The 63742-nt window shown below is 45.9% G+C and overlaps 2 protein-coding genes across 2 annotated transcripts; one reads left to right on the top strand and one right to left on the bottom strand.

The window, feature by feature from the left end:
• Nucleotides 1-6837: 6837 nt before the first annotated feature.
• Nucleotides 6838-51678, top strand: LOC128405020 (prolow-density lipoprotein receptor-related protein 1-like). Its single transcript, XM_053371188.1, has 33 exons — nucleotides 6838-7091; nucleotides 8115-8228; nucleotides 9301-9420; nucleotides 11143-11367; nucleotides 13687-13800; nucleotides 13900-14019; nucleotides 15146-15271; nucleotides 15737-15943; nucleotides 17531-17699; nucleotides 19167-19332; nucleotides 20502-20724; nucleotides 22792-22917; nucleotides 23618-23845; nucleotides 25939-26250; nucleotides 26806-27015; nucleotides 28339-28761; nucleotides 29330-29545; nucleotides 30414-30655; nucleotides 31069-31195; nucleotides 32240-32415; nucleotides 34814-35000; nucleotides 35990-36208; nucleotides 37114-37294; nucleotides 38976-39174; nucleotides 40507-40671; nucleotides 41827-42027; nucleotides 44059-44602; nucleotides 45501-45629; nucleotides 46586-46693; nucleotides 47632-47865; nucleotides 49374-49881; nucleotides 51109-51223; nucleotides 51589-51678. The coding sequence occupies exons 1-33, from the start codon at nucleotides 7013-7015 to the stop codon at nucleotides 51631-51633; spliced, it is 6558 nt and encodes a 2185-aa protein (XP_053227163.1). The 5' UTR covers nucleotides 6838-7012; the 3' UTR covers nucleotides 51634-51678.
• A 3990-nt stretch (nucleotides 51679-55668) lies between these two features.
• On the bottom strand, nucleotides 55669-58722 carry CLDN23 (claudin 23). The gene is made up of 2 exons (XM_053371727.1): nucleotides 58498-58722; nucleotides 55669-57064 (listed from the first exon to the last, which is right to left on the bottom strand). Exon 2 carries the CDS (start codon nucleotides 57061-57063, stop codon nucleotides 56293-56295), a length of 771 nt encoding a protein of 256 aa, XP_053227702.1. The 5' UTR covers nucleotide 57064; nucleotides 58498-58722; the 3' UTR covers nucleotides 55669-56292.
• Nucleotides 58723-63742: the final 5020 nt, after the last annotated feature.

The following is a 63742-nucleotide window of genomic DNA, read 5'->3' as shown; positions in this document are numbered from 1 at the left end:
CTTGTGCTATACAAAAGTTCATGTTACACGACCTCAGTTGGCCCTGATGGAGGAATGATGACAAGGCAGCTTCCCAGAACCAGATCACATCAACGTGCTTCTCGAGAAATCTCAGTCAGGAATTCTGTTACATCAACCTCATCTCAGTGTAAGTCACTGAAGCGTGGGTTTTTCATCAGTATAACATGAACAAGCTTGCTTGGAACAGTTACTGAATAACTGTACGGAGGTCAGCGTTCAGACGCGCCCTTTCACAACGGCACTCTAGGAGTGTTCCACACAAGAACTTTCTACTTTAGCTTCTGCTCGGTTTCCCGTTTTCAAGTTAGTATCTGCCTGAGCAATCCCAAGTGGGGAAATCTGCCAGGGAGTAGATCAATGCATTGGCAATATGCCCATGCAAATCCCACTGCATCCAAACCCTGGATGGCAAGGGGTGGGAGAAGCCGTTGCTTGAGAAAAGAAAACAAGCAAAGACATACAGAAGAAACACATCCCCATAGCAGCCCTGCCCATAGCAGCCAGTCCAGATACAGGTCCCAGCATGTATAGCCATGCCATCTACAATACACACACCTGCCAGGCACCCAAACAGCACCACAAACACACGTGGCAGCAGCACCTTGACTGCAGAGAAATCATTAAAATTTACCATGGCTGTAGGCACCTGCCCTCACTTAACGCACAACATCAGAGGTAAAGGACCATTAGGTCCAGTCGTGACCAACTCTGGGGTTGCGGCGCTCACCTCGCTTTATTCGCCGAGGGAGCCAGCGTACAGCTTCCGGGCCATGTGGCCAGGATGACTAAGCCGCTTCTGGCGAACCAGAGCAGCGCACGGAATCGCTGTTTACTTTCCCGCCAGAGCGGTACCTATTTATCTACTTGCACTTCGACGTGCTTTCAAACTGCTAGGTTGGCAGGAGCAGGGACCGAGCAACGAGAGCTCACCCCGTCACAGGGATTCGAACCGCCAACCTTCTGATTGGCAAGTCCTAGGCTCTGTGGTGTAACCTTCAGCGCCACCCACGTCCCACAACATCAGAGAGGTCAATGCAAACAGAAGAAAATGAAATTTCATGGCCATGGCGGAACCGATTACACAGCCACAACAGGGAGAGGAGAAGAACACAGCCCCAAAGATGCTCCTATCTCTCACTGCATGCTCCATAAAGCACTTGCAAGCACCTACAGAGATATGGTAAGGAGCGGTCGAGCAGCCAGGATAGGGGACGCAAAGTAAGAGGCAAGGTGCCAATGAGCAAAGATACACCAGGCATGAAGAAAGCAGGCAACACCACACCTGCTGGTATGACGTTTGGGCATGGAAGATGGCAAGGGGAGGGCCCTGCAGGGGTTGTGGCAGCTTCTGCCCCCAGCACCATGGTTTCCCCTTCATACCACCACTGTCCCATCATACCACCATTACTCTTGGGAACTAGGGTGACTGTTTTCCACACCATTCCTTCCCACGCATAGGTCACAACCCAACAAGAGTGTCAAGGTCCAGGAGCCCAGGTATCGCAGATGCCCACTCAGGAATGCGACTCCTCAGCCCTAGAGGGGACCAATGGGTCCACTGAGATGCTTTGAATATCCACTTGGCAGGAAGACTGCTTGCCCCACAGACAAACAGTGGAGCAAAGGGGGTGGGAAGAAGACATATCCCTTTCATGCTCATCCATGGTTGGCAGCTTCACCAAAGCACCTGGGCAGATCCCAGTATCAAGCCAGGGCAGGGAGCTGTCCAGCATGCCAGGGCCTGAAGACACAGCCGAATGGGAGCAGGCAGTAATGCACATACTCTGTCAAGAGGGGGAATGCTATGTTCATGTAGGGGCACAGCTGCCTGCTGCAGCAAGGAACTTTCTCCCCCTAACTCCTCCCAGCTGGCAGATCTGGTGGTTTGGATTTGCTCTGTTCCTTCCATTAATTCTGGCTTGTGTTTTTGGAGAGCACTTTACGGCTTCACTTCTTGGTAACTGGCACGCATTCAGATTTAATTGATGTTCTTTGGATGCCTACCAAATCTTTGTTTATGTTGATCTGCTGCTACGTTTCAGGCTACATATACAGCAGGCAGCCCAGGAGTGTAGCAATGCCAGTAGCTTGTGCCTGCACAAATTAGTCTATGTCCCGGCTCCGTTCAATAAGTGCATTTAAGGACAAATCAAACACAGCAACAGGGGGGTGATGCTCTTGCTGTTTCACTGTAAACTACTTAAGTCATTTCAGTTGACTTTCCGCACTTCGGGAAGCAGAATGCTTTTTGCGTGTGTTCACCCAACTATGTTCCATTCACACAATGGGTGGGAAACTGGATTTGGCCTGAGGGTTGCATCCAGATCTAGCCCACCTTCCATGAGTCATTTTCGACAGGTGAGCAGGGCCACTCACCTGTCATTCACCTAAAAGCTTAAGAAGAGTCTGCAGGATCAGGCCAAAGGCCCATCTAGTCCAGCATCTTGGGATAGTTCAGTCAGTAAAGCAGGAAGACTCTTAATCTCAGGGCTGTAGGTTTGAGCACCGCATTGGGCCAAAAGATTCCTGCATTGCAGGGGGCTGGACTAGATGATCCTCGTTGTCCCTTCCAACTCTACAATTCTATGGTTCTATGGTCAGCCAGATGCCCACTGTAAGCCCGCAAGAAGGACAAGCATAACAGCACTCTCCTTACCTGCAATTCTAGCAACTGGTCAGAGGCATATTGCTTCTGACTGCGGATGTCACCCATCATCAGTTAATTCAGAATTCTAACAGGCTTATTTCTCATCTTAGCACTGTATTCCCACAGCACTAAGGTTGGAGATAAGACTCTGCTGCCTTTTAAAGAGCAGGCAGAGGCTTTTTGTGATTGCTGTCTTTTTAAAATGACTTGCTGCCTTTGAAAGACTAGGCAGGGAATGAAATTTCTCTGCTGCTTATTCAAACTAACTGCGGGAGTGACTCGGTGACACAGTCGCATAGGCAGGAAAGAGAAAATTCACTTGAACCATTTTAAAAATCAGATTTTAAAATCTGTGCTAAAGCACTATGGTTGAACTTTAAACAGGTAAGAGAAAATATTTTAAGATGGGGGGAAAATAATATGCAGCGACAAAACGGCAATGACTAGAAAGCTGGAAGGCAGTGATAGTGATTCCCTCTCCCTTAATCACTTTTAAATTTTGTACTAAGGCACTATGATGCTGGTATTTTAATAATTCTTAAGGAGACGGGGGTGGGGAAACAGGTGGAAACTTGCAAGCTAAATATCAGTTTAAAAAACACATGGCTAAAATGGCACCAACCTGAATGGTAGCAAGAAAGGTAGGCCGAGATACAGGTGGTAGGTCTCGCAACCACACCTCTTAAAGAAGATGGAGGAGGAGACCTTAAGGACAAACTCTTACTCCACTTTCATCACAAATATTAACTAGAGTAGGAAGTGTGGCTAATTTTAAATACAGCTAAGACTTTACGATGGCTTCAACTGAACTTCCAATCCCTTCCCCAGCGGATGTTGGGCTTTTTCGGTCCAAGATGCCACCTAGTGGGGAACATGTTTTATGAAAGCAGGAAGATAAGGGTCTGCAGGATGTGCTTGTAGGGAGTTGGGAAGGCTCAGAGCACTGCCTGGACCCCCCCATACACTTGATTGGCAGGCTGGCAGCTGGAATATTATTATTATTATTATTAATTATTATTTATACCCCGCCCATCTGGCTGGGCTTCCCCAGCCACTCTGGGCGGCTTCCAAAAAAAATATTAAAACACTGAAAGCATTCTATGGGGCTATCTGTTTAGCCCATTTTAGTGTTGGCTAAGTTCTAAAATCTTCCTGGATGTTTTAACTGTGTATTGACAAATGTACTTTTTTCTGACTGACGGTTGAATAAAAGGTTGATGATGATACTGAAAGCATTCTGTTATATCCTATCCATGCAAAATTCTATCCATGCAAAACCTATCCATACATGCAAAATCACTGCATGCTGCTGCCCTCAAGTGATGACCCTGCATGCAAACACGATGGGAAGCCCATAAAAAGTGCATTCTTTCCCTCAAAGAATTCTGGGCACTGTGGTTTACCCCTCACAAAATCACAATTCCAAGGAATGCTTAACAAGCCACAGTACCCACAATTCTTTGCAAGAATGAATGTGCTTTAAAGGTGTAATGCGTCCAAAGCCATTGATGCAGCAGAGAATGCTATGACATCACCAGCAGTGTACTAAGATTCAGCTGCCAATCAAGCGGGCTCCTGTTCATAGAATGGAGAGAGGGTGCCATTTTATCCTTTGGTTCCATCTTCGGGCTGGCCGTGCATGTGGGGCAGCAGTACTGATACATGATGTTCTAGTTCTAGCCCAGACACCTCTTAGCACAGAGTACAGGGTCAGATTTAAGGTGCTGGTTTTGACCTTTAAAGCCCTTCATGGCCTAGGACCCTCGTACCTATGGGACCGCCTCTCCCGGTATGCCCCACGGAGAGCCTCAAGGTCCATAAATAGCAACACCCTAGTGGTCCCGGACCCTAAGGAAGTTAGATTAGCTTCAACCAGAGCCAGGGCCTTTTTAACACTGGCTCCGGCCTGGTGGAACGCTCTGCCTCATGAGACCAGGGCCCTGCAGGATCTGATTTCTTTCCACAGGGCCTGTAAGACAGAGTTGTTCCGCCTGGCCTTTGGCTTGGAGCCATTTTGATTCCCTCCCCCTCTTTCTTTTTCCTTTCTCCTCCTGTGATGAGGCTGCATTTTAATATTTTAATGTTTCAATATTTTAATGTTGTATTTTAATCTTGTTTTTAAGTTGTAATCATTCAACTTGTTTTTATTATTGCTTGTTAGCTGCCCTGAGCCCGGCCTTGGCTGGGGAGGGTGGGGTATAAATAAAAAAATTATTATTATTATTATTATTAGACAGGACCCAGGAAAGAGAATTCAGAGGCGGAGATGGTTTACCATAAGCTTCATTCTCCTTTGTTTTGGAACTGCCGTGCCAGCTGCCAGACTTCTAAAACTGGCAAAACGACTAGACTCCAACAAACGCCATTCTACGCAGCCTAGCGAAATATCATTAATCTTTTATTATAATATGATTTTTAATTTTCATAATACAAATGTGTTCATGTAAAATCAAATGGAAATCATTTTTAAACAGAAGCAGTGTCTTTAAGTTTAAATGCCACATGACCTCAAATTTCTTTTGAAAATAAAGCCATTGCACGTTATCACAGTAAGCAACTGGTGAGCAACAGCTGAATCCTATTGACATTTTCAATACAATTAAATATTGCTGAAGGGAACCCCCCCCCACAACATTGTACTTTTCCACTTAATATGTTTAAGTCTTCAGGGAAAAGCTTGATCTGCTTTTTAAAACAGCAGGGTCCAAGATTGTGAATACAGTCAGCGGCTCATTCCTGTTTTGCGGGTTTCATAATAGTTACAGCTGCATCCATAACTGCCTCAAAATAAAGAGTAATAGTGCAATTCTGTACATGCCAAATTAGAAGCCAGCCCTGTTGAGTTAATCACAGACAGGTGGCTGTACTTTGCACTTCCTAAAGAGCAAAATTTCAATTTACCTGGTGGGACTTACTCCTGATGACAGGATTCTGTTAGTACTCTTTCCCACTGCTGGTATGAAGGATAACCTTGTTCCTGACATCACAGTTATCTCGGAACCGACTTGTCTTTTCTGTTTTGTACATGGTGGTTTCATAAGAACAAATATAGTATTGTTTTTAGCAAAAGTTAAGTAACATACCACTAAATTAGCTGTGGATCTTTGGTACCCTGGCATTCGAAACTGCCTTTTCAGCGGGAGTCTTTCATCTTCTGAAGATAAGGCTATAAATGATATTTTCAGCACCTGAAACATTAGCATATATTTATCAATCAAAACATAGCATAAACCTTCTTCAAAGTGGCTGGAATATGTCCCTTGCAGTTTACCAGTTTCACAACATGATTGGGGATGAGAGATTTGTTTTTCTAACAAAGGTCTGTATGCATTTAGCAGCAGCAATAGCAGGCAGAAATTCAGCTGGTGAAGCTTAGCACTATATTGCAGCTCTACGCCCGGAAGAAGGTTTGGCAGTTAAAAATGTCTGCCTGTTACCAGCAATTATAATCCCTCTCCCCTCCCCGCCTGTGAATGTAACTTTACAAGCATTTCCTCAGTAAAATTACCTCCGTATGAACCCAGGACCCAATAAATTCAGTACTTAATTACAATTCAAAACTAAACTAACAGTTTCATTGATAGATTAACAAATCACTTCAGCAAAACCAGATTAAAACTAAAGCAAATTCGGTTTCAGTAATAACATGCTCTTATTACAGATATAAGAGAAGCGATTGAGTTGGACCAGCATTGAGTTGGATGGGGCTTTTAGCACAGCTTTTTCTAGTTAGTCACTTTATCCTGCCCAAGGCAAACCTAAATTGACTTACAACCAGCCAAACAGACAACACAGATATATTGACACAAGAGGAAAAACATGAAAAATATCCTGCCTACTTCTAAAATGGCCACAGATAGTTAAAGGCCAAAGGATAGAGGGGGGAAATTTGCCTGGCGCCTAAAGATCTAAGCTGGTCTCAGGCCAGCCTTCCTGAGAAGAGAGTTCCCACAAAGCAGGAGCCACCACAAAGAAGACCCACTCCATCTGCGTTTACTCGGGAGCAAGCCCTGTTGCAGCGAAGGCAGTTTACTCCCTAGTAAGGGATGCAGTCATCGGGTCTTGCTGCAAACAAGCTACGGGGTGCCGGGGCTTGGAGGAGCGTCAGGATGAGGGCCTCGCGACTCCATCCGCGCTTGGCTGAGGAGTAAAGGGCCTGATCCTCGCAACGGGACTTCGAAATGCGGAGCCGCGCCCAGCCGCTACCCCACCCAGTGGGACTCTTGCGCGGGGGATAAAAGCTTCTCCGCGCGTCTACTCCGTTACTGCTTTTCCCCGCTCTTTTATTCTTTCTGTGCTCGCCTTAGTTTCTCGCGCTGCTCCTGCGCGCCTTTTCCGCGCGTAATGGGGCGCGCTACGCTCCAGGCTGCGCTGCTGCTGCTCTTCGCTACTGCGACTGGGTGGGGTTTGCTCCCCAACAAAGGTGAGAGTGGGTCAGGTGGAGTGGACTTGCATATATATATATGTTTAAATTTTCTGTTTTGCAATTTTAAAAATTCATTTTACATCCTTAAAATACCAGTGACTTCCTTTCATCTCTTTCCATGGTTCATTTTACGCACCACAAATCCCTGCATATTTTACACAAAACTCTTCCATTCGGTATTCCATTTTTGCAGCCATCAAAACTTGTTTACATTGTTGAATTTATCTTGATGCTGCCAGCGTTTTCAGCTGTACACAATGATTTCCCATATATTCAATAAACGTTTTCCAGTCTTCTTTAAACATATGTTCTTACTGTTCTCTTATTCTGTGTTGCCTCTGCAAGTTGTGCATATTCTGTCAACTTAAGTTGCCATTCTTCTTTGGTTGGGACCTCGCTCGTTTTCCATTTTGGGGCTAACAAAACACGGGCGCAGTAGTAGCATACATAAATAACCTTTTTTTGTCACCGTGTGGTAGTGGAATTTCAGTCTGAATTATCCCCAACAGAAAGGACTCTGTTTTTTGGGGGGGATGATGTGCCTTTTTGTTTTTTTACACGGTAGTCTTTAATCTCTCTAGTTTGCAACTCTAGGCTTCTCTGGAAGGACCAGTGGGATATAAATTTAATAAACAAATGAAACCACATGGTAGTTCAAGGGATACTTATTGGGGAAGTGAGGCTAAATGAAATGAGTAACGCGTGTGTATAAATAATTTTGCTTTGTATCCTTCATTTTGTGATGTTTGAATGACTTTATTATACACTATCATGCTTTTTAAAAAAAACAAGTTGGCTTTTTAAGGAGTCTTGTAAATAAAATAACTATGGGTGGTGTCAAAATGAGTTCAGCTGCTACAAGGGCTTTTTCCTGTCCAGTAGGGTTTCCTTCCTGTGTTCTTTCCTCTCCCCCATGAACCCATTTTGGAGGTTTCCCCCCCTTCAATCTAGCAGATTTGGGGTGGGGGGAGTTATGGTAGAGAGGACAGAGTGTGACTATATGCTATTTGCCTTGTACAGATGGAAACGTTTGCAGTATCTCTCAGCAAGCTGTCTGTGGAGATAAGTGCATTCCTTTGACCTGGCTTTGTAATGGAGAGCAAGACTGCCCTGATGGTTCAGATGAGCATTGTGGTAAGCCTTTCAGAGCCTTCAAATGGCTGAGAGTCCATTTGGGAGACCAAGGTTCAGTGCCGGATTTACGTATAAGCTAAACAAGCTATAGCTTAGGGCCCCACTCTCTTGGGGGCCCCCCAAAAAAAATTAAAGGGGAAAAAACTGGATGTACATTTCCAAAATATAAGATCAAAAACAAAATAAAACCTACATACAGCAACAGTGTTTTGTGTTGTGTAGGCTCCTATTTGTTATGTACAAATGACTTTAGATACCTATTAAGTTCATAAATTACCATATAGCATATATTCTGTTAAGTTGTGGGCGAACATATCAGACGACACAGTGATTCTTCCAAAGTAGCTCTTTATTTGTAAGCTGGAACAGAACTGAACTTGTAAGCTGGAATAGAGCTCAGTCAGCCTGCTTATATAGAGCTCCAGAACAATGTAACTTGCCATTTTCTAAAACTATCCAATCACTGAACGTCACTTTCGATCCTTCATTTGCATACAAACTATCCAATCACTGAACGTCACTTTCGATCCTTCATTTGCATAACTATCTACAGTATCCCCCTGCTGGCCCAGGGTGAGAACTTCAGTACATAACACATTCAACACAAAAAAGTGACAATTTGTTGACAAAGGACAGCTGGACATATAAAGGGCCTAATTGCCTTCAGTAGCTTAGGGCCTCATCAAACCTAAATCCAGATGGGCTTTTAATAGCTCATGTTGTTTCCTGGGACAGCTGAAACTATGTTTTCCTTAGTCACTTCAATGGTTAAGCTAATGTCTTTCCAAGATAAACTTGTGTATCCATGTTTTTTTTTTAGTAAACTGCTTTCTGAAAACATTAATCAAGCAGTGTATAAATTTAATGAAATAATTTTATTACGCATGCCAAGTCCTTTAAACTCTTACTGTAGCATCTTTGCGGTCGATGTTGATTTCAAAGCAACTTCCCAGGCTACCAAAGTCCTCCTTGGCAACTATCCTATAGGCAACATTCTTTTAAAAAGGGAGAGTACCTAACCACTCCAGCTAAGTGCAATGTTAAATCAAGCTAAATAACTTTTATCGTTCAGACGAAGGATGTCGTGGTGATCCAAATGCATGGCAGTGCAAAGATGGAAGCTGCGTTTCTGCTACTTGGCTTTGCGATGGCGTCAGTGATTGCATGGATGGCTCAGATGAAGAGAATTGTGGTACGTTCAAAACCATTTTTCAACATTTCCCTGGTATTTTGCTTCTCCGGCTTTCTCTGTGGTGCAGTGCAACTGATGCCCCTTGCATTTATCTCCTTCATCTCTTGACTGAATGAAGAGTTTTTTGTAGGCAACGCCCAGTGCAGAAGCTGTTGAAGCAGAGGCCAGCTTAAAGTCGAACATAAAATTTTCCTTACACTAAGAGAGGCTGGGCAATCCTTGCTCTCAACACGGATGGAGCTGGTCTTTCAGCCGAGCCCTTCTTCTTAGCTGCTGACAGATGAGGGAAGGAATAACCTCATCCCTAGTAGGAAGGCAAAATGCTGAAGGGAGTGCTATCATCTGGGCTTCTGCTGGTACAGTGGTACCTTGGTTCTCAAACAACTTGGAACCCAAACATTGCAAACCCAGAAGTAAGTGTTCCGGTTTGCTAACTTTTTTCAGAAGCCAAACATGCTTCGTTTTGAGTGTTACGCTTCTGATGTGAGTGCCACACTTCCATTTTGTATACCACACTTCCATTTTGAGTGTTATGCTGAGGTCTGTCTGTTTTTGCTATTTTGCGTTTTTGTGGCTCTCTTTTTGTGTTACTCTCTGGAACCCAATTCAGCTACTGATTGATTGGTTGGTTGTGTGACTGCGGTACATTTATTGCTTTCATTTTATGGATCAATGGTCTCGTTAGATAGTAAAATTCTGAAGAAGTGTGCATTCACACGAAAGCTCATACCAATAACAAACTTAGTTGGTCTCTAAGGTGCTACTGGAAGGATTTTTTTATTTTTTATTTTTACTATGGCAGACCAACACGGCTACCTACCTGTAACTAGTAAAATTCATGTTAAATTTCTGTTTTAGGGGTTGTTTTTAAAAGTCTGGAACGGATTAATCCATTTTGCATTACTTTCTATTGGAAAGCGCAACTTGGTTTTGGAACGCTTTGGTTTTGGAATGGACTTCCAGAACGGATTAAGTTTGAGAGCCAAGGTACCACTGCACTTTCTGCAGTGTTCAGCCTAGATTCTCCTGCAGTAAGAGGTGGCTGCCTTATTTTCCCAGTTACTACTTATTTTCCCAGTTACTAATAATACCAGCTTCTGAATCTCAAGGCAGTTGAATGTTTTGTCCCTTCATTGCAGCTGGTAAGTCCTTTGGAAACTACATGAGGTGTATTATGTTATAATTCTGGGGCAAGGTGAAGGTAAATACAGAGAATCCTTTTTATCCAAAAGGGCAGCATTGGCACTTAGGGTGGGTTAAGCTGCCTGCATGTGAAGGACAAGGAGTCCTTTAGCAAGAAAATAAGTCCTCATCTCTAAAACTTTCCTATGAACAGTTCAGCAGCCTTAAATTCCACATGTCTCTGAGAAACTCTTCTTACCTGAACTTTGAACATGTGGTGCAGCAAGTCCTTTGGTCCACCTAACCCAGTTCCCCCTTGCTCTCAAGGTCTTGTGGAGAGATCTTTTCTTAGTCTGTAGACTTTAACTGGAGGTTCTGGGAACTGAACACAAGTCCTTATGCACTCACAATGCATATTACTTAAGCATGGTATTCCAGACAACATTTGTCTGCTGTTGAAGGATGGGTTAGTTTCCAACCTAGACCTTCACATAGGCTTCCTCCTAGTGGATTGAGCTTGGAGCACCTCAAAGTGTTGACCACATGAATGAAGGACTAGAAGGGCAAGTCATTCATTCTGTTGCTCCAATATCATTGCAGTTTGTGGAGACAAAGTTCCGTGTCGAGGAAATAAGGAATGCATTGATCCCTGGAAAGTATGCGATCAGCATAAAGATTGTGAAGATGGTTCCGATGAAGCAAACTGTCCCCTGAAAAACTGCTTGGCTGGACAGTGGCAGTGCAAGAACAGGGTGTGCGTTATGGAGGACTGGAAGTGCAATGGTATAGACAACTGCGGCGACCGCTCGGATGAAGATGGTTGTGGTAAGCCGCTTGGCCTCCTTTCAGAGGCATATAGGTGTCCATCCAGTTGCATAGCTGGCAAGTGTCCCTTATTTGAAGGGACATTCCCTTATTCCAGAGCCATGTCCCGCCGCTGTCCCTTATTGATGGATGTCCCTTAAATGTCCCTTAAATTATGTCCCTTAAATTATGTCCCTTAAATTTCAAAGGAAGCAGCTCCTCTCCCTCCCTCCCTGCTGGCCAGGGAGGAGGGAGGCTCCAACTGTGTTGCTTGGCTGTGTTGCTCCCCCAATAAGAAGTCTAAGAACAACTGGGGGGTGGAGCTTGCATGCCTTGTGTGTGGCTAGTTAATGCAAGCTGAGGGGTTTTTTGAATGCTGGACGCCATTTTGTTGCACATGCTGCTGCAAACTTTGCAGTGCAAAGCCAGGCTGGGGAGCCATCTTAAGTTGAGGCTGCATAGGCCTTGTGGTGCATGTGATTCAGATTCTATTCAGTTGAACCTCTGGTTACAAAGTTGGTTGGACAGTGTTCTCGAAGCTACCCAGCATGAGTTTGACCAGACTGCAGGAGGACAGGAAGACTGGAGTGCCTGGAACAGGTGAGGCTGCAGGTCCTTATTTTGGCTGCTGGTCCCTTATTTTCAAATCTGTAAGTTGACAGCTATGCAGTTGTGAAAATGCATCTTAAAAAGTTGCGCTTGAGACTTCATGTAGTTGCCCTCTGAAGACATACCCGGAAGAGATTATCAGGCTGCAACTTTCAGTAGATGGTTTGGATAAAGTTTGTTTAAAAGTACAAAACTATTTGGGCAGTAGTTTTTCTAAAACTGCTTCCCAAGATTTGGAACCTGCGAGTTTTCAAGTAACTTCCCCTCCCCCCCTCACACAGGATTCAATTTTGTTAGGGGTTTGAAAACTTGCTGGGAAGTATTTGACAGAGCTGGTTTAAGGTCTTCTGCTACTGTATGTTGAAGATGAGGGAACCCAGTTTAATAAGATGCTGCATTGGACACTGCTGAGAGCCAGCGTGGTGTAGTGGTTAAGAGCGGTGGACTCGTAATCTGGTGAACCGGGTTCGCTTCCCTGCTCCTCCACATGCAGCTGCTGGGTGACCTTGGGCCAGTCACACTTCTTTGAAGTCTCTCAGCCCCACTCACCTCACAGAGTGTTTGTTGTGGGGGAGGAAGGGAAAGGAGAATGTTAGCCGCTTTGAGACTCCTTAAAGGGAGTGAAAGGCGGGATATCAAATCCAAACTCTTCTTAGAATCATAGAATCATAGAGTTGGAAGAGACCACAAGGGCCATCTTCTTCTTCTTCTTCTTCTGCTGGTATCTATGGGTGTAGCCACGATTTTTGTTAAGGGGGGCAGGACTTCTGTTGGGGGCAGAACTAACGTGATTGCTCAGTTAAGTATTTCTATTGTTTTACTTGATGGGGGGGACAGCTGCCCCCCCCGACTCACATTGGCTACGCCCGTGCTGGTATATTTTAATTTTTAAAAACTTGTTGCATCTTGTCCAAACTGAGCTTAAGACTTTGGCTGCGGTGGACATGTGTTTGAAAACCAAGGATGCTGTTTTCTTCAGAATTAGACTTTTTCAGATGCATAAACTTGTATGGTACTAACTTAATGTATTTTATTGGGTGCTACCCTAATATTCTAGCAAAGTTAATTAAACCATGCCTTCAATACCAATATCTGGAGCTGGTATCAGACAGATTTGTCTTAGAAAAGGCCAAATTAAAACATCACTCTTCACATATCCAGTGCTGAAACTGTTCAAAGGCTTAATCAGTATCTTGAACCTGTCTTATAAAGCATTTCTTATAAAGCATACCTGAAGGAGCATCTCCGCCCCCATCGTTCTGCCCGGACACTGAGGTCCAGCACCGAGGGCCTTCTGGCGGTTCCCTCGCTGCAAGAAGCCAAGTTACAGGGAACCAGGCAGAGGGCCTTCTCGGTAGTGGCACCCGCCCTGTGGAACGCCCTCCCACCAGATGTCAAAGAGAACAACAACTACTAGACTTTTAGAAGACATCTGAAGGCAGCCCTGTTTACGGAAGCTTTTAATGTTTAATAGACTATTGTATTTTAATACTTTGTTGGAAGCCGCCCAGAGTGGTTGGGGAAACCCAGCCAGATGGGCGCGGTATAAATAATAAATTATTATATTATTATTTCCATTGGCTGTGTAACAAACTGGACTACAATGGTAGTAGATACACTCAGGCAATGTGTAAATACTCTAGGAAATGGAATAGGGCGCACAATACATTAGATGTCTTGAACTGGTTGCTGACACATTTAACCTTGTGCATAATTCTAATTAACTTACAGCTTACTGCCCACAAGGAATGATCCATTGTGATAAAGGGAAATGCATTATGGAATCTCTAATGTGCAACGAAGTGAAAGACTGTTTAGATGGCACCGATGAACCCAGCACCTGCGGTAATGCACTGTTTACACTCTTATAGTAAACAATTAAGAGTCTTCCAGTCAGCTGTTAGAGGGTGTCAGCTCTGTTTAACTCTTGTTCTATGCATCTAGGTAAGAACTGCACTCTGAACAATGGAGGCTGCATGCAGACGTGCACTGACACTCATTGGGGTGCGAGGTGTTCGTGTGGTCCTGGTTGGAATCTTCAGGCCAATGGTCAAGACTGTACAGGTATGTGTAAAATAAAACAGGCGCTCACTATTTAGAACTGGAGAAAGTTCTCTAAACTGCAAATTGTGACCATTCATATATCCTGGGACACTATAACAATCTTCAACCTTTTCTGACCAAAGACCCATTTTTATCCCAGATACGCATTTGAGGACCTGATTTTTAAAATCATTTTTTGTATGGTGGTAGTGCTGCTTTTGAAATACGCCATAGAGCAGACTGTGACTCTCAGTAGTTGGTCCTAACCCACTAGCTTGAATACCAGTTGGCTAGAAGAGCCTTCCTTGAATACTGCTTTTCACAAGGAGGTCTTGGGATGCCAAGACGCCCAAGCTGTCCAAGTAAGGAAATGGATGATCATAAAAATAGACCTTGATGTTGCCACAAATTCAAAGTTCTGACCTATAAAGTCCTACATGGCTGGGGTCCAAGCCATCTGAAAGACCAAAATCCCACATACAAACCTGCCCAGGTTTTGAGATGTTCAGGAGAGGCCCTTCTCTTGGTCCCGCCATCCTCACAGGCGTGCTTGGTTGGGAAAGTGGGAGAGAGCCTTCTTGGTGGCTGCCCCCAGACTCTGGACTCCCTCCCTAGAGAAGCCAGACTGGCTGGCTCCTTGTTGTCCTTCCACCAGCAGATGAAGACCTACTTTTTCCAACAGGCTTTTGGGAATTGGCTATAATAATAATAATAATAATAATAATAATAATAATAATATTTATATCCCGCCCTCCCCAGCCGAAGCCGGGCTCAGGGTGGCTAACAACAATAAAATAAGAATTAATGAATTGACTGGTACCATGCTGTTTCTATTGTAATTATTTGTATGTTTCAAACAAATTCTATGTATGTGTGTGTGTAGTTAAATTGCTTTTAATGGCTGCTTTTCTGTTTTTAGCGATACTTGTTCATATCCGTAGGCCACCTTGAGTCCTGCAAGTGGAAAAAGTAGTTTAAATAAATGCAAGTGGTTTAAATAAATATATAGTAATCATATAATAAATTGCATTGATCATAATAATAAATACAAGGCTCTAAGAAGCTAGTAGTACTTCATGGCTATAGCAGCCCTTCTCAGACTACAGGAACTTATGTACATTACACTGACTCTGCTTCTTCTTTGCAGATGTTGATGAGTGTGCAATGGCTTACGGTCCTTGTAGCCAGTTGTGCAAGAACACAGTCGGTTCTTTTACCTGTGACTGTGTCCATGGGTACTGGCTCTCCAACGGAACTACTTGTAGGACTGCAGGTAGGCCCTCAGTTACATAGAGCATGAATTCCAGCTCTCTGCTGATTTGCGGGCAGGTGGAGACATGGGAAGCACAAGACTGCCTAGCTTGGCAAAAGTTGGTACGCTTGTAATTTCTTTTGTAGAGGTAATGCTCAGGTTTCTGGCAAATGGAGGGGAATTGAGCTCTTGTGGGCAAGTTAACCGCAACAATCTGTGAGGTTAGAATACAAAACAGACAATCTGTGAGGTTAGAATACAAAAAGCAACAAAAAGTTAGGATTGCATGTCTTAGTTTGGGTACATGCAGTGCTACTAAGCAGAGATATTTAACACATGTCTCCCATAAAGGACAACTCTAGTAAGTAAGGCTATTGGATGCAGCTTGAATATCTTCTTACTGGCTAGATTTTCTATAGCTCAACAGCTAATAAGGAACAGGATTGCATTCTGGGACAAGGCCTAATAATGAAAAATCTCCTCCAGATGGTGCTACAAAAATATTGCTGGCTGTTGGTCGTGATCTTGCTGTCCTGGATGTAAAAACTCATGAACTGAAAACTCTAATGTCAATAAGGACATCGCCCAGCTCTGTTGCCTACGACTCGTTAAGGAAAGCCTATTATTGGGTTGATGAAGGAAGAAAGCTTCATATCTATGTGCCAGGGAAAAATGAGATGCTTCTGTATCCAGGTAAAGCTGTTGATATACTTGCAGTAACTGCATCCTTGTCTAGAGAAAGCTCTTAAGTCATTGGCCAAATACTACAGCACCCCATTGTGTCCTTGGAAGCCTGTAGCAAGGCTTCTCAGCAGAGATGAACTTTAAAAGTACGCAGAGAGCTGGTGCAGTATAGTGGGTGGTGCTGGACTGGAAAAATGATGCTAACAGGGTGAGCTGCTGGCCAGTTGCTCACTTGGCCTGAGGTTTAAAGTAGGCGAGGAAGGACAGAACAACATACAACACATGCCATAGGCGCATAAGTAGTAATTGCTGTTTAAATGTAAATGCAACAAATAACAGCATAATTTTAATAAGTGGCCTGAATCCGGAAAGCAGGTGCTTATTTTCTTGGCAGCTGGACAGAATATTCCTTGCATATGTTCTCATAAGTAAAAAGACTAGATATTCTGAGCTCAAAACATGGTGGCGTAGACTCTATTCTTCCTTGGTTGGACGCTACATTCTGCTTTTGGAGTACCAATCTAGGTGTGTCTGCCTTTTGTGGACAAGACAAACCCTTGCACCATCCTTGGTACTCCTGTTTGAGCTCCCAACATTATTTGTAAATCCAAACCAGGATTGGCTGCGAAAGCAATATATTCAGCTATTAGTGGGTTAAATGGGAATCCTAAGTGGAGTGGCATGGCAAATTAAAATACAGCACAAAAGCAGCACAGGGATTTGTTAAGTTTCTTGTTCATGCTCCCAAGCAGAGTTTTAAACTTCCTCTTACAGGAGTTTGTTTCTGGAGCAGTGCTTCCAAATTAGGGGTCTGGGGACCTCTGGGGGGACCGGGGAACACACCCAGGGGGTCCTCCATGGCCCCATCCCTTGCCTCACCCCTAACTAATTTTTTGTCAATTTTGCATGGCAATACCACAGATTTTATGGTCTTTAGCAATTTTTTAAAAATACAGTCGTACCTTGGTTGCCGAACGCCTTGGAACTCGTACGTTTTGGCTCCCGAACGATTGAAAACCAGAAGTGAGTGTTCCGGTTTTCGAACAATTTTCAGAAGCCAAACGTTTGGCACGGCTTCTGATTGGCTGCAGGACGCTCCTGCAGCCAATTGGAAGCTGTGTCTTGGTTTTCGAATGGTTCTGTGGTCGAATGGACTCCCGGAACGCATTCTGTTCAAGAACTAAGGTACGACTGTATTGGCCAAAATCAGTTTTGAAATGACACCGCAATAATGATTTTGACTCGGCCCTCACTTCAAGGCACCACGGCACTACCTTCCCCTGGCACTGAGGTGGAGCAGCTTTTCTCAGCCAGCAGGGAAGCAGCAGCAGCCACAGTAGACGTGCATCTCTGCTGGCTGCCACTGCTGGCTGGATAGTTCACACAATAAATAAGTCAGAAATTAAATCCTTATAGCAAAAGGGAAAAAAAGCTACGTAAAATCGCAAATAAACTTTTTTTGCTCTCCAGCGCTATCTGGTGTTGTATGCTTAATGCATTCAAAGCGTTGTTTTTTGACTAATGTAGCTGAGTCCCAAGATCTCTTGCTGTAAGGGTTATGAAACTACTGAGCTTCTATAAATGTTTCTCTCCTAGATGCTGGCAGTGTCAACAGTATATCTGTAGACTGGTTCACAGGGCAGTTATATTGGACCAGCAGTGCCCCTGGCGCCATCTTTGTTGGCTTGAGTGATGGCAGAGGCTACGTGAAGATCCTGGAGAAGAACGTGTTGCCAGAACAACTCACTACGTTTCCAGAGAAAAGGTAAACATACCTTGCTTCACTGCCGTGACTTGGAATCTGTCTGGAATAGCCTGGCTTGAAGTCTCTATTGCTTTACTAGGGATGGGCGCATGTTAAGGGTGAAATCTGAAAGGCTGCTTCCTTTTAGATGACCCACTGCAGCACTTAAGGTACAGTACTGCAGTTTCCTATTCTACCGTAGGCATACCATAGCCAAGTCAGCAACAGAGCTCCAGGAAGCAGATTTCCCAAATGGATGTTGTGGGTAGGAAAATGAGTGTCTGTAGAAGAAACATGGAGGTGGCTGGTGGTGGAGAATCTGGTAGCAAATTAATGCCCTGTCCATAGCCATGCATGTTCCATTCTTGGTTTGGATATGCAATAAAGCATCTGTTGATTATGTGGATCCCAAATAAGTTTTGCTTGTATCCAAGGCATTTTGAATACTGAATCTAAATGGGCAAAGGTGAGTAATGCGTTTATAGTGACACTTCCAGGAGTGTAACAGAATTGCCCCTAGATAACTTAATAGGATGAGAGCATTTAGGGCAGTGTTTCCCCAACTTGGGTCTCCAGCTGTTCTTGGACTACAACTCCCATCATCCCTAGCTGGTCAGGGATGATGGGAACGGTAGTCCAAAAGCTGTTGGAAACCCAAGTTGGGGAAACACGGGCTTAAGGACTTGAGTGGATTTATATGCAAGGTACGGAGAATGAAGGTGTTCTTCAGCTGGAATATTTTGGAGCCATAAAGATGCCTCTGAGCGTGCATAAAGATCTCCCTTGCCCTCTCACTGGAGAGCCAGTGTGGTGTAGTGGTTAAGAGTGGTGAACTCGTAATCTGGGGAACCGGGTTCGCGTCTACGCTCCTCCACATGCAGCTGCTGACTGACCTTGGGCTAGTCACACTTCTCTGAAGTCTCTCAACTTCACTCACCTCACAGAGTGTTTGTTGTGGGGGAGGAAGGGAAAGGAGAATGTTAGCCGCTTTGAGACTCCTTCGGGTAGTGATAAAGCAGGATATCAAATCCAAACTCTTCTTCAAACTCTTCTTCTTCTCAATACAATTACCAGTCAAATTCCTAGGAGTACTTGCATGTAATCCCCATTCACTCAAGCCTGCGTCCCTTGTGTTGCAACTTCTGTGATGAAGGCAGGCCTTGCATGACTGGCCACTGAAAACACACAACGTGGTCCAGCTTGAGGTCCTGTATATGAGCTGGCTGTAGCCAGAATAAGAAAGGAATTCTGGAACTTGGAAAGCTTAGCCACAGCACTGATGTATCAAGGCACTTCAGGATCTGTTCAGGTGTTAACTTGGAAGAAAATGTTCCTTGTGGGTGGAAATAGTGAGATGTGTGACATGCTCTGCTCTTAAGCGTGCCAAAGAGTAGCTGGTCCCAAAACAATCATATTGGATGCTGCTCCTGCAGTGCTGAGTAACCCAGTAACATGGTGCAGTCCTCTGATCACCTCTCTTTATTGCAGCTACATGTATTGGGTGAATCGTGAACAAGGCAGGACTGTAATCGAAGCTGCGGGGATGGATGGTTCAGACAGACACATACTTGCAATCGTAACCGCTGAAGACCCTGTTGGATTGACTCTTGATCATATAACTAGTAGATTGTACTGGATCAGTGCGTATAAAAAGGTATGAAACTCGATGCACCGGAAATTCACAAAGAAGCCCGTGTCAAGTCTGTAGCATCTTGATGTAACATTTCATTGTGATCTGGTACCAACAGAAACTTTTTTCCATGCTGGAAAGTCTGGTGGGTTTGGTGCTGTTCCAATCACAGCATGGCAAGGACAAGGGTTTGAAAGTCCCCTTTCCCTGCATTCACAACTCACAGTACTAACCCCCCCCACCCACTTACTTTTTTAAAAAAAAAAAAAGCTATACAATGCATGTCATGTCTAATGTGGCTCTAAGTGAGCAGGCAGCCTTGAACAGTAGAGCAAGCCTGTTAAAATGTGAGAAGGTAGTGCCTTTTGGACTATCTGAGGAAGCACTATAGCCAAATGAAGTTGCAAGCAGGATTCAAAACTAGTGCAGTTATGCCAGAATTGGTGTTTATATGTTCAGACAGTCTTGCATTGGTTAGCAAACCAGCTGTCCAACTTTTCTCCAGGTTCAGATCTTCAAAGGCAGTCCCACATTGCAGTAATCTAGCTAGCAAGGCCAGAGCTCAGGGATGATGGGAATTGTAGTCCAACATCATCTGGGGACCCACAGGTTGAGAACCGCTGCTAGGTGATCCCTGTCCAGATAGGGGCACAGCTGGGCCACCAGCTGAAGTTGACAGAAGCCACTTGGTGCCCCCGAAGCCACTTGAGCCTTTAGCCCTCTAGGAATCTGTAATGAACTGTAGTTTTAAGGACTGTCCACAAAGAAAAATGCAAAACATTGGTTTGAGGGCCAAATGCACAATGGTGCAATTACATATGGCATGTGTCTGCACATAACCTCTGGAGGAAGGCTTTGCTCAGTAAAACCGAACAGTAGTTTTAGTATACACCTGGGACATGAACCTTGTTTGGTTGCCTTGACTCTAGTTGAGCTGTCTGCACTATAATGTAGCCCACGGTGGCAGCGATGGGAAGGTAATAGCACAGTAAACAACAGGAGTGTTTGTGTGTTCCATGCCAGCACTTCTGAATTGGCTTGGTGTTCTGGTGGGCAGGCAGCAGTACTCCCCAAACCTTCAGGTGAACTGCTCATTAGCTGGCGAAGGCTATAGAAATTGTCACTTGAAGCGCTTGAGTGCTAGTCCCCTCTGTCTGGTTTGGGAATTCTGACTTGGCGTTTCTGCTCTTCAGTCCATAGAGACTATCAAGGCCGACGGCACTGGCAGGTACACATTCCCAGAGAAGCTGCTGAAAGCACAGACCCCTCTGGGACTTGCTGTGTTTGAGAATTCCATCATTTGGGCAGACAAAGAGCAATTGCTCTCTGCATCCCGCACCTCCCCAGGTGTCGGTGTGTTGCTGAACTCTTCAGTGTCTTCGTTCACGGTACTGAATGAGCTACTGCAGCCTCAAAGTGAGTAAAATGCCCGAGAACAATTTTTTTGATGAACGGTGGCTTGGAAGCATTTAAAAAAACAAAACAATTTTTAAATCTCTCTAGCTATGTAGCTATGAGCAAGACATGTCTGGTAGCAGGAATGGCTATTTCATTTCCTCACTTTCATGTGTGTTGCCTTTAAATACCTATACCCAGGACCAGGCAGAGTTAATATTAACAAACCAACTGTTGTCTTGGTAGAGGGCTGGGTACATGTCTGGTTGGGGGAGCAGGCAAGTGGCCTGTCTTGGGCCAAGGGTGCTTAAGGTGACCCAAAGGCTATAAACCCCAATGGTACTATTCTACCATAGAGTTGTCCTGTTACAACCTTCAGTTTTGCTTCCTCAAGAATCTGAAACTTGACAGCCATAACTACTGTAATGGCCACCAGTTGGACTTGTATCTCCCAGTTGGGAGCGTTCCAAGAGCTCTGTTTGGCAGAACATGCAGCTAGGTAAGCATGCACATGCTTAAGCCTCCACATACAAGGTCCTCTATGTGCCTAACACAAAAGCAGAAGTGTCCAATATAAAGGAGTCCTATCCCTGTGTAGGGAGTGCGTCCCCAATGCAGCCTTGAACAAAATATTAAGATCTCTTTAGAGCTAGAAGGCCCATGGGCCTTGAAGTATAGCCCACCCCCCACTCTCTATGTAGATGTCTGTCCTCTGGTCAAGAATCCTTGGACCTTGGAAGGGAAAGAAATGTGCTTATTAAGGAAATCTAAGACAAAACATACTGTCTTCAGTAGCTTTTCATAGAATCAGAGAATCATAGAGTTGGAAGAGACCACAAGGGCCATCGAGTCCAACCCCCTGCCAAGCAGGAAACACCATCAGAGCACTCCTGACATATGGTTGTCAAGCCTCTGCTTAAAGACCTCCAAAGAAGGAGACTCCACCACACTCCTTGGCAGCAAATTCCACTGTCGAACAGCTCTTACTGTCAGGAAGTTCTTCCTAATGTTTAGGTGGAATCTTCTTTCCTGCAGTTTGGATCCATTGCTCCGTGTCCGCTTCTCTGGAGCAGCAGAAAACAACCTTTCTCCCTCCTCTATGTGACATCCTTTTATATATTTGAACATGGCTATCATATCACCCCGTAACCTCCTCTTCTCCAGGCTAAACATGCCCAGCTCCCTTAGCCGTTCCTCATAAGGCATCATTTCCAGACCTTTGACCATATTGGCTGCCCTCCTCTGGACACATTCCAGTTTGTCAGTGTCCTTCTTGAACTGTGGTGCCCAGAACCACATCCTTTAAATGTTAACTCTTCTCTCTGAAAGCTTTAGAAATCTAGCACTTCACATTTTAATTTGAAACCTAACTACAAACTGAAGTCCAGTTGATTTTGTCCCAGGCTCAAGGAGCGTTGACTTGGTGAAATGGTGGACGTGGTTTCTATGTACCTGCCGCATAGGCAATTTGGCCCTCTAGCTATTTGAGTTCTGGCACTTTTCAAACATTCATTTGTTGCAATGACACTTGTACTGTAAATGTGAGGTGGTCAGGGATTTGGCTGGTGCTACATGTTCAGGGTAGGCTTGGGTAGGCAAATCCTACTTTGGACAGCATCTTCCTGGGGGAGCCTGCTTCCTTCTGTCAGCGTGCAACCTGCTTGATCTCAAAGTGGCTCCAAGTATGATTTAGACCAGGGTTTCCCCAACTAGGGTCTCCAGCTGTTTTTTGGACTACAACTCCCGCCATCCCTAGCTAGCAGGACCAGTGGTCAGGGATGATGGGAATTGTAGTCCAAAAACAGTTGGCGACCCAAGTTTGGAAAACTCTGGTTTAGACAACTGCTTGCTCTTGCTATCTAAATAGCTGCCTTGGTGTCTTATACATGTTCTAAGTTCTGTAGATGGGGTGAGCCTGAAAATGAGAACCATCTTCTCATACTGCTGAATTCTGTGGCTGGCATCAACTTCAGCAGTTGTGTGCAATACACGTGGTCTGTGCATTCACGGGAACTTAAGTTTAATTGCTGGATTCAACTTAGGAAGGGGTGGACCATTCTTGGTCTAACTTGTCATCTTGGTCACTAGGTAACACAGCTGCCTGTGCACCTGGATTGTGTAGCCATATCTGCCTTTTGTCACCTGTTCATCCCAAGGGCTACAGGTGTGCCTGCCCAGATGGCACCTTCCTGCTGCCTTCAAACCAATGCGCAGGTAGGCTTGTGCTTTTAAATCTGGAGTGAAAATCCTTCCACAAACCACTTTGAGAATCCCTCTTTGTGGGGTGGGTTAAACACCAGTGTTCAGATAAGCTTATGCTACATTGCATTCTGGGGTTTTTATGAGAAACTGCTGGTGCTAAATTTTATCTAGCTGTTGATTAGAATGGAGATATGTCCATGATTTGCCTAGAAACCTGTCACACAGTCCCAGAAGCTCAGTTTCAGACAGGGTTGTTTTGAATCTCCTGTTTTGGTCCGTCCCCATGTTTTGACACACTTAAGAAAACAAAACATTGCATTGTGGAGCTGTGGGAAGGCTGGGTGACTACTTCAGCCTTCCTGCCATAGAAAGTTAAAGCAGGTCTGTCTTCAGTTGGCTTTAATATAAATGCAAAATCCAATTGGCCAGAATGCTTGTGGTAGTAAATGCTTTCCCAGCCTCCCATCTGTAGCTTTAAACTGACTCTGAGCAACTAGCATGACTACTTGAGCATCAACTTGTTACTCTAGCACCAAAATCAGACGGTGCAGGTATCAAGCCTATAAGATGCCCAGGTGACTACTGAAGTCATAACCTGTTCTATTCATCATAGCAAGAGCAGTATTTGGGTTGAATAATACGGTGACACTGAGCTGGGATGGCTAGCAAGTTGTGCAAGACCTGTTCCTCAATTCCTGTACTCTTCCTGCAGTGCTGAATGTCTTGTATTCTACTAACAAGCAAATCTACCAGCTGGAAGTTGACCCAAAGGGGAAAGTGTTGCAGCAGCATGAAGTGATTCAGGAGTGGCCAGAAAACATCTACTTCCAGGACATGGACTGGAGCAGGGGATTCATCTACTGGACTAATGACAAAGGAGAACTGATGCGCTTCACTAAAGAGACGAAAGCGAAACTAATAATTCCTACAGGTTCGCCAGGTGAGCTCCTGTGCATTGCTGTAGAGCTTCTACACAAATGAAGCATGGACTTCTAAAACAAACTCCTAATGATGATGGCAAGACAAGAAATGGGTTTGGAAGAGAATTTACTTGGTTGGTTTCCAGTCTGCTCCAGACTATATTTACTCCCTAAAGCATCAACATGCAGACAGTGCGGGATGCTAAGGGAACAGCAGTTTACCTCTTCACCCATTTCATGATTCAGTCCTTGCAGCTAGAGTTAATGGCATAATTATCTTATGGATACACTTCCTGTAAGCAGTCCAGTGTTTGGCACAATGTGGTCCAGCTGCCGCAGTGCCGTAACCCCTGATTTCTTACTTGACTCAACATAACTTTAGGATCTCTAGTCTACGGTCTGTGCTCTGGACAGGGAAGAGGCGAAGCAAAAGGCCGTAGAAGCCAGTGAGGCCTTGCACACGAGTACAGTAAGTCTTCAAACACAGATCTGACAGATAGTGCCGTAGCAGAACAAGCAAGGTCCCTATTCTGCTGCTTCTTAGGAGTGCGTTGCACAAAGAGGAAAGGGACGGGGTAGAAAGCAGTACTTCTACCTTCAACTAGCTTTGGAATCTTCGCCCGTTGGAGAAGGCTCTTTTGTCTATGGGAGAGCTCATGCTTTGCATCCGTTTAAAAGGATTTGTAGACAGGCCAGAAAATATGTGCACATCTGACTGAAACCTTACAGCTACCTCCAGAGGGGCATCTAAGTGCTCGCAGTACCAATGATGACAAATGTTTCAGAGAAAGATACGCCTTCTGAAGTCTGAAGTAAGGAAGCTTCCTTACCTGTTCAGCACCTCTGCTTTAGCTGTGGTGGCTTGCAGTGGGAAGAGGTCTGGGAAATACCGTATAAGACGCACCAGACCACAAGACGCACCTAGTTTTTGGAGGAGGAAAACAAGAAAAAAAATATTCTGAATCCCAGAAGCCAGAACAGCAAGAGGGATCGCTGCGCAGTGAAAGCAGCAATCCCTCTTGCTGTTCTGGCTTCTGGGATAGCTGCGCAGCCTGCGTTCGCTCCATAAGACGCACACACACATTTCCCCTTTTTAGGAGGGAAAAAGTGAGTCTTATAGAGCAAAAAATACGGTAGTTTCCCAGCAGCACAGGGCTCGCTTCCATGTTCCTGTAACTTGAAAAGCCCTTAGCACTTAACCCAACCCTTCCCTCTGCAAGGAGTGTTTCAGCTAAGAGCTGCGAAAGAGCAATGGCAGCTTTGGCAGATGCAGTGAGGACAGTGGATTAAAGTTGTGGCAATACGCAAAGGATAAAAGCAAAACCAATGGAGGAACTGATCCTCCTCTGCAGCTGGTAGCTTAGTCTAAAGATTACCCTTCATCCTATTTTGTGCGGCAAGTAACTCATCCCCCCGCCCCCGTGCACTTTTCATTGTGCAGTTCACACAGCAGAAGACCTCCAGGTAATCCTCCCAGGACATTTGACACCTGTGCAATGCCCCCAAATTTCAGCCAGGTACCACTTACGATTTTCCTTCCACAAACAAAGGAAACACCTGCAACATAATGTGTCCCCGAAATGCACGGAATTTTACCATTGGTGTGATTACTACCCCAGGCCGTGTTAGCAGATTGGGACAATAAAAAACGACCCATCATAAGGCTCATTCATGCTTTCGCTTTCCCCTGAGAAGGCTCACTGTTTACCACTGAACCTGAGCAAATGTCAATCAAGTCATCTGGTTTGATGTTTGCACCGATTGAGCGCTAAAGAGCAGGTTTTGTGGGGGAGGAAAGCAGCAGCGCAAAGGCAAAAATGCTTAGACCCCTGTGCTTTCTAGGCACAGAACCAGGGGAAGTGTGGACAAGCCTATAGGCAAATGGCCAGGGAAAGGTCAAGAAAGCGTGTGGGGCTGGCACAAACCACTTAATGTTTTGGGGCACTTCTCTAACCAAGGTTCCCCCCCACCCCGAGCCAATTTCAGGATGTGCAGGGAGAAAGAGGGAGGGGAAATGGAAGTTGGTTTTGCAAGTGGACGTCCTTGATGAGCTGGGCTTCCATTGAGACTGGAAGGAGAAGCTTAATTTTTTACATTTGCTTTTTTCCCCTAGTCTGTGAAGCGGCTGTTGATATAACTTCTGGGGACCTATATTGGCTAACCTGTAGCAGAACTGAAATTAAGGTTACTAGTTTTGCTGGCATGACGACGAAGGTTCTCTATCATGCGAAGACTGCTATCTGGCACCTGTTCCTAGACTGGAAGAGAGCATTCTTGTACTGGCTAGAAAGTGGCAAACCAATTCAGAGGCTGAACCTTGATGGAAGCAGTATCACAGAAGTGGGGAAGGAAGCCTGGACAGAAGATCTTCCAGTCGCCTTGGACATAAGCTCGGGTAGCCTCCTCTGGGCTTCCAAAGACTTGGGTAAATTACATGTTGATGGTTCTCATGCTAGCTGTGCAGCAGTAAACAAACATTGCCACTGCAAAGCCCACTTTTGATAGCAGTTCCCACTCTCTAGTCTGAGAACAGGCAATACAGTGGTACCTCAGGTTACATACGCTTCAGGTTACAGACTCTGCTAACCCAGAAATAGTACCTCGGGTTAAGAACTTTGCTTCAGGATGAGAACAGAAATCATGTTCCGGCGGGGCAGCGGCAGCAGGAGGCCCCATTAGCTAAAGTGGTGCTTCAGGTTAAGAACAGTTTCAGGTTAAGAACGCACCTCCGGAATGAATTAAGTACTTAACCCGAGGTACCACTGTATTTCCTTGCTAACTGCTTTGAGGGTATGGGTGTGTGTTGTTGTTTTTAAAAAAAAACTTTTAAAAACAATATTGGCTTGAGCCCTTATTTGCTAAGGTTGCTGGGCTGTCCCATTCAACTTTCTAGAAACTAGTTGTGCTGTGACTTGTGTAAATATACAGCACACTTTGGTTGCTTGTTGCGATGGAATAATAAGCGTTTCCTTGTTCATAGGGCTGAAGGTGCTGAACCTCATCACACGCAAGACATACAGTATAAAAGAGAATTGGACCCATGGCGTGGCTGCTGTATATGGACCTTACTTGGTGACATTCAACAAAACAACCATTGTGGTCTGGAACAGAAGATCAGGGGTGCCCTCTGCTGTGCAAGTAGCCAATGTACAGAAAGCAATGATGATCTTTGACACAAATTTGAGAACAGGTAAACTGACTTGTCATCATTGTGAATTCCTATGCTGGGCACTTAAACAGCCAGAGGGCCTTACCAAAGCGTGTGGTTCAATCGTCCCTATGAAATATGTGCTGCAGAAAAATGCTTGCTGGTCTACATGTTTACATCCTCTTTTCAGTGCATGAGTTCTTGGCTTACTGTTAGTGCCCACTAAAGCTACGGTAAGAAGTTCAGTTGCTGAATGTTTTGGACCATGGTTCACTGCAATTGTTGCGTGGGAATGAGAGTTCCTGTCTCCCATAGTGCCTGCAGCTCTTGATCATTAAGGCCATGCGATTGTGCAGGAGAGGAGGGGTCTTATAACAGCTGTAGAAACCTACTGTTTGCTTTTTAAACAGTTGGGAATTCAACTTGCTTAATTCATGGCCATCACCTCTGAGTCTTTCCTTGAAATGAATTTTTGGTCCTGGGCATGTTGCTACATGCTGTGCTTGCGAGGTTCATTCAACACAGGACCAGGCACTGCTAGTCTAGAGAAATTCTTACCTGATAAACCTTTGGTCCATTTTTGCAAGGTGATTCACACATACACATTCACAAGCACAGTGTTTCCCAAACTAGGATCTCCAGCTGTTTTTGCACTATAATTCCCATCATCCCTGACCACCTATCATAGTTAGCCAGGTGGGGAGGTAAGGATCTGGCTTGCTGGGCCAAAAGCGTTCCCCAACCCTGAATGGGTCCTAAGACTTGCCATGACATGTACTAGGCCTATACTCCTGCTTCTCATCTGCAAGGGATCAGGCAGAAGCACAACGCAGATCCAACAGACTAGAGGCAGAACAATTCTAACTGCTAAAGGACTGCCTATCTAACAAAGTAGGCAGGAGTGCCAACTGTCTTTTAGATGATGGGGCACACTTGCAAAAAAAATGAGATGATAATTATTTATATAATGCCTATCTGACTGGGTTACCCCAGCCACTCTGGGCAGCTTCCCACAAATTAAAACACAGTAAGACATCAAAAATTAAAAACTTCCCTATACAAGGCTGCCTTCAACTGTCTTCTAAAAGTCAGGTAGTTGTTTATTTCCTTGACAGCACCAACACTTTGAATTGTGCTCTGAAACGTACTGGGAGCAATGTAGATCCTTTAAGACCAGTGTTATATGGTCCCAGGGTCCACTCCCAGTTACCAGTCTGGCAGCTACAAGATGACCGCAACGCTTATTCTCAAGTGCTGTGTTTTCCTATAAAGATTAAGGGTTGGCCATCAAACACACAAACTGTCAGTGCAATGTGAACAGGAGTTTGAAGAAACTGGAACTGATTGCTAACTTTCTAATTGCAGTGCGTTCTGTTCCTGTTACAAAGCCTGCTGTCATAAGCACTGCTGCACCAACTACTAACCGTACTACTTCAGCTGGAGCAGCAAGACCAACAGCGCAGACTACAGCGTCAAGGACAACAGTGCTGACTACTACACCCACAACAACACCCAAGACCACCACAAAGGCGACAACACCCACGACCACCACAAGGGCGACAACACCCAAGACCACCACAAGGGCGACAACACCCAAGACCACCAAGACCACAACAGTACCAAATGCAACCAATACCACTGTCTTAACAACTGTTCCCTGTAGGTGGGCTGAACTTCCTTGCCTAGATGGGCAGGGGTGTGTGCCCTTTGAATATGTCTGTGATGGAGAAGAGGACTGTATGGATGGGTCCGATGAAGACTTCTGTTCCCTCATTTGTGGTGAACCAGGTACTAAGTTCTTCCATGCTGTGTGTGAATAGCTTAATACTCCATCCTGCATATGGAGAAATTTAATAATGGAGGGACCATCTCCTACCCCATCGAGACAAAGAACCTAGCATGACAAATGTGGCTGATTGGGCTAAGGTCAAAGTTTTGCAGGCCTACACAGTTGCCTAAATTATTAAAAAATTGGCTCTTGTTAGACATGCTGACTAGGGGGGAAGGAAGGGAGCAAGGGCAGAATTTGAGGGCCTTCCCCAGCCCTCTTACTGCCTGCCAAAAGCCTTCTTCCCATAACTGGGAAAGCACTTACTAGGCTTTGGGAAGCAGGATCTAGGACCCTGTCAGAGCACTTAGGCCTCCTTTCCAAAGCCCAGTGTTGTTTACCTGGCTTTCGGAAGGCGGGGGAGAGCGTTGCTGAGAGCCGCCAAAAAAGGCCTCGTGATAGACCACCTTACTCTATCATTTTGTCAACTTTTTTTTAAATCTAGGAAGTATGCGCTTGCTTTCTCCAGTCCCACAGAAAGGCCTGGCTATTGAACTTAACTTGTTCTTGTCTCTTTCTTTCTAAAAGGAAGCTTCCAGTGTCTAAGCGGAAACAAATGCATTCGCGAGAGGTTCCTTTGCGATGGGATTCCACATTGTCCCGATGGCTCGGATGAAGCCAACTGCTGGGTGCCAACTCCAGAGTGTGCCTTGCGCTGCGATAACAACGTGCGCTGTGTGCCTGAGAGTTGGTTATGCGATGGGAGCCCTGATTGCAGCGATAGCACCGATGAACAGGGCTGCGGTGAGCAAATACCCAGTTGGCCGAGCGGTGCCCGAATGGGTACATTCGGATTCCAAATTGCCAGCTTTCTACAAAAGTTCCTGACTATAGCTTGGGTAAAGCATAGCATAAGACACATGCCCTGAGCTAACACTGCCACCTGCTGTGTCTTATCAGGCTGCCTTTGGGAAAGTATCTTAATCTTGTTCCTGAACCTGCAGGGTGGCATCGCCGCTTGCAACAAAAGCTTTGATGGCACTGTCTGAACTTGCTAGAAACTTTTTAATTCAAATGATGCTTAACTCTTGAACCAGGAGCCCAATGGCTTTGCACTACTGACTGTTTTGGATAATGGAGTGATGAATTCAGAATGGGCTGGAGGGCTAGGTCTTGAACCCAGTAGATGTCCCGAGGCTGTAGCATCTCTTCATCCCAAAGGCCCATTCTGGATTTGCCTGTGCAGTTACAGCTGTTGGTGCAGCAGCCAATTTGCAGCCAAGGACAGCACTTTCCTGTTCCTGGTTGTGTGAATTATCAGGATGTTCCATTCATAAACATGCAGTTGGCATCAAACCTGAACCCATATGTAGTATCATGGCTTATTTGCCAAAGGGATATGTAAATATCCACATCTCCTGGAGCTATGACAGTCGAAGGACTAATGCATATGATAGTGGGTCATTATATCTTCGCACAATTTAAACTGCTGAATCATATGTCAATTCTTACAGGGTTTGTGAACCCAGGTGCATTTCTGTGTAGCTTGTGTTAAATCTATTTTACATTGATCATTGTGGGGAGAATGCATTCAACTGTTCATGAATCCTATATAAGTGAAATCTCTTGGGTGCTTTCTAGAAACAATAAACACTGCTGTCTGTCCCTGCAGTTCATGCAAAGTGCACTGATCAGGAATTCCAATGCAGAAGTGGCCAGTGCGTGTCGTACTCCCTGCACTGCGATGGAGACCGTGACTGTAAGGATGGCTCAGATGAAGTCGGCTGCCCAGTAGCCCCAAAACTACATTTCTGTCATTCGGATGAAGTCAATTGCCCTAAAAGTGGAGAGTGCATTCTCAAGGAATGGCTCTGTGATGGCGATAAGGACTGCAAAGATGAATCTGATGAACAGGTGTGTGTGTGTAAACTGGCAACGAATGCAGAGTGCCATCAAATCGGCTATTTATAAAGATCTGATCAGTTACAAACATATATTAAGGGCAGAAGACAGCTATTCTGTTTCTTTTAAAGCAGTAACAATTACATGCAAGCATGCGCATACGTTTCCTACAGGACCTGGGTAGTCCAAAAGTTACAGTATTTGTGATGGGCATGGACAACAAAGAGGTTGCTTTTTAAGCAAGCACAAATTCTTAGCAGCCAGCTGCAAAATGAAGTACCTTTGAGTGCTCCAAACTCCATTTCTAGGTTGTGTAGTTATCCCTGCAGCACAAGAAAACTGCAAAGGAGAAATTGTGTGTGTGTGTGTGTGTGTGTGTGTGTGTGTGTGTGTTCCCTTTTTGCTTGAATGCCTTCTTCTTGCAGGACTGCAGTTTGCCAGAGCACAAGTGCGGTGACAACCAGTGGCAATGCAGAAGTTCTGAGTGTATCCCGGACCTATGGTACTGTGATGGGCAGGCAGACTGCAGAGACAGGAGTGATGAGACTTCCTGTAAGTACTCTTCGAGTTTCCCTTGCAAGAGCTTTTGCTGGTGCTTAAAGTCTTTACTGCTGAGCAGCTCTCCCCTTTGGACTTATGTGGCACTCCCATTCAAGAGCCATGAGAAAAATATCTTGCCTTTAAAAGTCTTAGGTGGTGAAATTACTTGTGCTGTTCAGCAGCAGAGAAATCACATTCTGTAAAGGAGAAATTGAAACCAGTACGGAGGGGGAAATCCTCAAGTGAACACCTTGAGGCTAGTCTAGAATAGCAGAAGGAAGAGTGGATTTGACAGCCTTGCAGCTTCATTGTGTTAGGGAGCAACCTGCACTTTCCATAGAAAGCTTCTCCACTTTTTGGAGAAATGGCAACACCCAGCACTAGGTCTAGAGTGGATCAGAACTTCTAATACAAGAGTGAGGAACCTTTGGCTCCCCAGTTGTTGCTGAACTACAACCCCTGTCAGCCCAAAACAAACATGGCCCAGGACGATGGCATTTATAGTACAACATTTGGTTCCCCAAACCTGCCCTAGTAGGCATTCCTTCAAGCTTGTTAATGAGCCTGCAGTAATTTCATCAGCAATGCAAGTGCAGTAGTCTTCACTGCCACCCATTTCGCTCTTAAGAACATGAGCAAGATTTGACCCTGCTGTGTGGTATTCCCTTAGCAGATGAACAAAATGAAAGCCAAAGTACATGCAATAGCAGCAGACCTTAAAAAAATAAATCCACATCTGCCCCAGTGGGGTTGGAGGTGCAATTTTAAAGTGTGAAAGGGATGGGGGGGTTGCTGCTGAATCCTCCCCTCCCCTTGCAGTTCCTCCCATTATCTCTTTTTATCACCAGACTCAGGAGGAACTGGAAAACCAAACTCTTCAACTCTCAGTTGCATGCCTTCCTCCTTCAGTGCCTTTAAAACCCACTGGTAAAAAGGCGTGCAGGTTTTACTGCTGTAACAGCCTGGCCCCTTAAGAATTCTGAAGACCCACTTATTTCTGCTCTAGGTTTTAATGCTGGTACAGTCTTTGAGGGTTTTTTTCTTGCTGTTACACAGGCAAGCCGAGGAAGTGCCTGGGCTATGAATTCCAGTGTGGCGAAGCCTGCATTAATTACACTCTGGTGTGCAATGGGAGACCAGACTGTCAGGGTGGGACAGATGAAGGCAGGAATTGTGCTCTTGCATGCCGGCGGTCGTGCTCCCAGATCTGCTACAAGTCTCCTAGCGGGCCTGTAAGTTTGCTTTTTCTTGGATGTTGACTATACTACCACTTTGGGCTTGTGGGAGATTAGCAGCCAAACCTAACCAATGCATATTCTTGCTAGTTAGCATGAGAAGGGGCTAGGTCCACAGAGCTGTATTGTTGTTGTTGTTTAGTCGTGTCCGACTCTTCGTGACCCCATGGACCAGAGCAGGCCAGGCACTCCTGTCTTCCACTGCCTCCCGCAGTTTGGTCAGACGCATGTTCGTAGCTTCAAAAACACTGTCCAACCATCTCATCCTCTGTCGTCCCCTTCTCCTTGTGCCCTCCATCTTTCCCAACATCAGGGTCTTTTCCAGGGAGTGTTCTCTTCTCATGAGGTGGCCAAAGTATTGGAGCCTCAGCTTCTGTCCTTCCAGATCTGTCCTTCCAGTGAGCACTCAGGGCTGATTTCCTTCAGAATGGAGAGGTTTGATCTTCTTGCAGTCCATGGGACTCTCAAGTCTCCTCCAGCACCATAATTCAAAAGCATCAATTCTTCGGCGATCAGCCTTCTTTATGGTCCAGCTCTCACTTCCATACATCACTACTGGGGAAACCATAGCTTTAACTATACGGACCTTTGTTGGCAAGGTGATGTCTCTGCTTTTTAAGATGCTCAGAGTTGTATTGCTGCCATGCAAATACACAGGCCATAGAAATACAATTGGTAGACAGGGCACTGTATGATGTCATTTACCCTCGTATCCTGGAGAGGGAGGAGCATATAGTACGTCTTGTCCCCCCCCCTCTCATCCTTTGCCCAGCATTAGATGCAGCTATGCCTCCACTTGCTCCCCCTTTAGGCACTTGCCTGAAGCTGGTTATATTGTAAGCATAAGCATTTCACCTGCATAGTTTTTACTGCTGCAATTGCTGTGAACCAATGCAAGAATATAAGTAAGTAAATTATATTTTTGAACCCAAGCTGTCGCCTTCTTCGTTAAGCGATGTACGAAAGGGCAAGCCACCATACTTCAGAGCTCCTTTTAATTTTTCTGCCAAGGATGGGGTTTTGAAACCCTGTTCAGCTCACACATGTTGGGAGTCTAGAGGGATGAATTGCAATTCATATATCCTCCCCTGCCCATTAGAACCCATTCCATAGGGCTCTGCATTGAGTGACTTCTAAACTGACTGCTGCTTCTGCCAGGACGAAGCTTGCTAAGGCTCTTTCCATGAAAGCCAAATTCCTCTTGGTGCAGGAAAGTGGCAGATAGCTATATTGTCTTGTAAGGTGCACGTCGGCTTTGTTACTCAGTTTTAACCTTGTGTTGGCCCAAATGCCATTTAAAATGGAATGTCTGCTCACTTAGAGGTCTGTATGCATTTCCACCATTCCAGTTCTGAGTCGGAAGATGGGGATTCAGCGGATGGCATATTGGTCAACTTTTTCCAGCAAGGCTACCGGCTGAAGCCAAACTTTAATGCGTCTGCTTGCTTGGCAACCATGTTTGGTTTCATTTTAAAGTTAATATTAGGTACGGGGGATGGGGTTTCTATTAGGAAACCAGTTCCCTGCCCCCAGCCTTAGGAGGAGGTGGGGAAAGTTCACTGTTACCAGTAGGGATTTTGCAAGTCTAATTGCAGCGGTGGAGAATTTTCATTTGTGATCGCAGGTGTGGAGGGAAGGAATGTTCACTGCAGTCCTGGTTAAAACGGTGGGCCTCTTGCAGTCTCTCACTCTGTGTGTGCATGATTGCTAACCACTACATTAGTTGTCAGAGCAGACTGAGACTGTTCTCTTAATAGCTATATGTTAAGAAAAAGCTGCATTGAGCATATTTCCCTCTTTATTTCTGTCCCCTACCTAATAATAATAATAATAATAATAATAATAATAATAATAATTTATTATTTATACCCCGCTCATCTGGCTGAGTTTCCCCAGCCACTCTGGGCGGCTTCCAATCAAGTGTTAAAAACAATACAGCATTAAATATTAAAAACTTCCCTAAACAGGGCTGCCTTCAGATGTCTTTTAAAGAGAAGATTGCATGAATCATCACCTATCATTCATGCTTAGAGGACCCTTCAAATTGCCTCACACTTCACAAGCTGCAGCCACCAGCCTAGAAAGCTGTAGCTCTTCATTTCCCAGTTCTGTTAAAGGGAACATCTTCCTTCAAATCCAGGCTCCCTTGTCTGCCTGCTCTGTGAATGGGTAGGTCAAGCTTTCATCCTGTCCTGCTGGGATTCTTTCGGCTTGATGGAACGCACAAAGCAACCAATCAGTCTTGAGCAGCAACGATCATTTCACTTTTCTCCAGCAGCGACTTTTCATACATGAGCATTCCAGCATGAAAGCTCTGAACGAAGATGATAAAAGCGACCCGCTTGCCTGCAACACGAAGACCCAAGTTTCTTTTAACGTAACCTTCTCCTTACAGAAATGTGCTTGCTACGAAGGATTCCGGCTAAGGAGCGACAGGCGCTCCTGCAAAGATATAAATGAATGTAAAGAGCTGTCGGAGGAGAAATGCAGCCAGACTTGCGTCAACACAGAGGGAAGCTATATGTGCACTTGCCACCCTGGCTACATGCTGGAACCAGATGGCCACACCTGCAAAGTACTTGGTAAGGCCCTGTAAACGTGTAGCTTGCCTCTTTTGGTAGGCATATGTCTGCGTGGTTCAGTGGCTTGAGCTGAGCTTGCTTGAAGTGAAATAAAAATCTGGTTTCAGGTACATGCACCCACAGAGGGACGAGGGTGGCGCTGTGGGTTAAACCACAGAGCCCAGGACTTGCCGATCAGAAGGTCGGCGGTTCGAATCCCCGCGACGGGGTGAGCTCCCGTTGCTCGGTCCCTGCTCCTGCCCACCTAGCAGTTCAAAAGCACAACAAAGTACAAGTAGATAAATAGGTACCACTCCGGCGGGAAGGTAAACATCGCTTCCGTGCGCAGCTCTGGTTCGCCAGAAGCAGCTTAGTCATGCTGGCCACATGACCCGGAAGCTGTATGCCGGCTCCCTCGGCCAATAAAGCGAGATGAGCGCCGCAACCCCAGAGTCGGTTATGACTGGACCTAATGCTCATGGGTCGCTTTACCTTTACATGCACCCACAGACTAGGGGCTAGGAAGCTGTAGAAACCAAGCCTCTGTATTGTCCTGCACGGTGCTGGAAAAGTGATGGGAGCTTGCTGATCAGCTCTAATAGAGTTGTTAGTTGGGCAAGGACTCCCGATTTAGCACCTAGAATTCTGCTGTTTCCAAAAGCAGCATTGTTTTGCAAAGACTGAAGCTGCAAACCAATGAAAAGAAAGCTGGTGTAACTTGCCAAGTATTACTTTTCACCCAAATACAAATGTGGGGAGTAATGTTAAGTGCAGCAGTAACTTTAAAAAGAAAAGAAAAACTGGCTGGCTGGCAGGCGATTTGCTTTCAAGCTTTCACTTGTGTTGGCAACTTGTCCGAAGCACCAACTCGGCAGATTCAGTTTACTGAATGCTGGGGTTGACTATGTCTATTCTTCTAGGAGTCTGTGCAATGCCTTGCCAGTATCGTACTGCAGGTGGTGGCAGCAGGGGTCAAAACTGCTATGTGTAACCCCTTCTCTTTCCTGCAGGCTCTGAGCCAAAGTTGCTTGTTGCAGTTCAGTTCAATTTGATCCTATATGGATTAAGGAGCCTGAAAGGAGATGTTATATTGACCACTGAGAAGGACTTTATTATCTTTTCTATCGACTATGACTTGGCGGAGCAGAAAATCTTCTGGATGGACCTCAATGCAGAAAGTATTAAGTGGATGAACATGAGAAACAAGGAAAGGGGGACTCTAGTTAAAGGTGGGTCTTTTGGTTTAGGTTCGGGCATCTGACTTGGGAGCAAACTACTTACTTTGAACTATGCTGAAAGTCTCTGATGAAACTTCCTACTTGTTGAATGTAAAAGACAGTGGTACCTCGGGTTAAGTACTTAATTCGTTCCGGAGGTCCGTTCTTAACCTGAAACTGTTCTTAACCTGAAGCACCACTTTAGCTAATGGGGCCTCCCGCTGCTGCCGCGCCGCCAGAGCACAATTTCTGTTCTCATCCTGAAGCAAAGTTCTTAACCTAAAGCACTATTTCTGTTAAATAGTGGGTAGACATTGCAGACAAGGCAGCGATTTCTCCAAAGCAGCTCTTTATTTGTAAGCTGGAACAGAACTGAACAGCAAACAGCTCAGCCGGCCTGCTTTTATAGGTAGCCGGCTATCAAGATTGTAGCAACAACAACCCAGGGTTTCCCGCCTAAAGTAACTGACCTGGACCTGAGGGAAAACTACATACATGATACTCCTGGTGGCCAGGGTGAGAACTTCAATACATAACAATTTCTGGGTTAGCAGAGTCTGTAACCTGAAGCGTATGTAACCCGAGGTACCACTGTAATAATAAACTGAATCTGGCACAAATCCCCTGCTCCAGAAGAAGCCTCCTGGGCTAATTCAAGAGCAACCACTTGTCCAGGCCACTAGTATTTGCAAGGCGGTTTGGAGCACAAATGAAAATTGCACAATCCCTGAAATGCTGCAGAAAGTCATTGCAGGTAGCTACACCTGTCTTTTGTAATAGCCTAGGTGATTTTAACACAGCAAGTTTGGCACCTGCTAGAGTAAATATAGGCAATGACCAATTTGCATGGGGAGTTACATTCCTGACCTCCAAGTGTCGGTGCACTCATTTTATCTCCCCCCACCCCATGACTCCAGGAATCAAATCGGATTGCATAGCAGTAGACTGGGTAGGAAGAAATCTTTACTGGACAGATGGGATGGCAGGACAGATCTTGGCTACACAGCTAAATGGCAAATGGAGAGGAATTCCTGAGCACACTGTGGTTCTTGATTATCTGGATCAGCCTCGGTCACTCGCACTCCACCCTTTGGATGGGTAAGACTTTCAGAGTCTCTGTATTTTATGAACATTGCTTCCAGTGTTGGGCTTCTAATTGGAATACAGTGGTACCTTGGTTCTCAAACATAATCCGTTCCAGAAGTCCGTTCCAAAACCAAGGCACAGTTTCCCATGGAAAGTAATGCAAAACGGATTAATCCGTTCCAGACTTTTAAAAACAACCCCTAAAGCAGCAATTTATCATGAATTTTACTATCTAACGAGACCGTCGATCCACAAAATGAAAGCAAAAATCAATGTACTGTACTATAAAATCAATAAGACAATATTGTAGATGATAAAAAATCTTATTTTTTTCTTACCTGCACTGATAATTATTGTTTGGATGGAGGGCTTTTAGCCATTTCTGCAGTCACACAATCAATCAATCAGTAGCTGAACTGGGTTCCACACAGTCACAAAAACAAATTAACCGAAAAAGCCTCAAAAACACAAAATAAATCCCAAAAACAAAAGCGCCAAACTTAATTCATTCTGGAGGTCCGTTTGACTTCTGAAATGTTTGAATACCAAGGTGCAGCTTCTGATTGGTGCAGGCACCCCGGAAACAACAGCAGACACTCGCATCGGACATCTGGCTTCTGAAAAACGTTTGAAAACTGGAACATTTACTTCCAGGTTTTCGGCGTTTGAGAACCAAGGCGTTTGACTACCAAGGCATTTGCGAACCAAGGTACCATGTAGTCTGCTGCATGTGCCAAATACAGGCCACCCAAAAGCCACACATGCCATTCTAATTACTGTGAGAAGCGTTGCTGGTCTGCCATTCTAGTCTTGGCTCTTGATCTTAGCTTCTTTTCAACGCTAAAGGTAAAGGGACCCCTGACCATTAGGTCCACTCATGGCCAGCATGACTAAGCCACTTCTGGCAAACCAGAGCAGCGTATGGAAACACTGTTTACCTTCCCGCCAGAGCAGTACCTATTTATCTACTTGCACTCTGACGTGCTTTCAAACTGCTAGGTTGGCAGGAGCAGGGACCGAGCAACAAGAACTCACCCCGTCACGGGGATTCGAACCGCCGACCTTCTGATCGGCAAGTCCTAGGCTCTGTGGTTTAACCCACAGCGCCACCTGTGTCTAGCCTAAGCTTTAAAATAAAAAAAGAGCAAAGGTGCACATTATATCGCTGTGCCTGCCCACCACATACAAAAATTTTTCAAATAGGCTTGGCAAGCTTGACCAATCAAAACGTAAAAAAAAGATTGCCACAAAATGGGACTGATGGCAACTCGTCTGCTGACCTTATTGGGGATGATCCATACATATAAGCCATGCAGGTTAAAAAGAAAGAGTCTGAACTGGAACTCTAAACTCCACGGAAGACCAGCTTTTCATCCTCGTGTGCTAGGGGTCAACTCATGTGCAAAGGACAATGCACACTTACCATTTGCAGAATTTTTGATCTGAGCTCCTGCTCTGGTCATAGGGATTCATGACCTGGCTCAAAGTAGGCTCTGGCTACGATAAGAGATGTGCGATTCTCAAAAGGGGACAAATGGAAAAACGGCAATTAAAATCTGCAGACTAAAATGGAATTTAGGCTTGCGAACCTTTTCTTTCCAACAAGCATTATATCGGTAGTGTGTGAAAACTGAAGTCCATTCAATTTCCCTGCCCCGCAGAAGTATCTTAACATTCACCTTCTCTTCCTTAGGTTAATGTATTGGTCTGCAATAGGGGATGACTCCAAAATAGAGCAAGCTGGGATGGATGGAAGCAGCAGATCGGTACTACTTGATGGGCTTGGCTGGCCCACCAGCATAACCCTTGACCTCTTGAGCTGGAAAATCTTCTGGTCTGATGACAAGTTTCACTATATTGGGTCGGCCTACTTGGATGGCAGTGGTATGAAGGTACCACATACCTTATAAGCATACCTGGAGTGTGGATGGAATGATTGCCAAATGTGTTATCGTATGCAAAAATGCTTTTTTATAATATTCATGTGATCTCTCCTCTTTCTCTCTCTCTCTCTCTCTCTCTCTCACTCTCTCTCTCTCTCTCTCTCTCTCACTCACACACACACACACACTAAAGGTAAAGGGACCCCTGACCATTAGGTCCAGTCGTGGCCGACTCTGGGGTTGTGGCGCTCATCTCGCTTTATTGGCCGAGGGAGCTGGCGTACAGCTTCCAGGTCATGTGGCCAGCATGACTAAGCCGCTTCTGGCGAACCAGAACAGCACACGGAAACGCCGTTTACCTTCCCGCTGGAGGGGTACCTATTTATCTACTTGCACTTTGATGTGCTTTCGAACTGCTAGGTTGGCAGGAGCAGGGACCGAGCAACGGGAGCTCACCCCGTCGTGGGAATTCGAACTGCCGACCTTCTGATCAGTAAGCCCTAGGCTGTGTGGTTTAACCCACAGCACCACCCGCGTCCCATATATAGATAGATATATAGATATATAGATAGATAGATGATAGATAGATAGATAGATAGACAGACAGACAGACAGACAGATAGGGCGACCCCCAAAGTAGGTATACTGCTTTAAAATCCACTTTCTTTATTTTTGACTCAAGTTCATTAACAATATCAGTAAAGAAAAACCATCCTTTTATCTGACTCCACTATTCTTTCCAACTTCCAGCCTGAAATTTAACTGCCACTTTGTTGTGGGTCAGCTATATGTATGCCTATAATCTGTTGTGATAAATTTCATTGATTCAACTGTATATAATTATACTGTACATTGATGTATTTTTGTTTTGTGTAAGATTTACCTTTGTTTTTTATTTTACTCAGGCGTATTTAGAGATTTATTTCTTACGTTACTTAAATGTGGTACTTTAGAAGTGTCGGTAGTACAGTTGACGTAACCCACTTTAGAGATTTCTTGAAATATAAAGCAGTATGCAAGTTAAATTAATATCAAATAAATTCTTGCTTCCAGCTGTGCACGAAGCTCAGGTAAGCTTATATATTCAAGAGCTGAGGCTTCATTTTTCCTTTGAAAGTGGGAACTGCTCCTGCTTGCATTGTAATAATCCATCTTTGCTCTCAGTAAATCTTGATAGAATTCTATATGGATACAAAATCTTGCATTTGACCCAGAAGTGAAAAAGACAAATGTTGAGGGAACAATGCTCATTTAAAAACTTCCAAATCTTTGTTGAACATAAGATCTAGGTCAAACTGGGATAAGTATCTTGACATCAACACTTCATTTCCCCTCTGCTAGGTGTTTGAGCTGACTGAAATTCATAGTCCCTTTGCAGTGGCTGTCTTTGAGGATTATGTTTATTGGTCTGAGCTGAAAACAAGGACAGTACAGAGACTACACAAAAGGACTGGAAAGAATAGATCCGTCCTTATCAAGCGTCATGGGCAACCATATGGACTTAAGGTACTTCCTTTAACTCTTTGTAGGGGACCAGTAGGTTCAGCCAAGAGTGTATCTCCTTGCCAACATTGAAGAATAACTGAAACTGGGTTTTGCTGGGACTTTGTTTGCATAGCATCCCTCTGAGCAAAACTCTCACGCTATCATATTAAGCGAGTAAAACAGCTTTGCTGCAAGGCAGGCTGGGAGAATGGAAAACATGGTCAGGAACAAGGTATAGGCCAAATGCCACTATTCTTGTGAGTATAGCTGCTGCACTAATTAGTGTTAACTCATTTTAGGAAGTCCCATGTGTGAATATGGTTCAGGCTGCCAACCATCAGAAAAAGCTGCATCAAACTTGCCTGCTGAAGTGAATCACACTTGTGTATAGAAGCTGCATGCATTCCACTTAGTTTGGCAAAGCCCTTACAGTCCTATTGGAAATAATAATAATGCAGGCCTGAAGGACCTGGCTTGTTAAAAGAGTTATTTGGTAGCTGGGGAGCAACGCAAGCTCTTCTGCTTCAAAAATGCAGAGTAAAGGTAAAGCAACCCCTGACCATTAGGTCCAGTCATGGCCGACTCTGGGGTTGCGGTGCTCATCTCGCTTTATTGGCCAAGGGAGCCGGCGTACAGCTTCCGGGTCATGTGGCCAGCATGACTAAGCCGCTTCTGGCGAACCAGAGCAGCGCACGGAAACACCGTTTACCTTCCCGCCGGAGCGGTACCTATTTATCTACTTGCACTTTGACGTGCTTTCGAACTGCTAGGTGGGCAGGAGCAGGGACTGAGCAACAGGAGCTCACCCCGTTGTGGGGATTCAAACCGCTGACCTTCTGATCAGCAAGCCCCAGGCTCTGTGGTTTAGAATAAATCCAGACTGCCAGGGAAACTGACCTGTTACACACCTGGCTCATGGGCCTCATCCTTTGTCAAATGGAGGACGGAAGATACCTTTTCCCCCACTTCATGACAACTGCCACAAACTTGAAATTAAATGGGAAATGCTTTTCCTTTCCCCAACCCACCCACACAACCCAGACGGGCTTTACTGCAGATTTCCCCCAGCACAGTGTACGTTGCAGTGCATGGTCTTGATTCAGGCTACAGAGAGAGATGCCCTGGAAACACCAATCTCGGTCAAGGCTTTTAACATCTGGGGAAATTCGCTTGCAGATCCTGCATGAAGTTCTTCAGCCGGGAGCTCCCAACCCGTGTGCCGGCAATGGCTGTTCCCACTTGTGCCTGTTGAACCCAAACAAAAGAGGGAGCTGCCGCTGCCCAGCTGGACTTGTGCTTTCAAACGATGAAAAGACCTGCGTTCCTCTGAAGGAGACGGCGTTCATGTTTCTGGTTGCACAAGCCTCTGTTACTCAGGTATTGCTGACCTCTTGCATAATAACAGGGAATTTTGTTTTCGTTTTCCAGTCCAAGGGGTCCTTTCCCCCTTTGTGGTAAGTTGGAAAGGAAAGGATTTGTTTCCCTGCTGGGTAAACATGGACTAGGTTGAGCTCTTACAGGGCTGCTCGACAAAAAATGTTGTGTATCTCATCTCCCTTTCCATGAGCTGCATTAAAGCGTGACTTCAAAATTTTGGATCCCCTCTCAACTGGTGTCAAAGTGTTGTGCTAGCTTTGTGATGTTCTGTGCCACGAACTCTGGAGGCTTCACGTTGCTTTCGCTGAAGCCAGGAGAGTGAGAGGGGTCAGTGTGCACCGATCCCTCTTGCTCTCCTGACTTCGCTTCGCTGGAGAGGCGCCGCACAGCTTTCCCTCTCTGCGCAGTGCCGCTTCAGTGAAGCGGGAGGAGAAATGGAAGGGGCTCCGTTTCGTCTGCCGCTTCACTGAAGGGGCGCTGTGCAGAGAGGGAGAGAATATTTTTTTTCTTGTTCTCCTCCTCTAAAACTAGGTGCGTCTTATGATCGGGTGTGTCTTATAGAGCGAAAAATACGGTATGTTTAAGCAGAGAGCCTGCCCACTATTTCACCGCAACACAGAGGAGTGCACTGACAACCTTTCAACGCATGGCCAGTGACTCCCCTCAACACAACCCCTTTAACGGGGAGCCCTGGGATCACCACCAGGAGTTGGGTGGGGGTTTAAAGGCATGGCAAGCATAGCTTCCCACCCCACCCCAGACTGTGGCCCCAGTCTTAACTTCTCAGAGGATGAAGTCCTGAAGCTCTGGAGCCGACTGAGAGCTCCTAGGTAGGCTGCACCCCCTTTTATGCTTAAAGAGCGGACCCTACCCTTACCTGGTCCGCACTTGGGGAGGTGGTCCAGGAGCGCTTTGCCGGGAGTCACGTAGGATTGGGGGTGCTGCACGCAAAGGGTGCCCTCCGTTTGATGTGGAGAGCAGTCATTATGCAATAGTTTTCTGCTGTTTGGTGCAGGGGAAACGCTCAAACTGCCGCTAAGTCAGCCTCTGGGCAGAGATATTTCCCAGTTTTAATGCATTTACTGTGCTGCTTTTTAGGGGGCAATGCAAAACATGGGGTTTGTGCTCTGAAATGGTGCAAAACAACTGTGAGAATTTGACACTGCTTGGAGCCAATCAGACAGTGTGGGATCTTGAGTGTATTTCACTTCAGCGGCATTAACTAGGAACCCAATTTTTAGTATCAATTCCTCAATTTGGGAGCAGGGTTTGCAGTGCAGAAAGGTTTGAAACGGTTGCAAAATTTGGCACCGGTTTGGAGTGAATCACACAATGTTGGCTTGTTGGGGGCGGGAATACCTTTGTCTCCTGGTTGGAGTATCAATTACTCAGTTTGGGGGGTGGCACAAAAATAGCACAAAACTTTGGCACCCGTTTGGAGGGGATCCAAAACTTCAGGGTTGCACGTTACTGAAGCTCTTTCCCTGCAGCAGTCACCGTTGTGAAATGTCCATTGTCTTTTCTCTCGCAAGTGAGGAAGACCGTGATGCCTCAGTCAGACCCCTTGTACACTTTTACCAAACTCACTTCAATGGAGAGTTTCCACTTTACTGTGTTGCAGAGAGACTTGTGTGAAGGCTCGTCTTTGCCAGTTGTGGCAAAAAGGCCCTAAAGACCAGTACAGTGGTACCTCAGGTTACAGACGCTTCAGGTTACAGACTCCGCTAACCCGAAAATTGTACCTCAAGTTAAGAACTTTACCTCAGGATGAGAACAGAAATCGTGCTCCAGCAGCGCGGCGGCAGCCGGAGGCCCCATTAGCTAAAGTGGTACCTCAGGTTAAGAACAGTTTCAGGTTAAGAACGGACCTTCAGAGCAAATTAAGTTCTTAACCCGAGGTACCACTGTAGATTTAGGTCATATGAGAAGGGTTTCCTTGGCAGAATTTCTCCACTGAAGCTGCAGATGGAACACCCTCTTGTTGCCTCCCAAAACCATATAAATGTATCTAATACTTTCCTAAAATCCTAGGTCTACCTAAAGAAACTGCGCTCCGTTTCGGGGCAGCTGCCCCCTGTCCACAGCACCCTCCCCATGACAAGCGTCAACCACTTGGCAGCAGTAGACTACTCTGTACGTGACAATGCACTTTACTTCTCGGAGTCTGAAGGTGGCGTCATAAAGGTCCTAGCTATGAAGGATGCCGGGAGAGTTGCCCTGAAGGAAGTCCTGCCGGTCAAGGGCACCGTGATCTCACTAGCTCTTGACTGGCTGAGTGGCAACATCTACTGGATTGACAGCAAGCACCCATCAATCCAAGTGGCAACTTCAGATGGGAGATACACACTTGTTCTGATCAGCGATGGGCTGTCCCATCCAACTTCTGTAGTTCTGCATCCCCCAACTGTGGCTATGTGCTTTGTCGACTCCGGTAACGAACACAGAGCGCTTGGTCCCGTAATAGAATGTTCTTCCATGGATGGGAGCAAGAGGAATGTTCTCTGGGCGACATCACAGACTCCAGTGGGTTTAACCATAGTCGATTATGGCACCCAGGTCTACTGGGCTGACCAAGGTAAGTAGTCTAACATCCACAATGGTATAATTATTTTGGCGCAGCTAGCCTCCTTTAAGGGACGCAGGTGGCGCTGTGGGTTAAACCACAGAGCCTAGGACTTGCCGATCAGAAGGTTGGCAGTTCGAATCCCCGCAACGGGGTGAGCTCCCGTTGCTCGGTCCCTGCTCCTGCCCACCTAGCAGTTCAAAAGCACGTCAAAGTGCAAGTAGATAAATAGGTACCGCTCCAGCGGGAAGGTAAACGGCATTTCCGTGCGCTACTCTGGTTCTCCAGAAGCGGCTTAGCCATGCTGGCCACATGACCCGGAAGCTGTACACCGGCTTCCTTGGCCAATAAAGCAAGATGAGCGCCGCAACCCCAGAGTCGGCCATGACTGGACCTAACCGTCAGGGGTCCCTTTACCTTTACCTTTAGCCTCCTTTGGGGCATGTTGAAAGGCTTGGCCAGCTTCCTGGACTGGCTGAACCACTAGCTAACTTTTAAAATAACCCATCTTGGGATCTGGAAATGGATCCTTTGTTAACTTTATTGCATTTATTTTTATTTATTATAATGGGCTGGCTTTCAAATCCACTTAGGATATGGTGTCAGTGTTTAAGCTGTATCTGTATCCTGCAGAGAAGCAAAAGTCCAAGATAGGCATGGCCAGCAAGATCTAATCCATGTAACAAGTGTTGGCGACTTCCTGCTAGGAATGCCTTCAAGACGAAATATTTCAAGATCATGGAAAGTTTAGAGAATGGAAGTCAGCGAGTGAGATGCTTCTCTGCAGATGCCAGTCTTTAATGTAATGTGGGTTGAAACTCAATGATATTTTTGCTCCTAAGAACCAACAGGAGTAGTTCCCATGCATATTCCTCTTACACAGCTCAGCCTCTAACTTCCTTTCTTCCAGCAAAAGGCACTGTGGAAAGCATTCGGATGGATGGCACTCAGCACAGGCTCATTCGTTCTGGCCTGCGTGGCCTTACACTCTTCACGGCTGGGGAGGGGATAATGGTCTGGACAACAACGGCGCGCAATGGTAAGCAGGCTCCAACAATTGCAGAATTCCAGCAAAACATTATATTTAAATAAAGTGTGAGTCGATGGAGGGACGTAGCATGGGTTGCTGGTCTCCGGGGTGGGGCAAGTGTTGTGCCCCTCTGGTGGACTGAGCAATGGTCAGTCCCTTTGCTGGCCAGCGTCTAATCAAGGGAATCCCTCCTTGCGAACTAGTCCCAACCTGGTAGCAGAGATAAGGCAGACAAAAAGTGAAGCTGAGGGCACCGCCGTGTCACCTCATGCTACCTATCATTGCAGCAAGGCACTCTGGGCAATGCTCGTGGCTCCAGCAGTGCTTTCCTACCTTCCTCTTCCTCCCTCCCTCTCGGCCAGCCCAGTGGCCGGGCACACAGGGGTCATTTCGCTGGCCACGAGGAGGAGGAGGTACTGCCGGTGCCCCAGCCCTAAAGGCTAGGCCTGGGCGCAGCTTGTCTCCCCACAGCTACAGCCTCTATGAGGGTGCCTGTTGTGAGGGGCGCCTGGTTGTGTGCCCAGAGCCACGGCCCCCTGTCCCCCCATCCTTACGCCACTGGGTAGATGTGGCAGATGGTAGCACATGGCGATGCTTGATCAGCTGCCTGGACTTGAGAAGTCCATGGCATGCCAACAAAATGAAGTGGGGCAGATGCCAAGGAACTGATCCTAGCTAGAAGTCTTAAATGATCGGCATTCTAGGGGGTTGAGATGAGTGTTTAGCATTATTCCTAAGCTTATAGGACACATTCAGCTGGTATTCTTTGGGAGCCTTGATGCAGTGCACTGTGCACGAAGATAACTTACCTAATTAGCTCAGAAATAAACAGATTCTAGCTAGTTGAGAATTGGAGTGGGAAATTCTAATGCCATATAGTTTCACACACACACACCCCAGTAATGCCCTAGGTCACTGTAAAGAATGTGTCTCCAATTTCTCTCTCTTATTTTATGTCTTAATAGGTGCAACAAAGGTGTGGCACAGCAGACTGGATGATTCGGAAAACTGGTGGTTTAAAGAAGAGCAGAAACTTGTGGATATAAAGATCTACAGCAAACTCAACCAACAAGGTAAACATTTTTAAAAGGGTGACCAGGGTCTCTTCTGAGCAGTTGGTCAACCAGGGTCCTTTGGGGGGTATAACTCAAAATGGTGGCTTCTTAACCTAACACAAAAATAGGGCCATCAGTTTTTCCTTACTTGAATCTGTCAAGCTGCTTGCCTTCTAGAAGAACTCCCACTATCTTTAAGGCTTGTTCTAGATTGCTTAAACTGGGGACCAGGTAACAGAAGGGTTCAACACAGGTTTATTTTAGAAAAACTAACCAATAAACCAACACGGGGACAAACAGAAGAAGACGCCTTCACCCTGGTTTGGTTCCCCTTTATCACATACATAGCTCAACAAGACAACATCAAGAATCTTCCGGGAGCATATGAATCACTCTGGCTAACCTGATTCAAAAATACACACTTACGCCCCGCTCACACACATAAACAATTCTCACTACAGCCAACCAAAGACAACCAACCACACCCTAAGCCACTTGCAACCTCTCTCACCACCAAGGAAATACAAGTGAATAGTAAGAGAACCCATACAAGTAACGCTGACGCCCCCCCCACTAAGTAGAATAATAGAAGCATAACCAGCCCACCCCACCCACCACTCCCCCCTCCTCCTCCCCCTCCCTAATTGTTTAAACCAATTCATAAACCAAGAACTCATACATTGACCACTAATAATGAAACATATGTTGCAGATATTTTCCCACATTTATTATGCTATTTTTGTGATATACATATGACATGAGAAAACTTGGTATACTCTTACTTGTATAAAATTATTCTTGTTTATAACCCCCCCCAAAAAAAAAAACCCCACCAACCACGGGTTTATTGCACCAGCAATCAAGCTGACAGGAGTGTGCTTCCTTTTAACACACGACATTTTGCAGAGTAGCAGGTAAGCCAAAGTGATTAAAAATCTTCCTCTTGCTACTTCTAGGTCACAATGGCTGTTCGGAAAAGAATGGTGGATGCAGCCACATTTGCTTGCCAATTCCGCAAGGGAGAAGTTGCAGGTGCATCGCCGGGTACGTTCTAGAGCATGGTACTAGATGCACCGAACCGCTGTGCTCAGAGCCGCTCCAAGCCTGCAAGGATAACAGCAAATGTATTGCAAAAGAGCAAGTTTGTGATGGCAGCATTGATTGCTCTGATGGATCAGACGAGAGAGACTGTGAGTAACCCAACTGAGAAACTGCATGTGTTGTGTTGTTGTGTTGTGTTGTGTTGTGTTGTGTTGTGTTGTGTTGTGTTGTTGTGAGTAAATGGATCCTTGGAGAATTCTCCTTTGCTAAATGGCCCTCAAATATGCCTGAACTCCTAATGGTTGGACAGCTAGATTCATTAAGATCTAGCTGCTGCCTTACCAGAAAATCATAGAACCCAACAACTACAGCTTTAAATGTAATGAAATACTGTTCTTTCCTAGTAAGGTAAAGGTAAATGAACCCTGGACAGTTAGGTCCGGTCAAAGGTGACTATGGGGTGTGGCGCTCATCTCGCTTCAGGCCAAGGGAGCCGGCGTTTGTCCACAGACAGCTTTCTGGGTCATGTGGCCAGCTGTGGTCTAAACCACTGAGCCTCTTGGACCTGCTGATTGAAAGGTTGGCAGTTCGAATCCGCACAACGGGGGTGCGCTCCCCTTGCTTTGCTAGTACAGAAAAGTTGCACCATAGCCCATGAGGCTACCATAGGCACAATTATAGCTAACATAAGATTATGCAAAACATAAGGGAAATCCAAGCTACATACTTAAAACTAGTTTGCCATGCTGTCTTCTAATGGGGGCCACTAGGAACTGTTCTGTGAGCAGGAGGTAGGAACTGGTTTATATTCTCAGTGCTTTACTGGAAATACATTTTCAGTATTCTATCAGGGAAGCAATGATGGTGCTATTTGTAGAATGGGTAGATTCTAGACTGGAATATAAAAAGGTAAAGGGACCCCTGACCACTAGCTCCAGTCATGACCGACTCTGGGGTTGCGGTGCTCATCTCGCTTTATTGGCCGACGAAGCCGGCGTACAGCTTCCGGGTCATGTGGCCAGCATGACTAAGCCGCTTCTGGCGAACCAGAGCAGCACACGGAAACGCCGTTTACCTTCCCGCTGGAACGGTACCTATTTATCTACTTGCACTTTGACGTGCTTTTGAACTGCTAGGTTGGCAGGAAGACTGGAATATACCCACAGCCAAACTGTTGGGCAAAGTAGCTAAGTTGGTCAACAGATAAATCAAACAATTTGAGATAAACCTTTGAGAATCTGTGTTGTATGACTTTGCTAGAAAAGGAAAGGTGAGCTACCTCCTTAATCAAGTACAGTGGTACCTCGGGTTACATACGCTTCAGGTTACAGACTCCGCTAACCCAGAAATAGTGCTTCAGGTTAAGAACTTTGCTTCAGGATAAGAACAGAAATCGTGCTCCGGCGGCATGGCAGCAGCAGGAGGCCCCATTAGCTAAAGTGGTGCTTCAAGTTAAGAACAGTTTCAGGTTAAGAACGGACCTCCGAAACAAATTAGGTACTTAACCTGAGGTACCACTGTACATAGCATAACCTCTGAAAGTAAGCTTCGCAGGCAGCTACATTTGCTATCCTTAAACCACCAGATCAGTCATATGGTCCTAGGATGATCTCGCTGTGTCCCCAAAGCAATGTGTTGATGGCTTTTCTGCCGGCAGGCAACAACACTCCGAAGAAGAAAGCCCAGCCCACACACCGACCTTCCACACTGCTGCAAACAAAACCCTTTCTTGTTAAGAAAAACACAGTGGCACCCACCAAAACCATCACCAAGAAGCCTACGGATGGAACTGCACCAGTAAAAAAATACACGAGAAGGAGTACTACTGCAACAGCAGCATGGGCACTCGAGCCAAGCAGAAGCCAGAAGACCACATTACCTCCCAAAAAGAAATGGAAAGAATCTTCTCTGGTGCAGGGAATCGTAAAAAGTGGCCTGGAGTCTCAGCCTTGCAGCAGGGAGACCTGTAACAGGAGAGGGGACTGCACTATGGAGGGCGATACAGTGAAATGCATCTGCTCACTGGGCTATAATGGAGACTACTGTGAAGAGGAGGAGGAGAAGTCTAGAGCGGGTCTTGTTCTGGGCATCATTTCCATCCTGCTAATGGCCATGGCAGCAGCAGGGACCTTTGTCTACTTCAGGAAGCAAAGAATGCGGCAAAGGTAAGGCTATTTGCCGTTCTCTACATGGGTGGTGCTGTGGGTTAAACCACAGAGCCTAGGACTTGCCGATCAGAAGGTGGGTGGTTCAAATCCCCACGACGGGGTGAGCTCCCGTTGCTCGGTCCCTGCTCCTGCCAACCTAGCAGTTCGAAAGCATGTCAAAGTGCAAGTAGATAAATAGGTACCGCTCCAGCGGGAAGGTAAACAGCATTTCTGTGCGCTGGTCTGGTTTGCCAGAAGCGGCTTAGTCATGCTGGAGGGCCAAGTTTGGGAAAGCCTGGTGCAGAAGGTGAATGGGAGAGCTGTAGGCAGTTCTCAGTAGGTAGCAAACAACGGTGACAGCGTTAAGAGTTATGATATTCCACATTAATGGCGTTTCGTCACAATATTCTTCCTAGTCTCTTTGAAGGGGAACGCATTGAGAAAAATAAGTTCAGTTTTTAATCCATAATAAGCAAGTTATTGTTGGCAGCCAAGTACCCCCTGCCCCACCAAATACACTCTTTGTAGGCCATCACTCAAAGGCGACATCCACAAAAGCTCTCTTCACTGCAAGATGCACAATTATCTAGCAGCGTAGGTAACGGTAAAGGGACCCCTGACCGTTAGGTCCAGTCGTGACCGACTCTGGGGTTGCGCCGCTCACCTCGCTTTTCTGGCCGAGGGAGCCGGCATGCATGTGGCCAGCATGACTAAGCTGCTTCTGGCGAACCAGAGCAGCGCACAGAAACGCCGTTTACCTTTCCGCTGGAGCGGTACCTATTTATCTACTTGCACTTGACGTGCTTTCGAACTGCTAGGTTGGCAGGAGCAGGGACCGAGCAACGGGAGCTCACCCCGTTGCGGGGATTCGAACCGCTGACCTTCTGATCGGCAAGTTCTAGGCTCTGTGGTTTAACCCACAGCGCCACCTGCGTCCCTGATGCTCACTTTGGCCGAGCCCAAAATATGGGCAGCAGTAATTTGCTTGTGCAGAGACAGCCTGCTTTGTTTTTAAATTTGAATGGCTTGCTTGTGCCTGTTGCAGTCCTGTTCACGGAATCATGAAAGATTCTGGCACAAATGTGCTGCAACTGCAATTTGCATTGATGCATATAGTTTGGGTTCCAAATTAGTGGTGCAGGTGGTTCTACAAGATCACTGTGCCTCTTAACAGCTTAGCAGAAGGGTTCCAGCCTAGGATTTGCATCACAGTCAATACGTGTGTCTTATCTCCTCCTCCCACAGGACTTCAAGTGTATCATCAACTGGACCGCTGGCCAGCTACCAGAAGGACAGCGACAAAGAAGACAATTTCGTTGAAGATGAAACCTGTATCAATGCAGCTTATGATCCCGAGCAGGTGAGGGCTTCTTAAGATTCCTGTCCTAAGCTTCCAATTCCGAGCACTGGCATATGCTTCCTGTGTTCTTGGAACCAGTGTTGTTCCTACTTTGGGATTTTAAACCTGGCCTGGCAAAGCCAGCAGCAGGGTCAGAAAAACTTCGCTGCCTAGAGGAGCTGCGCTTGTGAGTGGTTAAGATGCCGGCAGGACAGAGGGAGGGATGTTGGCTGAAATAAGCACACCCCCTGCTTGGCAAAGCTTCTAGCAATCTGTCTGCAGTTCTTCCTTGCCTGAAGAACTTAACTGCTTGTAATACCACTGCTTTTGATAGTCCAGGTGAAAATGCTGAGGGTCCTAAAATGTGGCTTTGCAATCCTCCGCAGGAATTGTCGACTCCAATGAAGACAGGCATGGGCACAGACTCGTAAAGCAAACAAATAAATGATTCATAGTAGATAAACGTCTTGTAATCTCTTTCCCCCCCCCCCAAATGCATCACCCGGATGATAGTGGGGATATGCTATGTCTGTTTCTTCACTGGGCATTTTCTGTGGGATATTTGCACTTTATTCTGGGCATTTGCATGATGTCATGGTCAAGAGTCTGGGTTTTGCAGGAGGGAGACAAGCACACTCCAGGAATTTTAGCATTGTACAATTGAAGGGCTCTATCACCTTACCCCAAGGGACACGGGTGGCGCTGTGGGTTAAACCACAGAGCCTAGGATTTGCTGATCAGAAGGTCGGTGGTTCGAATCCCCGCGACGGGGTGAGCTCCCATTGCTCGGTCCCTGCTCCTGCCAACCTAGCATTTCGAAAGCATGTCAAAGTGCAAGTAGATAAATAGGTACCGCTCCGGCGGGAAGGTAAACAGCATTTCCGTGTGCTGCTCTGGTTTGCCAGAAGCGACTTAGTCATGCTGGCCACATGACCCGGAAGCTGTCTGCGGACAAACGCCGGCTCCCTCAGCCTATAGAGCGAGATGAGCGCACAACCCCAGAGTCGGTCATGACTGGACCTAATGGTCAGGGGTCGCTTTACCCTTTACCTTTATCACCTTAGCCCAGGGTTTCCCAAACTTAGGTCTCCAGCTGTGTTGGGACTACAGTTCCCATCATCCCTGACAGCTTGTCCTGCTAGCTAGGGATGATGGGAGTTGTAGTCTAAAAAAACAGTTGGGGACCCAAGTTTGGGGAAACCCTGCCTTAGCCCAACACATATCCTTTTAAAAATTTCTTGCTGACATTAGGAAAGTGACACTGCATTGAAAATTCTGGAATTGGTTTTTTTAAAAAAACACAAATCGGGATGAATGTTCATGGTTGTAGAACCTGAGCACAAACAAAACTGACCAAATGGTCAATGAAGATCAGATATAATCTAACCTCATAATTGCACAAGACTTGGGATGAATGGGTTACCGGGAGGCATTCTGAGACGTCCCAAGTTTTCCTATTGAGCTTTCCACTTTTTTCAGAGCTCAGGGAAAAAGCAGACTGCTTTTGACACAGAGGAACAGTTGCACAGTTTCCCCAGATGTAGGTGGGTCCATATCCATTATCTTCTGTAGGTTTTGGCTGGTTATTGCTCCAGAAATCCCCCTCTCTATGCTTGATTTCTCCTTAGTGTTAATTTCTACAATAGATATAATCCTTCCCTTTGCACATAGAACCATAGAGTTGGAAGAGACCACAAGGGCCATCGAGTCCAACCCCCTGCCAAGCAGGAAACACCATCAGAGCACTCCTGACATATGGTTGTCAAGCCTCTGCTTAAAGACCTCCAAAGAAGGAGACTCCACCACACTCCTTGGCAGCAAATTCCACTGTCAAACAGCTCTTACTGTCAGGAAGTTCTTCCTAATGTTTAGGTGGAATCTTCTTTCTTGTAGTTTGGATCCATTGCTCCGTGTCCGCTTCTCTGGAGCAGCAGAAAACAACCTTTCTCCCTCCTCTATGTGACATCCTTTTATATGTTTGAACATGGCTATCATATCACCCCTTAACCTCCTCTTCTCCAGGCTAAACATGCCCAGCTCCCTAAGCCGTTCCTCACATGAGCACTGCCTTTTTAGACATTTATTCCCTCCCTAATAAATTGTTGTCTGGGGGGGGGGTCACGTTTGGAAGTGCAGCAAGAGAAGGAGATATTTCCCCCTATGTTCCAGCCAAATTAAAATTGCCCCAATGAAAATTTGGGGGAGGGGGAGGGGAACTGCCCATTTTGCCCAGGACATTATTTGAGTTCCAGAAGTCAAAGCAGAGATTCCACTTCACTTGCAACTAAAAACAGATCGGCAGTCTTTGGGAAGCACTGTTAAGCCAGCATTCTTCCTACTAGTTGAAGGGAAAGTACAAACAGTGAGTTAAATGCTTTTTTCCCAAATGCTTTAAAAACAAAACAGGGCACAGTCTGCTTCCTTGTGAATGTATTATGCCTGCTGTGCAAATAGTATATAAACTGGTAAAATATTAACAAATTGCATGGCAGTCACAGGAAAAATGGAGAAGGGGGGGAGGGGATTCTTCTCACTTTCAGAAAATGAACTCTGAATAAGCTAAGGCGATCCCTGCTCTTAAGTCTCCAAACATGCACCTACAATTCCTGCTAGCTAGGCATGATGAGAGTTGTAGTCCAAAAACAGCTGGAGACCCAAGTTTAGGAAACCCAGACCTAAAGGCACAAGCAGGTCTGCTGCTAAAATCGTTGCCATCTGTTGTTGAAGCACTGACAAAACTTCTGTAAATTCAGGACTGCCCCTGGAAAATAGAGACGCTTGGAAGGTCTGTTAATATTTAACTAAGAGCCTTATATACTAATATACAGTATTATATATACAGAGTTACAGAAAGGTAGCCGTGTTGGTCTGCCATAGTCAAAACAAAAAAAAAAATTTCTTTCCAGTAGCACCTTAAAGACCAACTAAGTTAGTTCTTGGTATGAGCTTTCGTGTGCATGCATCTGTGCATTCAGATACACACCTGTGTATCTGAAGAAGTGTGCATGCACACGAAAGCTCATACCAAGAACTAACTTAGTTGGTCTTTAAGGTGCTACTGGAAAGAAAAGTATTATATATGTAACACCTTGAACTTGAATGGTAGGAAATAGGCCACCAGCATAGAGATATTGTATACCATGGGTAGGCAAACTAAGGCCTGGGGGCCGGATCTGGTCCAATCGCCTTCTCAGTCCGGCCCGCGGACAGTCTGGGAATCAGTGTGTTTTTACATGAATAGAATGTGTTCCTTTTAAAAATGCATCTCTGGGTTATTTGTGGGGCATAGGAATTAGTTCATTTTCCCCCCTTCAAAATATAGTCCGGCCCCCCACAAGGTCTGAGGGACAGTGGACCAGCTCCCCGCTGAAAAAGTTTTGCTGACCCCCTGTTGTATACTGACTGGGCCTCATTCTGCTCCAGTTGCAGTTTCCCGATCTAGTGTAAGGGAAGCCACCCATAGCATGCATTGCAGTAATCCAACCTTGAATGCACCAGTGCCTGAGCTAATGTAATCAATCTCTTCTAGTTACAGGTAGGTAGCCGTGTTGGTCTGCTGTAGTCGAAACAAAATAAAAAAATTCCTTCCAGTAGCACCTTAGAGACCAACTAACTTTGTTATTGGTATGAGCTTTCGTTTGCAGATCTGAAGAAGTGTGCATGCACATGAAAGCTCATACCAATAACAAACTTAGTTGGTCTCTAAGGTGCTACTGGAAGGAATTTTTTTATTTTGTTTCAAGCTCTTCTGGTTCAGGAACAGCTGTTGTAACACTTATAAAGGTTCTGTAACAGAATTCTCATTACCATGCTTAATGAAGATTTCCTTGATTTTTTTGGGGGGGGACATGGCAATTAATGTGTGCACTCTAAAAGGTGAAAAGGAAAAGTACCCCTGGATGGTTAAGTCAAGTCCAGGTGACTATGGGGTTGCGACGCTCATCTCGCTTTCAGGCCAAGGGAGCCGGTGTTTGTCCACAAACATCTTTCCGGGTCATGTGGCCAACATGACTAAACCGCTTCTGGTACCATGGAGGTCTGTGCATTAACTCATTTCCCTAACATGCATTCCTAACATGTTTTCTCTCTCCTAGGAAAACATTCCACATACTCCAACCAAATACCTGTTGCTTTTTCTGACAGGTGGTCGTTTTAAGAAAATGAGTGCATGTAGAAAGGAAGGACTTGGGCTATTTACACACTATGAATTTAAAGCACATTCCCCACCCACTCAAAGAATCCTAGGAATTGTATTTTATCCCTCACAGAGCTACAATTATCGGCACCCTTAAGTTAGTTCCCAGCATTGGTTGGGTGGGTGGGAGATACTTTAAAAGTGCTGAGAATCAAGCGATCCTTTTGAAGTAAACACTTGAGGGGTAAGGTGCATTTTCTGAAGGCAAGATTCGGCTAGTGACGCTGTATAAATCGCCATACAAAAGATAACTTTTATTCCGCTTATATTACATTTTTATGTATCCATCTGTAAATAGGCATCTCTTTGAGAGTACAGTCAAACCCTGAGGGATGATAGATTCCTGGTCTCTTACCAATTTAGTAAACAGAAGGTGGTGGCGCAGGGGGATGAAAGCAGATCTGTTGCTGCAGAGGAGCCCTGCCCCCGCTCCAAGATATTCCAGGGTCCTGAATTTTCAGCTTTCATCCAGTGTGCAAAAAAACCATCTTGTCCATTTGCTTAACAAAGCTCCGGGTCACTCTTCAAGTAAATGTGTGCAAAAGCAATAAAACAATTATGGTTGCTGCCCTGCAAGCCCCTCCCCATCCCAAAAAATTGCACAGTGAAGAGGACCGCTCAAACTCCCTATCGCTTCCTCATGCAAGAGTGATTTAATTACTGTCTTAATAGAATGTTTAACCTGAGAGAAAGCGAAAAGAAAAGCGTAGAACCAGAATCTGTAGCGGTTTAGGGCTATGGCACCTGCTTGATTCACGAACGAGGTAGGAAAACGTCTTTGCCGGAATTAAATTTGTAGACAAACTTTCCGCACTGGGTATCTTTGTCGTCCGAGCAGAGTTCCAGAAGGAATCTTTCTGCAGCTTGTTCCTTGCAAGAGTGTCCCGGCTTAGGGCTATAAATCAGAATCGCAGGGAAACCTGCTCCAGTTACTGGGGTGTTCACTTTCCAGTACGTCTTGGGGGTTGGTGTAAGACCTGGGGGTTGGAGTCCTGTAATAGTCCATTTGGATCTCTGTGTTGCCAAAGGAGGGAGAAATGGCAGCCGTGGTCGCTGGGACCCTCTGACTGCTGGGTGGGTAGCTGTAATCCATCGCTGCTTTCTTCAGCTTGCGCTCCTTGCAGCACTGAGCAAAGCTGAGCGAAAGGGAGAAGCCCCCAATTATCTCCAGGCAGCTCCCTAAGTAGCCTAGCACCAGGCAGTAACCCACCCCTAGGCTACTGCCGGCTGTGATGGGAAGGTTTTGGATGTCGTGATTGTACCAAGAGACGGCGATCAGGCTAAGCAGCCCGGAAACAAAGAGCAGCAGGCCTCCTAGCCCAGCCAGCAGGTACTGGGGCATATCCTGCCAGCAGCGAACGCCCAGCGAAGCCACAACCAACCCCAGGACCGTGACGGCCACAGAGGATGGCATCAGCCCTTTGGCGACTTGCACAGTCTGGTGGGAGAAGTACCCCAGCGTGTCCTTGATGTTGCACTGAGTCTTCTGGGTGCCTTGAAACTCATTGCAGATGTCCCAGATGCCTTGGTGCTGGATCATGTCGTAGGCTTGGTCAGGGATACGGCTTAAATCCCTCCAGGCGGGAGCCAGAGTGCTGGTCAGGTTCAGGACGAGGCCGCAGGGGCCCAGGACAATGCCCACGATCATGGCGGTCGGCGTCCGCATTCTGTGCCAGGCGACAGAGAGACAGAAGCTGTTATGGGTACAGACAGGTGACTGAAAAACCACTTGCCCTCAGGAAACAACCTTGGTTTACTTGCTCAGGTCCTTATATACCTGCTGTGGGATTGCTAGTTTATGTTCTGCTTGGCTGTGTGGTGCCAGCCAGGCATCGTATCACTTACGCCACACAAAGTCTGCTGCAGAACGCATCTATAGCCGTATAATAATAATAATAATAATAATAATAATAATAATAATAATTAATTTTACCCTGCCCATCTGGCTGGGTTTCCCCAGCCACTCTGGGTGGCTCCCAACAGAATATCAAACATAAAGAACTTTCCTAAACAGGGCTGCCTTCAGATGTCTTCTAAAAGTTGGATAGTTGTTTATTTCCTTCACATCTGATGGGAGGGCGGGCGCCACTACTGAGAAGGCCCTCTGCCTGGTTCCCTGTAACCTCACTTCTCGCAATGAGGAAACCGCCAGAAGGCCCTCGGCGCTGGACCTCAGTGTCTGGGCTGAATGATGGGGGTAGAGACACTCCTTCAGGTATACTGGGCCGAGGCCATTTAGGGCTTTAAAGGTCAACACCAGCACTTTGAATTTGGCTCCCAGTACATTTCCGAGCATATGTAGGTCTTTCAGGACCGGTGTTATATGGCCCCGGCGGTTACTCCTAGTAACCAGTCTAACTGTTGCATTCTGGATTAGCTGTAGTTTCTAGGTCACCTTCAAAGGTAGCCCCACATAGAACGCATTGCGGTAGTCCAAGCGGGAGATAACCAGAGCATGCACCACTCTGGCAAGGCAGCGTGCAGGCAGGTATGGTCACAGCCAGCGTACCCGATGGAGCTGGTAGACAGCTGCCCAGGACACAGAATAAAGGGAAGATTCACAGCGGGAGAGTAGTTACATTTGGGGAAGACCCGACCAAGCTTGCAAGGAAACCCATGAAGAGCCCAGCTGGAGAAGCTGCGGCTCAGATCAGGAGAGGCAGAAGTCCCAAGGGACCTGCTGTTCCTTCCAGGAGCTATTTTCTAGCCCAGGATTCCAGTGTTTTAAAGGAACATCCTGTCCTTTAAAAAATAACTTCAAACCTTGAAGAAGACCTTTCCTGCCTTGGCTAGAGGGAGTGGGCTTTTATCCCTCTGCTCAGGTCAGCCTCCAGAGGACCTCAAGTCCACGCTTTCACCTGGTCCTCCCTCCACCCAACCAGCAAATGATTAATCGCCTAAGCAGTGATACTGTTGTCATACAGCACTCAAAAAGGTCACAGGCAGTGGGAGACAATTCCTGGTTCGTGGGATCTATCCTTATTCCAGGTTTAAGCTGATGCCTTATGAGAACTGTCCCTCCCTCTCCCCACCCACCTGCAAAAATCCTGTATTTAGCCCTGGCTTGGATATAGATATCAAGGGAGAAGCGGCTGTTTACCTGTCCTGCTGCAGACAACCCCTGCTGCAACTGTTGCTCGCTCTCTCCCTGCTGTGTGCCCGGTTAAAAGAAACTGGCTAGTATGACCGAAACTTCTGTGTGTACAGAGAAACCAGGCTAGCGCTGCAGCTGAGCTTGTTCTGGGTAGTATTTTATGGGGAAGAAAGGGAGGGGAGAGGAAACAGAAGTGGAACCGCGGAATCAGGAAAGGGTTGCCGTTACAGGTGATGCCAAGTCAGTGACTTCAGAAAGGTGGGGCCGGCTCTCAGAGCACCTTTGGAGCCGCACCTGTTTCCATGTGATGATCGTGCTTAAGGATGAAGGCGGTGACTTTTATTGTCCTGAATAAAGGTTGGCTCTTATTGCTTAGGTAACAGCACACCAAAGCAATAAACACATACAAACTGACACTGCAGATCTTTTGAAAGGTGGTTTTAGGAACTGGATGGCAAAACACAGAGAGGCACAGATGAGGCTGTGTACATGGAGCAATCTGGATGCTCTTAATTAATTACCCTTGAGAGAAAGGGAGGGGGGAACGTGAAGTGCCCTGGGGCAGGACAAATACATTGAAAAGAGCTGCATAAACAACTCAGTGTCCATGTTAGATACCAAAGTCCTTTGTGCCTTGGTGTATGTAGTATAAAAATGTAGTATAAACACCGACAACTGGGAAACACTGGCCTGTGAGTGTTCCAGTTGGAGAACAGCCTTTACCAAAGGTGTCATGGACTTTGAAGACACCCGAACTCTGGACGAAAGGGAGAAACGTGCTATGAGGAAGGCACGTTTGGCAAACCCTCACTGTGATCAACTCCCACCTGGAAACCTATGTCTCCACTGTGGAAGCATGTGTGGATCCAGAATTGGCCCCCATAGTCACTTACGGACTCACTGTTAAGACCGTGTTCATGGAAGACAATCTTACTTGGCTACGAGTGATTGCCAAAGAAGAAGACTATCTCAATTATATAAGAACAAACATGCTTCATTTTTTATTTTATTTTTAAAGGAAAAGCCAGTAATGGATATAGATAGATAGATAGATAGATAGATAGATAGATAGATAGATAGATGATAGATATAGATAGATAGATAGATAGATAGATAGATAGATAGCAGGGTCCTACCCAATCTTACTCGTCTGAGTGATTGCCAAAGAATAAGATTCCTTTAAGGTGCTTTAATTTCTTCATCCCACCAGTTCATTTTCTCTCACAGCTTTTATTTGGTTTTCAACTAGCCAATGTAGCTGTGCCTTTAAGAGCAGCTGGATCTGAAGTCAGTAGCAATAGTATTACTTGTTTCCTGTTTCTGCACATTCCTTGCCATTGCAGTCACAAGAACAGGCCAAGTTCTCCCCCCCCCCCCAAGTGAATGGGTAACTCTAGATGGCTGCAGACCTTTAGACAAGGCCCCTAACATGGTATCTGCAAGAAGCCTTCACCTGCAGAGTGCAATAGTCCTCTGGGTATATAAGGGGTGCTTATTTCCCGCTTGGACCACTGCAAAATGCTCTGTGTGGAGCTACCTTTGAAGGTGACTCAGAAACTGCAACTAATCCAGAATGCGGCAGCTAGACTGGGAGCGGCTGCAGGGACCATATAATACCGGTTCTGAAAGACCAACATTGACTCCGAGGACATTTCTGAGCACAATTCAAAGTGTTGGTGCTGCCCTTTAAAGCCCTAAACAGCCTCATCCCAGTATACCCAAAGGAGCGTCTCCATCCCCATCGTCCAGCCAGGACACTGAGGTTCACCTCTGAGGGCCTTCTGGTGGTTCCCTCACTGTGAGAAGTGAAGCTACAGGGAACCAGGCAGAGGACCTTCTGGGTAAAAACCAGGCAGAGGACCTTCATGGTGCCTGCCCCATGGCACGTCAGATGTGAAGGAAATAAACAACTGTCTGACTTTCAGAAGACATCTGAAGGCAGCCCTGTTTAGGGGAGTTTTTTATGTTTGAAGTTTTATTATGTTTCTGTATATGCTGGAAGCTGCCCAGAGTGGCTGGGGTAACAAATAATAAAATGATTATTAAAGTTATTTCAGGTGTCATGGTCTCAATCTGTATTGGCCTTTCTATGCCAAAACCAGTACCTTGAACTTATCCCGGCGACTAACTGGTAGCCAGTGCAATTATTTTGACCGTGGAGTGACGTGTTGGCAATATCCTGCCCCACTGAGCAGTCAAGCAGCCGCATGTTGTGCAGATTCTGGAACTCGCTCGAGGGTGGAAGTAGACCTGTTCATGTTTCTCTTTACTGTGACCTCTCTTGAGTCGGAGTGTGTAAGATACTACCACCCATCCAAATTCACCCAGTGGTGGTCCCTAAAATCTGTTGCAGAAGCAATTACCGTATTTTTCGCTCTATAACACGCACCCGACCATAACACGCACGTAGTTTTTAGAGGAGGAAAACAAGAAAAAAAATATTCTAAATGAAACAGTGGATGTATGATTTTTGTGGTTCACGCTGTGGCCACAGACATGTGATCTGACAGTGAGTTTGGAGTAGCCCAATGCAAAAATCCTGAGGATCCATGTGGATCCATGCTTTGTAACCACGTTTTTGCACCACTGCGGCCCCAGGCAACAGTGGGTGCGTGATTTTTTTGGTGCAAGATGTAGCCATGGACATGCTATGTGATCTGATGGTGAACTTGGGGTGACCCAGTGCAAAAATCCTGAGGATTCATGTGGATCCGTGCTTTACACTCGTGTAAGCGGCTCCTCTCCTCTCCCGCTTTGTTCCTTTAAAGAAGCAGGCTCTCTGTCCCTCTCTCCTCCCCACTCAGCGGCTCTTCTCCCGCTTTGCTGTTTCAAAGTGAGCCACAGAGGAGGGAAGGAAGGGGAACCATGGATCTTCTGCTCACGACTGCAGCAGACCCCCCCCCCCCATCCATAGGCATTCCCTCCATAACACGCACAGACATTTCCCCTTACTTTCTAGGAGGAAAAAAGTGAGTGTTATGGTGCAAAAAATACGGTAGTTACATTAAGTTCAGGGTATCCCAGGAGCATTTCACAAATTCAGAGCATGCATAGCCATTGGGACAGAACTTGCTGTGTCTGTCACAGGCTTTCCCAGGTCACTAAAAGACCCAGAGCATGGAAACAGAAGCCACCTGACGCTTGCTGGTGCAACTGACACTGCGGGACATTTCTTGCATCCCAACTTCGGAGAGGAGTGATATAGCCCTTTTGGGGGGGGGGGGTGTAAAGCTAGTGACGTCCAGATTTTAATGGCAACAACTGAAAAGGTGTGCTGCTTCCTTTTTTGCCCAACTGGGGTAACAAACCCTTCAAGTTTCCCTATTTTCCAGGGGCAGTCCTGGATTTACAGAAGCTGTCCTGGTTTCTGATTTGAGCCCAGAATGTCCTGCTTTTCCTTAGGATGTCCCTGTTTTCATCGGAGAAATGTTGGAGGGAATGGGGCAGTCAAGGATTCAGCAGAGGAAACACAGCCCAGAATAACTAAGGAGATAGTACAAGAATACTTGGCTAGTTTAGATGTATTCAAGTCTCCAGGGCCAGATGAACTGCATCCAAGAGTATTAAAAGAACTGGCAGATGCGATCTCAGAACCACTGGCAGTCATCTTTGAGAATTCCTGGAGAACAGGCGAAGTCCTGGCAGACTGGAGGAGGGCAAATGTTGTCCCTATTTTCAAAAAGGGGAAAAGAGAGGACCCAAATAATTATCGCCCAGTCAGTCTGACATCAATACCAGGGAAGATTCTGGAGCAGATCATAAAGCAAACAGTCTGTGAGCACCTAGAAAGGAATGCTGTGATCACCAATAGTCAGCATGGATTTCTGAAAAATAAGTCATGTCAGACTAACCTGATCTCGTTTTTTGACAGAATTACAAGCCTGGTAGATGAAGGGAATGCAGTGGATGTAGCCTACCTTGATTTCAGCAAGGCATTCGACAAGGTGCCCCATGATATTCTTGTAAAGAAGCTGGTAAAATGCGGTCTTGACTATGCTACCACTCAGTGGATTTGTAACTGGCTGACTGACCGAACCCAAAGGGTGCTCATCAATGGTTCCTCTTCATCCTGGAGAAGAGTGACTAGTGGGGTGCCACAGGGTTCTGTCTTGGGCCCGGTCTTATTCAACATCTTTATCAACGACTTGGATGATGGACTCAAGGGCATCCTGATCAAATTTGCAGATGACACCAAACTGGGAGGGGTGGCTAACACCCCAGAGGACAGGATCACACTTCAAAACGACCTTGACAGATTAGAGAACTGGGCCAAAACAAACAAGATGAACTTTAACAGGGAGAAATGTAAAGTATTGCACTTGGGCAAAAAAAATGAGAGGCACAAATACAAGATGGGTGACACCTGGCTTGAGAGCAGTACATGTGAAAAGGATCTAGGAGTCTTGGTTGACCACAAACTTGACATGAGCCAACAGTGTGACGCGGCAGCTAAAAAAGCCAATGCAATTCTGGGCTGCATCAATAGGAGTATAGCATCTAGATCAAGGGAAGTAATAGTGCCACTGTATTCTGCTCTGGTCAGACCTCACCTGGAGTACTGTGTCCAGTTCTGGGCACCACAGTTCAAAAAGGACACTGACAAACTGGAACGTGTCCAGAGGAGGGCAACCAAAATGGCCAAAGGCCTGGAAACGATGCCTTATGAGGAACGGCTAAGGGAGCTGGGCATGTTTAGCCTGGAGAAGAGGAGGTTAAGGGGTGATATGATAGCCATGTTCAAATATATAAAAGGATGTCATATAGAGGAGGGAGAAAGGTTGTTTTCTGCTGCTCCAGAGAAGCGGACACGGAGCAATGGATCCAAACTACAAGAAAGAAGATTCCACCTAAACATTAGGAAGAACTTCCTGACAGTAAGAGCTGTTTGACAGTGGAATTTGCTGCCAAGGAGTGTGGTGGAGTCTCCTTCTTTGGAGGTCTTTAAGCAGAGGCTTGACAACCATATGTCAGGAGTGCTCTGATGGTGTTTCCTGCTTGGCAGGGGGTTGGACTCGATGGCCCTTGTGGTCTATTCCAACTCTATGATTCTATGATTCTAAGGTGGGGGAAGAAACACAATGTGAGGATGAGCCTTGTTGAGGACTTGGAATGGCTGCACTCCCATCAGAGCCCACTAGAGGGTAGGCAAAGACAAAGCAAAAACAAATCATACCTCTTTAACAGCTGTCAGTTAAGATTCCTCCATTCCGCTTAGGGTTTCTCTTATTCCCATGCCCATAAGCACACATTT

The sequence above is a fragment of the Podarcis raffonei genome, chromosome 17, assembly GCF_027172205.1.
Source record: "Podarcis raffonei isolate rPodRaf1 chromosome 17, rPodRaf1.pri, whole genome shotgun sequence".
NCBI classification, from domain to species: domain Eukaryota; kingdom Metazoa; phylum Chordata; class Lepidosauria; order Squamata; family Lacertidae; genus Podarcis; species Podarcis raffonei.
The sequence above is the reverse complement of the archived record's forward strand: the minus strand, read 5'-3'. Positions and strand labels throughout refer to the sequence as shown.

What these genes read in the sequence shown, in the direction of transcription:
- CLDN23 (XM_053371727.1), bottom strand. Translation starts at nt 57,063, where the DNA reads ATGCGGACGCCGACCGCCATGATCGTGGGCATTGTCCTGGGCCCCTGC.
- LOC128405020 (XM_053371188.1), top strand. Translation starts at nt 7,013, where the DNA reads ATGGGGCGCGCTACGCTCCAGGCTGCGCTGCTGCTGCTCTTCGCTACT. An exon ending in TGAGATGCTTCTGTATCCAG is followed by an intron (nt 15,944 to 17,530) that starts GTAAAGCTGTTG and finishes TTTCTCTCCTAG; the next exon opens with ATGCTGGCAGTGTCAACAGT. An exon ending in ACTACGTTTCCAGAGAAAAG is followed by an intron (nt 17,700 to 19,166) that starts GTAAACATACCT and finishes TCTTTATTGCAG; the next exon opens with CTACATGTATTGGGTGAATC.